The sequence below is a fragment of the Rhododendron vialii genome, chromosome 1a, assembly GCF_030253575.1.
Source record: "Rhododendron vialii isolate Sample 1 chromosome 1a, ASM3025357v1".
Lineage (NCBI taxonomy): Eukaryota > Viridiplantae > Streptophyta > Magnoliopsida > Ericales > Ericaceae > Rhododendron > Rhododendron vialii.
In genome coordinates, this window is record NC_080557.1 from 10,379,918 (window position 1) to 10,440,865 (window position 60,948).

At 38.7% G+C, this 60,948-nt stretch overlaps 3 protein-coding genes across 3 annotated transcripts; 1 reads left to right on the top strand and 2 right to left on the bottom strand.

The window, feature by feature from the left end:
• Positions 1-14,590: 14,590 nt before the first annotated feature.
• On the top strand, positions 14,591-16,777 carry LOC131301030 (uncharacterized). The gene is made up of 2 exons (XM_058327127.1): positions 14,591-14,992; positions 16,476-16,777. The coding sequence occupies exons 1-2, from the start codon at positions 14,692-14,694 to the stop codon at positions 16,553-16,555; spliced, it is 381 nt and encodes a 126-aa protein (XP_058183110.1). The 5' UTR covers positions 14,591-14,691; the 3' UTR covers positions 16,556-16,777.
• Positions 16,778-29,749: 12,972 nt separating this feature from the next.
• LOC131327864 (probable leucine-rich repeat receptor-like protein kinase At1g35710) lies at positions 29,750-31,277 on the bottom strand. The gene is made up of 4 exons (XM_058360992.1): positions 31,178-31,277; positions 30,538-30,668; positions 30,169-30,389; positions 29,750-30,138 (listed from the first exon to the last, which is right to left on the bottom strand). The coding sequence occupies exons 1-4, from the start codon at positions 31,275-31,277 to the stop codon at positions 29,877-29,879; spliced, it is 714 nt and encodes a 237-aa protein (XP_058216975.1). The 3' UTR covers positions 29,750-29,876.
• A 1,981-nt stretch (positions 31,278-33,258) lies between these two features.
• Positions 33,259-40,026, bottom strand: LOC131327873 (receptor-like protein 53). Its single transcript, XM_058361001.1, has 5 exons — positions 40,015-40,026; positions 38,661-38,768; positions 36,625-36,919; positions 34,042-36,426; positions 33,259-33,632 (listed from the first exon to the last, which is right to left on the bottom strand). The coding sequence occupies exons 1-4, from the start codon at positions 40,024-40,026 to the stop codon at positions 34,064-34,066; spliced, it is 2,778 nt and encodes a 925-aa protein (XP_058216984.1). The 3' UTR covers positions 33,259-33,632; positions 34,042-34,063.
• Between the last annotated feature and the right edge of the window lie 20,922 nt (positions 40,027-60,948).

Below are 60,948 nucleotides of genomic sequence, written 5' to 3' on the forward strand. Positions count from 1 at the left end.
CGACGAATTAGGAGCCATTATCTGAAACAATCGCATAAGGCACGCCGAACCTTGTGACGATGTTCCTCCACACAAATCGCCGAACGTCTGCTTCAGTAGTCGTGACTAGTGGCTCGGCTTCCACCCACTTTGAAAAATAATCCGTTGCAGTTATCAAAAACTTGAAACCCCCAGGGGCAGTTGGAAGTTTGCCAACTATATCCAAGCCCTATTGGGCAAAGGGCCAAGGGCTGGTGATAGGTTTAAGGGATTGAGAAGGCTGCTTTGGTATAGGAGAAAAAAGTTGGCAAGGTTTGCACTTTTTGACTACTTCTTCACAATCCTTCTTCATTCCTTTCCAGTAGTATCCTTGGCTTAGAGCTCTTTGACAGAGGGAACGTCCACCGGAGTGACAACCACAGCTTCCAGAGTGAAGTTCGGTCAGAATAGTTGGGACCTCGGTCGGATGAACGACTCGAAGATATGGCCCTGTGAAGATTTTCCTGTAGAGTTGGCCGTGCTCAGAGATCCAATAGTGGGCAGCTTTGTTGCGTACACGGTGGGCCTCCTTTTTGTCAGAGGCTAGCGTATCATTCTTGAGGAACGAGACGATCTCATCCATCCAACTAGGGCCGATGGAAATGCTTAGAACTTCTTCCGAGACTTCAAAGCTTGGCTGGTGGATCTCGCCGAGGCTGATGTGTCTATACTCGGATGCTTTGCTTGCCGAGGCCAAACTTGCAAGAGCATCGGCATGAGCGTTGTTCTCTCTGTTGATCTGTTCAATGTGGAATCCCTTGAACCCTCGGATTAGCTCAAGAGCCGTAGCCTGACACTTTATCATCCCTGGGTCCCGAGCTTCAAAATCACCTGTCACTTGGTTGATGATCAGCTGAGAGTCACAGAAAACTTGTAGGTCTTCAACTTGTAAACTTGTCGCGGCTCGGAGCCCAGCTAACAGTGCTTCATATTTAGCTTCGTTGTTTGTGGCTGGGAAGTTGATTGTGATAGCACTTTCATGAAGGATGCCACAAGGGTTTACAAGGATAACCCCTGCACCCGCACCGTTGCTGTTTGATGCCCCATCAACGTGCAGCTTCCAAACGTCTCCACTAAATAAGTTCCATGTTTTCCGAGCCTCTTGTTGTTCTAGCATTCCATAATTAGGCTTAACCAATGCTTCTTCGTCTGGGCTTCCAGGGGTGAATTCTGTAATGAAGTCTGCTAATACTTGGGCCTTGATTGCTGTTCGAGGCTCAAAATGGATATCACAATTTGCTAATTCGACCACCCACTGAGATACCCGGCTTGATAGGTCGGCCTTCCTTAAGAGGTTTTTAAGTGGAAACTCTGTGAGGACTATGATAGGGTGCTCCTGAAAATAAGGGAGCAATTTCCGAGCTACTGTAACCAATACTAGAAAAAGCTTCTCCAGTGGCAGATATCTGGTTTGTGCTGGGAGTAAGGTTCGGCTAGTAAAGTAAATTGGTTGGTCTTCGAGGCCTTCCCGTCGGATAAGTGCCGAGCTTACAGCATGTGGAGAGACAGCTAAGTAGAGATGGAGAGTTTCAAAAGCTTTTGGTTTGATGAGAAGCGAGGCCGAACAAAGATAAAATTTTAGCTGGGCTAGGGCTGCGTCGCAATCTTCCGTCCACTTGAAACTTCGTCGGCTTTGCTTTTTTAGGGTTTGGAAGAAAACGTGGCATTTATCTGATGAGCGGCTAATAAACCTGTTGAGGGCCGTTGCCATCCCTGTTAGCTTCTGAATTTCCCGGGGAGTTGATGGTGGTTTTAATTGCCGAATAGCTGAGATCTGGTTCGGATCTGCTTCGATTTCGCCGAGTGACCAAATAACCGAGGAACTTTCAGGAACTAACTCCGAAGGCGCATTTGTCGGCATTTAGCCGTAGCTTGTACTTCTTCAGTATTGCAAAGACCTCGGCAAGATGAGAGAGGTGGTTCTCGGCTTTGAGACTTTTGGCGACCATATCGTCAATATAGGCTTCCATGATCTCTCCAATGAGCATTCCGAACAATAGGTATACCATTCTTTGAAATGTGGCCCCTGGGTTCTTAAGACCGAACGGCATAACCAGGTAGTAGAAGAGGCCCCTGGGCGTGATGAATGCCGTCTTTTCCATGTCGTCGGGGTCCATGGCTATCTGGTGGTAGCCTCTATAGGCATCCAAGAAACTCAGCCGAGCGTGACCCGCTGTTGCATCTACTAATTGATCTATCTTTGGAAGGGGTAGGCAGTCCTTTGGGCAAGCATCATTCAAGTTGGTGTAGTCCACGCAGACTCTCCATTTTCCATTCTTCTTCTTTTCCACCACAGGGTTTGCAAGCCAAGTGGGGTATTGCAGTTCTTTACTGGCACCAGCCTCGAGGAGTTTGTTCACTTCTTCGTTTACTACTTCGACATGAATAGTAATCGATCGTTGAGGCTTTTGAATCACTGGCCTTGCTGATTTTGAAATGTTGAGTGAGTGTTGGATGAGCTTCGGGTCGATGCTTGGCATATCGTACGTCGTCCAAGCAAAGACTTCAATGTTGCTCTTTAGGAACTGAAACGTTTCTTCACTCTCGGCTTCGGGAAGTCCGGCGCCGAGCATGAAATATCTTGATGCATCCTCGTTGAGTGGGAATTTGATAAGATCTTCAATGGATTTTTCGTCAAAAAGATATCCGACGTCCTCGAGAACCGGTTTGTCAGGGACTTCAACCCAATGTACTCGTTTGGAGCTTGATGTCTTTCCGATGGCCGGGACATAACATTGTCTGGCATGTAATTGGTCTGCGGACAGATTTTCTTATTTGCCGTGAGCGCCGATGTACCTGACCACCTGGTGGTAGGTTGAGGCGACGTCTTTTATTGAATGGAGCCAATTTCGGCCAAGGATTGCGTTGTATGGGCTCGGGGTGTCCACGATGACGAACTCCAGATTAGAAGCAACCGAGCCCGTAACAACGGGGAGGGTAGTCCTACCGAGAGGCCAAACGAGAGTTCCACTAAATCCAATCAAGGGAACTTCTACTGGGAGAATGCACGAATCTTGGATTTTGAGCTCCTTGAAGAGGGATAAGTACATTACTTCCGCCGAGCTTCCTTGATCTATAAGCACCCTTTTGATGGAGTGAGTTGAGATTTGCACCGTGACCACCAGAGCGTCGCTTTGGGGTGTTTGGATTCGTTGAAGATCTTGCTCGGTGAAAGTGATTGACCAGGTACGCTCAAGCATTTTCGTCCGTTTAGGTGCACGATCGATGGAAAAAATTTGGGTAATTTTCTGAGCTTTGTCAAGCTCTAAACGAAGCTGTTTTGCTGCCTCCTTTGTTGTTGGCCTATGAATAATGTTGATTACTCCGACCGGACGTGGAATGGGATTTTTCCCACCGGCGTTCGGCTGTCTCCTCGACGTTTTTGTCCAGTCAATATGATCATTGAGAAGTCCCTGTGCCGCTAGATTTTCCAAAAGTGCTTTATACGGAGCGCAAGCCATGGTGTAATGCCCGAGCTCATTGTGGTACGAGCATCTCTTCCGACTGTTGTTATTCCCTTCTTCTGTGTTCAACTTGGGAGGGTTCGGCCAGACAAAGAACGGTTCCCTCTCTAACGTACGGAGGAGGAAATATATTGGCTCTTTAAAAACGGTGGTTTCAGCTATATAGTCATGAGCTTTCGGACCCTTTTTGTCCACCATCTTGACTGTGTTGACCTACTTCTTCGGCTGGATCGGGACCACAGGCTTTGGCGGGGCGATTTGGGGCGTGGGGATATGAAGGCTTTGAGGTGCGGTTGAGTTTTGCCTTCCTTGGAGTTCTCGTTCGGCGAGGAACTCTTCGTAGGAACAAAACTGTTCAACCGTCCTTTTTAGCTCGTTCATTCCATGAGGTGCCCGTATTACCAGCTCATCAAAAATCTTGCTTCCAGTTTTCAATCCATTTTTGAAGTTCCTTACTGCCCAGTATTGATCAACACCAGGTATCTCGTTAAACAATTGCCAGTAACGTTCGGCATACTTCCGAAGTGTTTCGCCAGGCCTCTTCCTCATCTGTGCCAGGGCATCTTCTTCCTTGGCTTGCTTGTTGCTAGTGATGAACCGATAGTTAAAAGCCCTTTCAAGCTCTTTGAAACTATGGATCGATCCTGCCTCTAATTGGTTAAACTAAAGCAGGCCGAGGCGCCCAAGACTCGAGGGAAATGCTTTGCACATGATGGCGTCGTCATCGGTGACGCATGAGATGGTGCTTTTATAGCTGATGAGATGGGTGTATGCTTCGGTTGTGCTGGGGTCGAACTTCTGGAACTTCGGGAGGTGGAGCCCTGGCTTTGGCAAGGTGGCTTGGATCTTGGCCGAGAAGGGTGATTCCGTCAGGTTTTTCAATTGATACTCGTGAGTTGGTCGAGGGGGGAGACCTTCCTGAGCGATCCGAGATTTCTTCGATGCTCGGTATTCCTGTTCCCTTTGTTTTTCTTCCAATGAATCATGCTGACATTCGAATCAAAAAAAAAAAATTTCATGCTGACGTTGGGATCCCCTCTCTCTCTACTCTATGGGGACCCTTTTGTGGTCCTTTTTGGAAGATTTTCAGTATGATAGACCCTTCGTTGGCTGGGATGATCGTCCTGCCGAACGACCACACTTACGCTCTTTTCACGGTGAAGTTTCCGAGCGCTTCCCGAGTTTGTTGCTCGCCGATCGTAGGTTTTTTCTCGAGGGACTTCATCATGTTCAATATGGTGGCTCTGTGGACTTTTCCCGTTTCTTCGTGGCGTTCGGATTCATACGGGATAAGAGCCTGATCGTTGTCTTGAAATTCCACGGTATCGTAACTTTGGGAGCCCTGGGAATATTCGTCTCCAGCAGACGAACTTGAGAAAACAGTATGTGGGCTTCCTTCTCGTTGCCCTTCTCTTCCTCTAAGTCCCGCACCATTGCTGAGACGTTGATGAATCGGGGAAAGTTGCTGCCTAAGGCGAGCGCTATCCCCAGCTCGGTGCTCAGTTAATGGTGGGTCCAAACGATCATGGACTGAGATTCTATGTGGCCGTCCGTCACCAACCAGAGGAGGAGGAGGCGGCAGGTGTCCTCTCCGACGACGTCCCTTAGAGCCGGAGTGGGATGTCGTCGGACATTCGTTGGCCTTAATCTTTGCGATCTCCATTTTTAGAATGGCGACATCAGCGTTGGTCTGTTCCTGTTGCTGTTCTAGCATCTGTACGTATGCTAGAGCGTCTTCACTTAATCCGATTGGACGGTGGATGGAGGCGCTCACGCCTGGAGGAATAAATCCAGGAGGGTGAGATGGGGAGGCAGCTTTGATACCAGTTTCAGAGGTGATGTGCAAAGAGGAACTGAGGGGTTGAAAAAGAGGAGGTGGAGGTGCTCCGCCCATTTTTTAGGAGGAGACTGGTGGAGATCTGGAGGAGTGAAGTTTTAGGGACAGAATAGGTGGTCGACGTGGAGGAGCCGCCGTGGATCTGAGAAACAACCGTTTCACGTCGGGTTCACCAAATTGTGGGGGCTCCATTTCGGGTGATTCATACTTTCTGAATGTGGGCTCGAGGTTCGCTCCTAATTCCTATCTCTGCCCTAGAAAACGAAGCACGACTAAGACCACACCGGAGGTCCTCCGGGATGGCCCTCCGGTGCAAAAGTCAGTTTACTTGCAGAGAGAAATTATAAATCAGGAACTAGGGTTTTCCTTTTGCATACCTCTTCCAAGTAGGCATAATAAGATATTTATAGGGAACCTCTTAGCTTGGTCTCCAAGATTGCACCAACGCTTGACACGCGTCGGCTGATGTCACCCTCATGTCACATTTAGGGTTTTGCAACCATTTTTCAGGATGAGCTGGCACCTTCACGTGCCCCCATCATTATCCTCACAACCGTTTGGATGACGTCACGACCATCATCATTGCCACGGCTATTGTTCTAACGCAGACGGGCTGGATCGTCGGCCACGCTTCGCTCGGAACCGAGCATGTTGTGCGACCTCGGCAGCTGTCCAAACAAACGTATTTCCCACTCATGCGGGTGCCGGGACTGGAGCGTTTAAGGAAGTAGTAATTAACGAGACCCTCGGCTACGGAAACCCTCGGCTACGGTTGCTGTTCCGAATGTTGAGAGAAAGATGACTTGGAGTTGAAAGGGATACTGGATCACGTTCGGAAATAGATTGAGCCATTTTGGTCGGCCTGCTACAGATAGAATGATCATTTCAAATAGAATCACTATTCATCTTAGTAAATGAATTGTAATTACACTACAAATTAACACAAAACAATTGCAATTCTATTTCTTTGCCACACCAAAATTACTAATGCCACTACAAGATTTATTGTTGCATGCCACACCAAAAATTAATATTGTCATACCATTCTATTGCGGATTAGAATGATCATTCCTAAGCACAACCAAATTTTGGAATGGGAATGGATATTCCAATGTCGTTTACTCCAATTCTCTCTCAACCTCAATTTCATTCAATCGAACCAAACCTTATAAACTAAATTTATTTAGCCTATTGAGTTTAAAAAAAGACTAATCATGATGTTTAGTAGTACTCCCTCTGTCCTTTTTTAATTAAGTGTCCGCTCTACGGTACTCTAAAAAAGGGACAGAGGGAGTAATTATTACCAATCATATATTTTTCTTAACAATTTTCTCATTTATGTCAATGTTTTATTAGTTGCATTCTCACAAGTCCTAGTCGTCCGACTTCAATTTTCAATTACCCCCAAACTTTTGCTCTCAAACTTTAATAAATTAACTTCAATTACACACTTGAACTATGACTCTGTTATTCAATCAACCCCTACCATCTCAATCTGTCACTTTACTCACGGAAACCGCTGAGGTGTAGAGAATAAAACATTAGAGGGTAAATTTGGAGGGTCTTGGGAGCACGAGAAAGGCACGCGAGGAGGTTGGTGGCACACAAAAACCCACTCTCACCTCAACTTTTTCAATCAGTAGTCTCCATCATCGCTAAACAACTCATCTAACGGTTTCTAAGCCCTGCGTCATTTCAGAGGTTAGGTCTACTCGAAATGATCACCAGAATCCGGAGGCATGGCCGTGCTAATTGAAGATGCATGGTTTGGTCTGTGAGATACAGTGGTGGTGGTCTTTTGTAGGGTATGTGTCAATGACTATGACAAAATTTGTTGGAAATGTCATCATGCTACTTCGCAACAACCTAAACAACAAAGCTGAAAAAAGAAATAACAAGCTTCAAAAACACAAGGAGAATTATTCCATTCAAGACATAGCAGTCTATTCGCATCGGATCTTCGAATCCTTCTCCAAGAGCTAACAAATCCCCGAATGTTAGATTTGATCGCCTCCATAACCAGATGAGCACAAGAACTCTTATACGTTTGGAAAATGCGATAATTTCTCTCTCTCCAAAGATGGTAGATATATGGTTGCTGAACGTGAGAGTTTAAACAGTAGATGTTTCAAATTGGACCCCTTCCTGTGATAATTTAGAACAAAGTGGAGAGACAGACCCAACGAACTGAGTCTTCCATCAACACAGCAGAACGACTTCTTGGCCATCTCCAAGTATACACCACCAGAAATTACAGAGGCAACTTTGGCATTGGCAGACCTACTTAAGATGTATCCCAGCCTATCACCATACCTTAGAGCAAGAGGTCCAAGGGGGGTTTTAGTCGGTTTCTCTTGATAAGTAATTCTAGAATACGTACCGAAGGAGGATAAGTGAAAATATTGTAGGATTCGTCATCGTATTGTAGGATTCCTATACAAAAAGGATACAGGATGAGATATGTATAATTTTTCAGAAGAAGACAATACAAATTGGAGTATATATCACATACCGTAAGTTTTTAATAACTATGGTTATATGATAAAAAATGCTAGTAAAATATTGTGTCTTAGGCAGGGGAGGACTAAGGGGGTGCAACCGGGGGTTCGGATCTTTGCACACCTCCCAATTATCCATTTCTTTCTTCTCTCTCTATCTCTCTCACAACACTTCTACCTAAGGACACGAAAATTTTAATTTGTTCCATAAAACCCCCCTTTAAAAGTCGAATTTGTGTTTGGAATTTTTAGAAAAACTGATCAAACTAAAGTTGATGTTCTAAAAGGAAAGAGGAGACTGAAGTTGATCTTCAAAAAAGGAAAAGGAGACTAAAGTTGATGTTCAAAAAAGAAAAAGGAGACTTGTACATGTCGTTTATTAACTTTTGGACTATTACTAGCTATCACAATCATTTTTCTTTGTCTTTACCCAGTATTTTTTTTTTAAAAAAAAAAAATTCAAAAAAAAAATAATTTCTTTTTTTCTTTGTAGTTCATTTAATGCGAAATTTTTTTATGTCGTCATGCCGATTTTATTTCTATAATCAATCGTGTGCGTGTGTATCCGGTAAGTGATTTTCCTAGTGTGTGCGTGTGCTGCGCTGGAGCAAACCCAGCCTTTTTTCCATTTCATTTTCGGCAGAGAAGGGAGACAAAGTCCCCCATTTTCGGCAAAAAAGGAAAAGGAGACTAAAGTTGATGTTCAAAAAAGAAAAAGGAGACAATGGTTTATTAACTTTTGGACTATTACTAGCTATCACAATCATTTTTCTTACTAGCTATTACTAGCTATCACAACTAGCTATCACAATCATTTTTCTTACTAGTCCTTGTCGTTTATTTACTTTTGGACTAGCTATTACTAGCTATCACAATCATTTTTCTTTCTACCACAATGGTTCGTGATTAATTTCATGGAATCTCCTACCACAAACACCACAAAGTTGAGTCTCATAATATACAAAAGGTAGAAAAAAATTACAGTGAGAATGCGGATGGAATTTAGCCTGTAGCCTGGATTTTTCGATCTCTTGACCTACTCTTTTGGCTGTTACTATCTCTTAATTTTATTAGATTTCGGTAAAGTTTGTTGGATTAATCGTTCCTTTGGACTAGAAGAGAATGGAAAAGTACAAAGACGTAAACGAAAGTTGAAAAAGGTTCACTCAAGACACGAAAAGACATAAAATACAATGGTTCAAACTCATGTGAAAATGGAGGACAAGAAATTTCTAAAGAGATTACAAATGTAATCGATCCCACAGAAATACAATTCACGTTGCATTACCAAATCTGGACAAATGAAGAAATTTTGAAAGGAATAGTCTTCTATTCCCTTCCTCGTAAGTCAAAAGTTGTGGACACTGAATCCGTCATTCACATGTATAATGAATTATTCAATACTGTTTGGGTTTGTTAGAAATTGTATTCAACCAGGCCGCTATGAATGTCCGGAATCAACCCGAGTCGAGTAATGAATTATTCAATTAGGTTTTTGTGAGTTGACCTGAGTCTTTTGCACAAATGGACCCTATTCTAGAAACTCTAATTTTATTTTTTTTAGAAACTCAACTATTCCAGCCTTTTTAGTAAATTCCTTCTTCTTCTTTTTTTCCAACTTTAACATTAACTTGTCAAAAATCAAACTATTGTAGACTTGGATGCAAAATTGCAAATCATGATGCAACATAACCATCCGTACATTGTAGCATAAAACCACTAATAATCCATATACGAAATTATAAACCACCACTAATTTAAGTATCGGCGTACGTTGTTATGTCATGTGTCAGTATCGATATTAAAAGGGGGTATGAGTTTCCATAATTCTGTGACTTTAATGAGGCTCTTCTTGCTTGGCAAGGTTGGAGATTACTTATGGACCATCAAGTATAAAGGGCAAGGCTCTTGAAGGGCACTAATGCTTCATGGGCTTGGACGAGCACTCTTCACGGCATAGATCTCCTCTCCAAAGGCCTTAGGTAGCCAGTGCAAAATGGTCAAGATATTTGGTTTTCGCAAGATAAAATGGATGCAATTCATTCCTAAATTTTTCTGTCTCCCTGTAAAACAAACAGAGCGTCATAGAGAGCTCGGTCCATGTTCAACTCGAGTCACTCGACCCTGCAGCCAAAGAGTAGCCAAAGAGTGGATGTCATGCCCTAGATTTTCAACATAAATAAATAATTCATTTCAATAAATGAACCTCGCATATTACAGATAATACCCCAAAGAGAGAGTTTTAAATGATCATTTACAAACCAAGTTTCCAAGTTTAAGGTTTTACAACATTGGCACTACGGCCTAAACTCCATGGCTAATTAAAAGAGTAGATTTAGAGGTTACATAATATTTGAAGTTAAAAGAGTTCAATTGAATTTACAATTTACATCTTTACAAAAGATCATACAAACGATGATGGAATCACTTCACAAAGACAGCATTCAAAAGGGCATGAAGCCACGCATGCACACCATGCACTCCGCGTCGAATCCTTGAGATGTACCTGAAAATGATAGGTTGAGCTACACTAGCCCAATAGAGAATTCTATACTCAAACTATATATAAATACGATGAAACATGCTATAAGAATGAATAATTTCCAATGAACGATAGAAGATACAAGAAGCACAATGAACCGACAAACTACGACTACGGAATTCAATACGTCTTATAGATATGCCTAACCATTCGTACAGTAACTAGGAGCAACTTTGAGCACAAATCAATCTAGTCAACCCAATAGTGTTTCTCCAATCATTTTAAGACTCCTCAAATGAATACCACCTTTACCTTTCCTCATTTCTACCATTTACCTTCAAGCCTTTTTTATAAAAAGAAAATATTTCCTTTTGATTGCCAAACTTTGAGAAAAACTTTCGACCTTTACGGGCCAAGCTCCGTTGATTCGCTCGAATACTGGAATCCGTTGATTTGTGCCCAAATACCGGAACCGTTGATTCGCTTAGGAATACCGGAGGATTTTTCATAAAAATCCTTTTTTCCAAAACCAAATTCCTTTCTTTTCAAAACTTTGATAAAATCAATCATTTATTTCTTTGTTCGACAGTTACCATCTCGAGCAACAAACAACTCAACAACATCACGAACTTCTATAACCAATCATAACTTCCTTCATCATACGAGATATTCAACCGTATTACCACCCCTTACGTTACAGTGAATTCTTTCCACCTGGGTTTCCGCATTACCACACCTTGCGTTGCGGGCCCTCTAGAGTCCCTGCATTACCACACCTTGCGTTGCAGGATCCTCAATTCAAAATTATTAACATACACATACACACACACGTTACCAATCCACATACAAGAAGACAACGTTCCCAAGGTCATATTCTTTCATTCATCGTCACACAAGGTTTAACAAACTCATAGACACGTCCCCTTATACATAAATAAACACCTTAAGCTCACGTTATTCTTCTAAGTCTATCACAATGTCCCATGTCATGCATCGAATCCACTAATGACTTTACAATGCACCACCCATTAGGTTCTATACTAAAATTCCGTGCAACAAACACCAAAGGAAGTTTGAAAGATCAACACGACGAATGAGGAGGATACAAATTACTCTCTTACCGTTTAGACTATTTGATAGACCCTTATCAACCAACCATGCACCCTACGATATACTTTACGGCCTACGATATTCAATGACGACTCCATAGTACGTTTCTTAATTCACCAATCATCACATCATGTTATAACACTTAACTAGTCTATATCGATCATTAATAAAAGCCACAAAATCTACTTCAGTCGACAAAGAGCATAAATAATGCACGAGTATCCTTATCATTCGATTCTACACTTTTCTAAGTTATGACGAGAGCCCAAGGAGATCGATTGGTCAACAAATCTTTCGAGGTACGAACAATCAAGTTTAGAAGCGATTCAAAAGTATTTAAAGCGTGCTAAAAGTGATCGATCAAGGTTCAAACGAGTATGAGAAGAGCAAGATGTGTCAAAACTGTCCAGAAAACAGGGGGGGTATCAATACCCCAAAATGAGGTATCGATACCTGGACGGTTGCTGTCCAGAAAAGGCTGGGGGATCAATACCCCGGAGTTTTTCAGCGAATTTTCAGACTTCGAAAGACAAAATCCCAACAACAACAACGAATCAAGGCACGATTTAAGCATATAATCACCTCATAAACACATAGAGAGAGTAAGAAATCCCTACCTCGAAGTCGGAAAGCAAACACGAAGAGAGATCGGGCCACGCAAGCTCTAGAACTCAAATCTCGAAATACGCAAAGCACACTCCTTGCTGAGCTGAACCCAATGAACAACGAGCTCGTGAACACACGACGAAGGTAGAATGATGACTGTTTTTCATGGGTTTTGAATTTGGGAGTGAGTTTGAGAGTGGAGGAGTGGAGAGAGAGAGAGGGCCGAAGGAGAGGGAGAGAGATCGGGAGAGTGGAGAGAGAATGGATTGGGGATTTTAATCCCTACACCCCCCCCCCCCCCCCCCACACACAGATATATATACTAAGACACATACTAATCACACTTGCATTCCCTCCACTTTCAATCTTTATTACTTAAGACCCAAATTAAATAATTCCAACAAATTTTACATTTATTCAAAAAATTTAATATTAATACAACCTTTAAGCGATTTTAGAAAATACGGGTCTCTACAGTGGAGGAGTGAAATGTCGGTTTTTGAATCATGCATATATATCTCAAGTGTCTGTGTCATGGAAACCATACATAAGTGGCTCTCTATGATTGTCCATGGAATAGGATGAAACAAATGAACATAACAAAACTAGGGTTGGCATTGTCGAGACATGGCTCGGTATCACACTCTCTGTTCTCAATCCCGGAATCTATCTCCCATCCTTGTACTCAACCCGATCCCTGATGGTGAACTCCACCCCAAAATTTGTTTATCAAAAGTAAAATCCACAAAACTGTAGAAAGAGCATATGAAAGGAATACATTCTGCTAAATTGTTGAAGACCAAAGCAAAGTAGGATTACTTCAAAATAGGATGGAAAAAAAAGAAAAGAAAAGCAAACCACAACCAACGTCTGACCATAACGAGGCAATACAAAAATATGAAATGTGGCCATAAGAGTTCTCAAGTAGCCCTACGAGTTCTTGCTCATCTTCTCATCCATTACTCCAACGTTATCTCAAGTAGCCATAAGAGTTCTCTCCATATTTCACTGCCACGCGCGGGAATATTAGAGGGAGAGAGGAAAAAAAAAAAAATAAGCCCCATAAATCAATGGACTTACAGTCCCATTTGGTTACTAATACCACCCATCCAACGTATTGCATTCTCATATTCCGTGCAATAGGTCGTACAATGGATGTAATTCCTTCACTAATTGTTGCAATCAAATGTCGGAAATGTAAGTTTATGAGCTTCGTGATCCAATCATATATCTAATCAGAGCAATCAAACAGGTCCGATATCTTATTGGCATAGCACCTAAAATTAATCAAGGGGATAAAATAAATGTATAACAATGTCCTAAGTGAACAACTATTAGGTCTTACGGTTGTCTACTGAGAGAAACAAGAATTTTTTGTATTATTTAAACATATTGGGTGCTATATTGAATTTTTTTGTAAGTGACTTTGAAGTTGTTCGGGGACTGCTTGGGAGTCTAATTCCATTACAAATAATTATGTATTATTTAATCTTGAGTGTTCTTTAATTCATTCTGTCATAATGCATAATCCAAAACAAACAAGAAAACGTAGAATTTAAAAATCACGTTCAAAACACATTATCAACAATTCTATAACCTACAATCCAGGATTCTAAAATAATTTACTCCCGAAAACATGCCCTAACATATCAAGATTATGAGACCCAAAATCTAACTACTGAAGCTCAAAAACAAATACACCAACGAATTAAGTCCCACTGGCAATATAATATGAACGATAATTTCCTTCTGCGCTAAACAAATAAAACATGCCTTAATTTGATCCCTCGAGGTGCCCCTACTGCCCCCAATCTAATACCAGAAACAATTACATGACTGCAATCATCTTAATGAATCTGATCACAGGGGGGACAAATGACATGATACCACTTTCCAAGCCAACTGTTAGATTTTTTAGAGGATTCCGACCTAAAATCAACTGGCAATAAATGAAGTAGCCTCTAGAATATATTAAACGAGTTTGGGTGGCTTAGATGAGCGATGTAGGATTAAGTCCAACAACTGGCAATAAATGAAGTAGCCTCTAGAATATACTATTAAACAAGTTTGGGTGGCTTAGATGAACGATGTAAGATTAAGTCCAACACTTTCCCTCACGTGCAACCTGGATGCACGTGGAGGTACGAATTAAAAAAACCAGGAGGTTTTGACTCGAGCGACTCCTCACGTGCAGCCCAGATGCACGTGGAGGTATGAATTGATGAGTTGATTCAGGCAATAGAGACTTGACCACACGATGTGAGACTATCCAAGACTTAGCTCTGATACTCATGTTAGAATAAAGCGAAGATGGGAAAATGTGTATTGGATTGATTGAATAAACTATACAACGGCTCATCTATTTATACAATGAGAAGAGGCCTAATTATGGAAGAAAAATAATCCTAATTAACAAATCATGGTTTGATTACGATATTATCACAATATTAATCTAACACCCACAATGAATACTACTATAAGAAAAGAGCTCATATGTGATTCGTATCGCACTTCTAGCGAAATCATTTTGTTTCTAGCTCACGATCACTTCTGTTACTAGTCTCTACTACTTTTTTAAAATGTACGAAAGTGTTTCCTACTCTTTCATTTCCACAAATACCCCTTTCAATTGCAAATAATTGCTGCCCCACTCCACGCCTCTTCCCAACCGAAACAATGAAACACCCCCAACGAATAGTTCTTTCCAAAACGAATAGCTCTTTCCAAGCGATACAAACCAACACCCCAATGGAAACACTACAGACAACAACTGCCTCCCCAAGCCTCCCACAAAACCAATCCATTCTCCTTCTGGCAGCCCCTTCTCCTCTGACTCCCCTGGCCTCCCAAAAAACCATTGCACCTTCCTTCTGGCACCCCGTTCTCCTGCTTAAACTCAGGCAGCCTCCGACCAAGAACCAACAACAACGGCGTACCAGACTGATCCCAAGTGCATTCCAACACAAGGCCAAGACAGGTAAGTCATGCATTTAAAATTCCACCCTGCCTTTGATTGCAAACACTCTCCCCATTCCCCTTTGTCCACCCCTGTAGACCATAAATACGCATACCGACTGTTTGGCAAAAAACCCCTTCCGCAGACCAGACTCTCCCCTTCCCCCTTCGTCCACCAATTTTGCCGATTCTGGAGACCATAATTACTCACACCAACTGTTTGGCAAATTTAATAAGCCTTCAAAGTACCTTAGTAAAGCAACAAAGATCGATCAGTTAATGATGTTTCCTAAGCCTTGAAATTACCTTAGGATATACTTGTAGTGACAGAAATATCTATCTGTCTATATGATCACCAACACTCCTTAATACTAAGATTTGTTCCTTAATAAGAATTCCAAGTGCCAAAATTGGTTTCGAACTTATCTATCAATCTTATTTACTTACTTTTGGACATTGTGGATAATACCTTAATTGGTTACTTTTAGGCGAAGCATACAATATAATGATGACCAAAAAGATGAGAGAGGGGAATAGGTTTCTTGACTTATTGTTCATTGTTAGTATTCACAGTTTGCTTAGTATGGACTTCAGGTTGGTGTTGTGCTCCGAGCCGTCGGACTGTGCATCCGACGGCTCGGATCTCATCTCGGACTCATGTAAGTGTGCAGAGCAGTAACTTGATAAGTTATGTTACATTTTTCACTTTTTTGTTGTATGGGTTACATTACAACAGTTAACATTGTTGGAAATATGTGAAATTTCCCCATTGAATGACAAGCAATTGGCTTAGTATGCCCATTTTTACTTGTCATCAAATTATGAGCAATTTTCATAACTCATTGAGTCTTTAGGCTCAGGAAACAATATGCTACTTCTAGACATCACAAATTACCACGTGCAACGCACATGTATAACCCTAAGACTTCACCTGAACAGTACAAACATTTGCCAAAAATACCGTTCAGTAGAACCCGAAAAGAAGAATATGTCTCCAGAAAATTATTCTGACCTGGACAAAGATAGTTGCGTAAACAAGTTGTTTTTGTAGTCGCGCTTTGAATGACTGTTTATTGCATCAGCACTGACTGCCCTCCCTAGATGGCATGCATGTGGACTGTGTATATGTGCTAAAATTATATATTGGGATTACGTAGTGTACCCCATTGCACATTATTTAAAGAGAGAGGCTTAGATTGAGATGCCTCGGTGTATACTAGCAATCAGAAATGGGAAAAAAAATAAAGGTTTGTAACAAAGTGGGTCTTTAGAAGACAACAAAACCCCTTAAGAAAAACCACTTTGCATCATATGTTTAGGAGACAAAGAAAAGCAGAAAAGCATTTGTACCTTGTACATGTGAAATTGGTTTCTCCCCACATTTCTCTACATCACAAAGCACTAAGAAAGTTTAGAAAACAAAACAATTGCTTGAATTTACACGTACTTCATAGATGATGACATGGCATTTGATTTTTCCCCATTCTTGTTTTTCAAAAATGAAGGAAATGGACGAGACACAAGGTTTAGATTGGCTTGGAGAAATGAAATCAGCCGGCTTCCTTCGTCAATGGAAGAGATATGATAGGTTAACACCTACACAAAGAGCAGAAAAAATTCAGAAGACAATGCAAAATAGGAAGAGGAAACGCAATGCACATTATCCTTCTCCGAACATAAATCTTGGTCGTGAATTCTCAGATGGATAAACACAAAATCCATCGCCAAATGCCCCTTTGGAGGACAACCTAAGGGAGTCCAAAACGAACGGTTAGTACTTTCGAACAAGTTATTTGATTAAAACCTTAATAGAATATACTTCCCACAAATGCCTTACCCTTTATTTATGACAACGATTGCGAGAAGCCCATCTTTCCCAACCACATGAATTGCGAAGCATGGCAAATTGCCGATTTTGTTGGGCTAAAAGGTTCCAAAATGAACCTCCAAGTTTTTGTTTCCACAACGGAGAAGTACTTTTGACAAGCCCATTTGTCCTATCAAACCTACGAAACTTGTTTACTACTCAAACCGTTGAAGATTTGGAATTTCACAAACACATACGTGCCTATAATAGCATCTTCGGTTTCACATCCTTTGGCGTCACGTTAGACAAAGGACTTGCTAATTCAACAGGAGGAGTTTATAAATTTCGTGCACAAGGGCAAATTTGCCATTAACTGCTATCTTTGATTCCATCAGCTACTTCTCATTGTTACTTCTAGCTATACTTCTATGATACTGATTATGAACTCTAAAATAGGTTAGACATTATAGAAAAAAAGCAGGACCAAAAAAAAAAAATACCCACTTAACCTACACATTGTCTGAACACTAATGGATATGCTCTTTGCAAACCCTTATGCCATGTTTCTTAGGAGACTAGACCAAAGTTTCTTGGATTCACATAGAATACACATAAGGACTGACGTCAAGCTCGACCAAAGGGTTTACAACTCCCTATCTGCTGACCAGGTGACTGCAATATGGATAGAAGGAAATAATGCAACTGTCTCTCATGAACGTGACATATAGCGCACTCAAACTCTGGACACAAACATAGAGTGCAACACTATTATGGTTGCTATGATCTGTTGCAATACCCGTTATTATTTCTTAGAGGTGAAGTTGGATGGCATCAAAATTTCCTTAGAAGAATTCAAGGTCACATGAGCAATCGTGCATTAGCTATGCAAAATGATCCGTATTTTCAAAAGTTTCAAATCAGCTGAAGATATATTCAGACGAGAACAAGACGGTACCTAACTTTTCCTCTTTCTTACAATTTGAAATTGCATAAAAGTCAGTTGCGTACTTACAGATTACATTTGTGGTCTTAATTTGGAAAAAAAAAACACGTGCGAGGCATGTGCAACTTTGGGAAATGCAGCTTAATTATCTGGCATTACACATTTTGTACAGGTATTGATGGTTCTAATACAAAGAAAGCATCATGTCGGGAATACTACTGCTATAAGTTGCAAATTAGAGATGACGATCCATTTGTTTTACTTCTATCCGGTCGACTCTTGCATCAATATGTTGTTGACATGTATATAAAATTGGAAAATACAAGGTTGGACTATTTCCGGCAGAAATAGTCAGATATAAGGGCTGAACTATACCAAGGGATTGTTGATAGTGTATTAGCTGGAGAGAGCAGGGGAAGCATGGTTGGAAAAAGAGTTGTATTGCTCGGATCATTTGTTGGTGCCCGAGAGATTTGCGTCACAAGTATCTTGATGCAATCGCATTAGTCCAACGCTTTGGGAAGCCAGACCTTTTTATCATAATGACCTGTAACCTTGATTGGAAGGAGATCAAAGACTCCTTAAAACAAGGTCAACTTGCACAAGATAGGCTAGATTTAACCGCAAGAGTTTTCCGAGCAAAATTGAAAGACCTAAAAGATCAGCTTTTTAAAAAGTGCATTTTTGGAAAGGTGGCTGCAAAAGTTCATGTTACTGAATTCCAAAAAAGAGGTTTGCCTCATGCTCATATGCTAATCATTTTGAAGTCAGAGTGCAAGATTACCAGCTCGGACAAATTTGATCAATTTGTTTGTGCAGAAATTCCCAATCCAAACCAGTTTCCTAATTTGTATGAGAAGGTTGCCAAACATATGATGCATAGGCCTTATGGAGTATTGAACAAAAAAAACCCTTGTATGCATGGTGGCAAATGCAAAAATCGTTACCCCAAGTCTTTTACAGAGGAGACGGTACAAGGAGAGGATTCTTATCCAATTTATAAGAGGAGGAAGGATTCCTTTACAGTTAATAAGCGCGGCACTATAATGGATAATAGGTGGGTTGTACCTTATAATCCATATCTTTTGAGTAGATATAATTGCCACCTTAATGTTGAGATATGTTCGGGCGTGAAAGTAGTTAAATACCTTTACAAGTACATATACAAGGGCCATGACAAAATTATAGTGGACATAAACCATAATGAGGGGATGTTATAATTGATGAAATTAAGGAATTCCAAGATGCTCGGTGGGTGTCAGCACAAGAAGCTATGTGGAGAATATTTGAGTTTGACTTGTATGACATGTATCCTGCAATTATAAATCTACCACTACATTTGCCAAATAAGCAAACAGTTCCATACAGGGGAAATCAAGATTTGGAGAATATCCTAAACTCTGATGCACCTTCCAGAACAATGCTTACAGAATTCTTCAAATTTTGTCTGCATGATAAAGAGAAAACACCATACCTTTATATAGAATTTCCTGAGCACTTTGTGTGGAATAGGAAAGGCAGGTATTGGAGCGAAAGGAAAACGTGGGCAGTTATTGGTCGTACTGACAGTGCCAATTCGGTTGAAGGTGAGAGATATTACTTGAGGGTATTGCTTAACCATGTTAGAAGGCCTACATCTTATGCTAATATGTCAACTGTTAATGGTGTCAAATGTTCATCATTCAAAGAAGCTGCTGAGAAGTGAGGATTGCTGCAAACAGATAATTGGCTCTCAGAATGTTTAGCTGATGCTGCCTCTTTCCAAATGCCACAAGCTTTGCGTCATCTTTTCGCAGTTATTTTAGTATATTGTGACCCGAGTGATGTAAGAAAGCTATAGCAAGACTATTATGACCTATGTCAGAAGATTTCTTATGGCTTGAAGGCATCAATGAGGACTTGCGCTTGTTGAAGACATTAAATAGTATCGACATGTTCTTGGAAAGCATTGGCAAGAGTATAAAGGATTATGATCCACCATCTATTAAATCACAGATAATTGAAATTGGGAGTGTTGAAAAAAGGGAAGTACTTGATGAATTGGCTGTCAAAAACCCTCCTGAAGATTGTATGGCACCGGCAAATTTGAATTCGGAACAGAAGTATGCTTATAACATCATCCTTGACCATGTGGATAACAACAGGAATGGTAGTTTTTTCATTGATGGCCCTGGTGGAAGTGGGAAGACATACTTGTATCGTGCTATACTGGCTACAATTAGATCAAATGGGATGATTGCCCTTGCTATGGCAACGTGTAGCTGCTTCAATCTTGCCTAGTGGACGTATAGCTCATTCAAGATTTAAAATACCAATTGACGGAAATGATTCTAGTGTCGACAATATACCGAAACAAAGCGGCACTGCTGAGTTGATATGTAGAGCAAAGTTAATAATATGGGATGAGGCACCTATGGCCAAGAGATGGGCTATTAAAGCATTAGATAGAAGCTTGAAAGATATTATGAGTAATAATTCTTTGTTTGGAGGCAAAGTTATCGTATTTGGAGGAGACTTCCGCCAAGTTCTCCCTATAGTACCACGAGGTACAAGAGCTAAAACAGTGCAGGCAAGTTTAGCAAAGTCATATCTTTGGACCGAAATGCAGAAGCTGATATTGAAAACAAATATGAGGGCTCAATCTAACTCAGCTTTCAGTGATTTTCTTCTTCGCGTAGGAAATGGGATTGAACCAACCCTCGATAAAAACATGATAGAAATTCCAAAGGAAATGATTGTGAGATATGAGGGCTGTAGCTGTAAAATTTGCTTGATTAATGCTGTTTTCCCATCTCTTAAGGAAAATGCTAATTCCTCATCGTGCTATTCTTGCTACAAGAAATGAATCCGTTGACATGCTTAATGACAAGCTGATAGCAACCTTTCCTGGTGAAGAATGGAAATATGTTAGCTATGATGAGGCAATTGATGATACTCATTGTTATTATCCAGAGGAGTTCCTTAATACGTTAACCCCGAATGGCCTACCTCCACATGAGCTGGTACTTAAAGTTAATAGCCCAATTATGTTATTGAGAAATCTCAACCCAAGTGTCGGCCTGTGTAATGGGACCAGAATGGTATGCAAAGGTTTTATGCAAAGGTTTTGAACGAAATGTAATTCATGCGGAGATCACTTTAGGACAACATGCCGAAAGCAGGTCCTACTAAACAGAATTCCTCTTTTTCCAGCTGAGAATGATTCTTATCCCTTCCAGTTCAAGCGTACACAATTCCCAATTCATTTGTGCTTCACTATGACGATTAACAAGGCTCAAGGACAAACAATACCCAATGTCGGAGTATATTTACCTCAACCAGTGTTCTCCCATGGCCAATTATACGTTGCATTATCTCGTGGCATTTCAATGTCAACAACTAAAGTCCTCATCAACATGGAATTGAAGAGAAGGAAGAAGAACTATGCCAAAAATATAGTTTACAAAGAAGTTCTGACTTCGTAAGTGTAGATTTAAGATATGTCAAGCTTCATTCCAACTTCTAAACCTGAAACTTTGTAAAAACTTACAGTTTCTTTCTTTCTTTTTGGAAAAAAATAATTACTGAAATGTTTGCACATGCATAGTTTTGACAATTATGTAATAGTTAGCTCGATCATATTGGTGGTGTGTTTGATTCCATAAGTGTATATTTGCAACTCTACATTTATGACCTGCCGAAAGTATATACTTCTTTTAAAGGCAGGAAGGTGTTTCCTACTTTATTACAATTACAATCCTACCGGAAGAAGAACAATATATATAAGCCATAGCCACAAATATCAAGGGGGCTATGTCTCTTTAGGCACTTTGTTACTATCAAACTTCTGAAACAGATTTGTTTTAAACAGTGGCAGCTTTTCTCTAAGAGTGTGGTGACTGAAAATTCTGGGTCAAACCTCCCTTTTGCATAATATAAGCCATGTGTTCGTCGACTGTATGGACTTATATGCTTTTTGTTATGGTATGATTTTTATGGTTGATGAGTAGAAAAAAAAAATAGTGTTTGATTGCTAGGTAACCTTGGGTGGGCTGGTCTTGGAGTACGTTGTCTTTAGAGACAAGTGGGGCTGCTGAAAGTTTAACTTTTACATGGTTGCTAATGTCACGATGACCTTGAATGCCAAACTTAAGGGCATATTTCCTGGTCTGCAGATTGAAAAGTGAACTTCAACAAGGGTGGACCTCCTGATGGATTTTTGGTAGTAGATTATTCCAGTAGCGGTATATGTCTAAGAGAGTGCAGGAACCATAGATCAGTTTCAGTTTTTTTTTTGCACTTCCATTTTTAATTACTTTGTCAGACAGACATTGCATTTCAAGTTTGGTGCTTCAGTTCTCTTTATTGAGAAGAATATATAGTTGGTACTGGCGGGCTTGCAAAGACAATTACCCCTCCGCGGATAAAATCGGAATCGAACCGTGACTCACGGATTGGATTGGAACCGAACCGTAGGACTTTTGGTCTGGACACGGATTGTATTTTCTAAAATCCATAACTCATGGATTAGGATTGAACTCATAGCAATCCGGATCGCGGACAACCCTATAATTTATTACTCTTGATGTACGATGGTCCTGGTCGAATTTCGCCGAAAAGCCCGATAAATATCCCCTGTTCAATAAAACAGAAACTCCTCAAGAAACATCAAACGTAAACTCGCTGCTGGCTTATTCTGCTCACTGCAGAATGACTCATAGTAACTCGGTGGTGGGCTATCTCAGATTACTCCACTTTGTTCTCCTACTCTACGGCAGATAATTCAGATCTTTGGGGCAACTTTTTCGGTGTAGGTTTTGGCTTTGAAGTGGGCTCCCCTGTATCATTTGTGCAATGGTTTTCTGTTTGGCTTAAGGAGGCTCCTGATAAAGAAGCAATAGGGAAGTCAGTCTTCATGTTAATATGGTGCATTAGAAATGATGTTTTTAATGAAAAATGCCCTTAGAAGTTGTTGCAGGTCAGAAAAGACGATGAAAGGAATGGATGTGAATGGTCTATGTGCAGCTAATCTGGGGCTAGGGATAAGTCTTTAAAGACTTCCTTTTCCCAATTTGTGAAACAAGGCGCAACAATTTATTTTTTGAGCCCTTGTGTTTTTGTCACCGATGGAGCTTGGAGTGCAGATTCACTTGGTGGTTCAGCAGATTCACTTGCTGGTGCTTTAATTTCAGGATCTCACAAAAAAATTGTTAAGTTTTATACACAGTTTATAACTTGTGTAGATTCCAGAATCTTACTAATACCTCACAAGTTGTACCATTTCCATCTTTTTTAATTGGTTTCCATAGTAGTCAAGTGATATATATCTATGTGAAACCCATTACCATCTTATTTAAATACATTTTGATTATGTATAAATCTTCCTATTATTTTGACTTCATAACCGTTTGAAATTGAGCAATTGTAAGAAGAACTTAGTATTAGAGACTAACATTACACTTGGTGTTTGGCAAGGAAAGGAATCATAAAACCCAAAAATGAAGTTCTTCAAAATATTAGAAGACTTGACATCGCTTTTAAGAGGTACTGAATAAGATACTTGGATAACAATGTTTGGCAATGTTGACCAACATGATGACAAAGTGTCAACATTGAAGGCTGAAATACCCAAAGACAGACCATTTAATAGAGAAGGCTTTCCAATCAAAGCTACATCAAGTGAAGGCTGAATTACCCAAAGAAATACATGTGATAGAGAAGGCTTTCCAAGCAAAGGTAAAAGATCTCAAATGTGAGTTACACACTGCAATGTTGATGAACAGAATCAAAGTGGTTGAATTCAAGGAGAATCAAAGACCATCGCAACAACCAAACACCGTCAAACATAATAATACCCCATATGCAAAGTAATATTGCAGAATATGATACGTTGGCTTATATTGAAGGACCTTCAACAACTATCAAAACGCTTTGGAAATATTTATATGGGAGACAGAAAGGTATGATTCTAACTCAAATTGCCAAATAGACTATCTATATTTGTAATAAATTATGATAAAAAAAAACTTATTTATTTATTCATGCAGGCAACTTCAAACCAATGTACAATCAATAAATAAGAAGAGCAAGCAGATCAAAAAAGAGGAACCGGACTATAGCGCCATAATTGTGTTCCACTTTTGGACAAATTCTACACATTTGTTTTCCTATTTTTACTGTTTTTGAAGAACAATAATTCTACACATATGTTTGTAAGACTACATCAAACCATGTATTTTGATTTCGGATGCTATTTTCTTGGAAATCCAACATTTCCCTGTTTTAACCACCTCTTAAACGACAAACACACACATTTGTTTGTACTTCGGCAATCATGTATTTCGATTTCATCTTCTACTAATAATCCAATCAAAACAATGACAATTATATGGGGGCAAAACGAAACCACGTGCAACGCACGTGCCTACTCACTAGTTCACTTAAATACAAAAGCAGGTTACAAACTAGTAGAATATAATGAACATAATTAATTGTCTAATTGGTTCTCAGAAGATTCACAAAATGGTTTTTATTTAATTTGGTTATGAACCCACTACTTGGTTGCAATTAACTTGCAAGCAAATATATAGGTCTAATTCGAAAAAGACAAACAAAAATTTAGACAATACAGTTATTAACTAATTCAACGATAATGAAATGTAAAAGCATTAGCAGCCCATACCTGAAATTGCTACCAATGTTTGATACTTTGTTCTACCAGTTGTGTCTCCAACCAATCTCCTGAATCTTGTCACCTTCTTAGGCATTTCTATTTCAGCAAATCTCACGAAGAATTTAAGTCTACCAATTAAAAACATGAGAGATCCCAGAAAAAGTTCTAGTGTCATTTCACACTCATACCCTATCACCACAATTTTCCAAGTAAATCCATCAAAATCTTAATCATCTTCCTCTTGTTGTAACACCGGTGGCTGTACTTTTGTTCGATTATCTTCACATTTCTTCGACAATGGCAACCCACATAATCCTATGTTCCCATTATATGAACTATTGTCAAATGTATCAAATTGCAAACCTTGGGGTATGGGTCCATGGAGACGGTTCCACGAAAGGTTCAAGACCACAAAAAATGTCAAACTTGCATGTTAATTAGATTGGAATTCTCCCGGTAAGGTGGTTAGAGGAGATGTCTAATAATTCAATCCCTTGTCAAGTCTCCCAAAGATTCTGGAATATAGCCTGTAAGGCTATTACAAGAAAAATTAAGCACCACAAGGGGATCGAGCTTCCCAACGGCATTTGGAATTTGTCCACTGAAATTGTTGGATGAAAGGTCGATTGTTGTTAAGATAGTCAAAATTCTCGAGAATACAATCTCTCTTCCCTTTGTTGTCGCTATCTCAAAATCGGGATAGTAACTACTCTTATCACTCATGTAATATTGTTCGTAAGGCCTGGTATTGTTTTTCATTACTCGGAAATATTCAAAATACCTCCCTGGCAAATGGCCTATGAACCCATTGCCAGAAAGGTCAAGAATTAGAACCCTAGGAAAAGAAAATTCACTCATCATAGTGTTTATGGGACCATGAAATCGGTTGGATCGCACGATAAGAACCTGCAACTCATGAAGAGTTCCCAACCAATATGGAAATATATCATTAATTGATGTTTTCGATGTTTAGAACCTCCAAGCTTGTACAGTTTGTTAAAGATTGTAGAGACCCGTGTGTAATTTTAAATTTATTTATTTTTTTGATGTTGGTATGTGGAATTATAATTAGATAATTTTGTACGCAATGAATTTTATTTTATATATGTAGATGTATGTTTGGTCGTGTGGGCCCGAGTTTGTGGGCCATAGGACGAGAGTGTTGGGGGACCTGCGGTGGGTAACTTTTATGAGTAGTTACTATTTATTTTTATAGCTCATGGGGTATTAGTATAGCTACTTATTAAATTCTAGGACTTGAGGAAGTGCTTAAGGTAGTCGAGGGGGTGTAGTGTAATAACTACACTTAAAAATCAAAAAAATCGGATCAAAGGACCCGATTCCTCATTTCTTCTTTTTTCTTTTCTTGCGTCTCTTCTCTCTGTTTTTTTTCTTTTCTTTTCTCTCTCTCAAACCCTCATGTTTCAACTCCATAATCGGAAGCTAAGGTTCGAGAATTTCGCAACAAGGCAAGAAGAAAACGTGATCTACGGACAAAGAGCTACGCATCTATCCGAACAAAATCTCAATCGATCAAATTCGGAATTTCATGGCAATTTGGGGATTTCTCTTTTTGAGGTAGGATTCTTGCTAAATGCTTAGATATGGGAAAGTATAGTGAGATACACCTAAAAATCTGTGATTTTAGTGTTTTTCTTTTCAATTTTAAGTTAACCCTAATATGTTCCAAGTAGAGGTGATTTATGCGTAGTATGTCTTGTTCAAGATATATGTGGACTATGCATAGCATGTGTTATTCATGAGTTTCGAATTTTCACGATTGATTAAAGACCTTGATGATTATTTACTAGATTATGTAAATTTTAGCATGTTGGACCGGTTTGAGTAAAGGATTGATTTAATGTGTGATGATTTGACACATTCCTATAAGATGTTTGATAAAATGACAGAGAGAAAAGTTAAACCAATTCTTGTAATTTGACACTACAATTGATAATGACTCTACTTGTATATTTATTTGATGATAATTTTACTACCGTAAATCGGGATTCTAGATTATGACTTTGTTGAGACTATGACTAGATTGTATGATCTTTCTCGTGGTTTGGATGATTTGGAATTGGTACTTGTTATTTGGGCTAGTGAGCCACGTATTGGAGGTTGACTTGACCATTTTATACTTGTTGTGTAGCCGGAAGCATATGGATAAATGAGTTTATCCATCGGTGTATAGTCCGTAAACCCGCGCGGGATAAGGTGTTCCATAGGCCTTTGGGTTAGTAGCCCATAAATTTGGATGATTAGGGACCTGATCAATCGCCTAGGATTGGTACACAACTTGTTAATTTAGACCATCGGTCTTATGCGCTCTTATTTTCTCCTACTTGACTAAATAATTTAACGTGTTTTGTGTTTGAAGGATTTTGGATATATGAGATGAGATGAGTTTACGTGATTTGATTATAACTCGGTATTTGGGAATTGGATTTTCATCGTATCGTACCGTATCGGATTGTTTTATTTATTTATTTACTTCGGTTTGATATTTGAGAAGGAAATGTTAGTATTTCATTCAATGTTTTTCTTTTGGGATCATTAAAATGTGCATTTTCTTAGGATATTGTGTATACTCTCAAATTGATGTATTCGAAAAGTAGACAGAACAAATTATTTTGGGTATCATGCATTTTGCTTGCGTTCTCTTATCTTCGCCTTTAGCACGTTTCCTATTGAGTGTCGACTCACGTTGTATAATCCAACCTTTTTCAGGTAAGGCGATGGATCCGAAGACATGATAGTGTTTGATTAGTTATATATATTTTTTTGGAGCTTAGTTGATATACTTGTATTCCATTAATTTGGTGGTAAGATTTTGGAAGTCCTGTGACTTGGTATTCTTTTGGGTTTGTAATAAATTTAATCACATATTTTGACTCTCTCAAAAACTCGAACGTGAATACGCTTATAGGTAATTTTTCTATCGTTAGAGAGGTGGGAAGCCTCATTGGTCTTTATGGTAAAACTTTCAGGTTTTCTTTTTATTTGGTGTTGACAATTTTGAAAAGCCCTTAAAACAAGCATACCCTTTCAAAAAAAATATATATTTTTTCTTCCTTAGAACTCTTGTGGTCGGGTCGTGCGAGATCGGGGCTTGACAAAGATCTAGGCAATAGTCCTTCAAATTGATTTCCACTCAAATCAAGACTTCGTAATTTGTTTGGCTTCGCAAATACAAAGGGAAGGGTTCTTGTAAATCCATTAGAGCGCAGATTCAACACCGAGAGAACACTACTAATGTAAGGACCCGTATTTTTATAAGTTAATGAAAAGGTTTATTCGATATTATAATTAAGAAAAAAATTTGGGTTTTATTAAGTTTAAATGAATTGGGGTGAATGCGATGGGATTGTTTGTAGGAGGGTGCATGTGCAAATTTGAAGTTTGAGTAATATATATATGTGTGGGTGTGTATGTAGAGGAGTATTATACCCCTCACCCTCTCTCTCTGACTCCCGATCTCTCTCTCCCTCTCGGCACTCTCTCTCTTTCCTCCTCCAACACCCAAAACTTCACTCCTCACTCAAAAACCATGACAAATAACCTTCAACCCTTCATCCATTCTTGGTATTGAACCCGTATTTCGTTGGAGCAAGCTTGGGGAGGAATAATCTCGGAGGATTCCAAATTTCAAAGCTAGGGCTCGATCAATCTCGTTGAGTTTCGTTCTCCAAGTCGAGGTAGGGAATTCTTACTCTCTTTATATGTTTATGAGTGGATTCAATGTCCAAAACTTGCCTTGGATCGCTATTTGGAAGCCTTGGGTTTGCCCTTGAAATCTGTCAAAATCGTGCTGAAAAACACAGGTGCTACATGTACCAATGTTTACCCGGTACATGTAGCAAACCCAGATTTCTTTGATTTTTTGTTCATTGGCTACATGTAGCACCCTTAACCGCTACATGTAGCAAACTCAAATTATACATTATGTTCACTGGCTACATGTAGCACCATTAACCGCTACATGTACCAAACCCAAATTATACCTTCTGTTCGCTGGCTACATGTAGCGCCTTAATCTTGCTACATGTACCAAACTGGAAATTTTTGAAAAGTTTCTCCTTCCATGGTTTGGACCTCCAATCACTTCTAATATCTTTTAAACACCTTCAAATCATCTCTAAGGTTGATCGCTCGTATTCCAATGATTCGTAGATCATACTCATTCATTTGGCTCTCGTTGTAGTTAAAGAAAGTGTAGAATTTAAATGAATATCATACTTGTGCATTTGTCTATGCATTCGGGTTATTGCGTGAGTAGTGTGACTTGTATTATGAATAATACGGACTTGACATACGTCATGCTTTACCATATTGAGGCCTGTAAAATTGAAGAATCATGACTTAGAATGATAGAACGAAATGAAGAAAGCCACGGATCCATTATGAGGTAGGATGCTGGAAAATGGGACGCACGGGGTCCTAAATGCCCGGAAGTGCACAAGAAAGCCACGGATCTACCAAATGGTGTGATGCCGGAATAAATTCGGGACGCACGGGGTCCCAAATGCCCGGAAAGGGAATCGAAAACACTTGCTACTATGAAAACAGAGAATTTAGAGATCATTAAGTGACGTGAATATGAATGGGGTTGATTATCAGTATTATTCTCTTGCTCTTGTCCACGTGGGAAACTTTCTTGTATCAATGTTCATCTCGGTGCATTGTCCATTTCATATGCATATAGTTTGAGCAAAGTTTTCTCTACTGGGCTAGTGTAGCTCAACCTATTATTATTTTCAGGTACACCACAAGGGCATTGATTTGGAGTGCTTGACGTGCATATGACTCCATTCTTTTGAAAGCTAACGCCGAGGAATTACCATGGCATCTTTTGTAAAATCCTTTTGAAGATGTAATTGTAATTCCTATCATATTCTTTTGACTTACTCTTTTGGGATTATTGTCTAAGTATTTGGGGCCGGAGTGCCATAAATTGTAAACTTTAACTTAATGGTTCTTTTGGACGGATTATGGGAGATAATTTGGGGTATTATGAAGTACTACCGTGATGGACTATTATCGAAAATACAATCATTAATATGTTAAAAATCCAGGGCGTGACAACTAAAATTTCCCAAACATTGTGGAACCGTACCGCTCAATTTGTTGTCAGACAATTCAAGAATCACAAGGGAACTTGCATTGCAAATCAATGAAGGAATCTCTCCACCAAGATTGTTGTTTGAGATAAAAAAAAGTATTGTATCAGCGGGGGTGGGAATGGGAAGTGGTCCCTGAGGCAAATTGGAACGAACATTCAAATACGACAGTAAACCCTTCCTGATGAACCCAACCCACTATGGAATCTGTCCATGAATTGAATTCTGTTGTCAGAAAGATCTAGCTTTTCAAGATTCTCTGAGGCTCTTAAGAAATTAGGGAACACCTCGATGTTGCAAGATGAGAGATAGACATTCCTTAGGTTGGGAAGGGTATTGTTGACATTGCTTCTAGCGACCACTGATAGATTAGTGTTGGAAAGATCAAGGTACATACTCAACATTTTCGAGTGTTTGAAGATCCATAATACCACTTAGATCATTTGATGCAAGATAGAGCCCGGTTATATTTACAAGAGTTGAAATTGACTGTGGAATGGGGCCATGAAGTTTATTGTCAATCAAGTCAATGGTGTCCAATTGTAAATGATCCTGGAATTCAGAAATTTGACCAGTTAAATGATTGGAACTCAAATCTATATTTATCAATGACGGAAGAGTAAACAACCATGGAGGTATTACCCCACTAAGAGAGTTGTCATACAAGTGGAGCACTCATAGGTTTTGAAGACCACTTAAATTGAAGGGGATGGGACCCGTGAGCTGATTAGTAGACTTGAGATAACCAATTGAATCGGGTAAGTTCCCAAGCAATTTGGTCGATGATAGGTCTAGAGTTGTTAAAGAAGACAAATTCGTCAAGGAATTGGGTAAACTTGAATATATATCTACCCCTGAAGGATGAGTTCTTGAAACCAGGTCATGTTTGTAAGGAAAATTTTAAAATGGAGCAGTTCAAATCTCAGTGGAGAAGAAGAAAAATCAAGTGAAATCAATCTAGAGAGGTATGTCAATCAATCTAGTGAGATTTCAGATGGGAATGAACCTAAAAAAACAGAATCTGATAGGTTTAGATATGTCAAACTTGCCAAGCTGCCAAATGCATGTAAAATGCCAGAGTAGCAAAAGTGATTGCAAGCCAGATTAAGCTGTTGTAGGTGAGAGAGTTGGAAAAGGCTGCTATTGGGATGGATTTCGCCATAGAGCCGGCTACAACTGAGATCAAGCACAATCACGTGACCAGTCAACCCATCCCATGTGACCCCGTCCCAATAGCAACAATCAGTTGCATTCTCATCCCAAGACAGGGTCTTATTTTTTTACAAGATTTGGGTCAATCTTTACATCACATGATGTCTTCATCTTGAAGAGAAGAATTGAAAAAGTTTGCCTTTCTCGATTGTTTCTTTTCCGATTATAACTTTCATCAACACAAACAATAAGATGTAAAAAAAATTCTATAAAGCAACCAAAAATACTGTGACAAAATGTCAGGAAAAATTAGGCCGTATACTTGCTCTATTTTGATGATTTCTATGCACTGGGAAATGCTTCAATACGATCATTGTATGGAATGTATGTTATCCTGGTGCAATTCTGTATATTCGATGGAAGTGGATAAAAATAGAAGAAATAAATGGTCGCTTCAAGGCATGTCAATGATATTCACTCAAACCTATTCAACTGAATTTGGTGTGCATGCATCGAGTTAACAGCGAATTCACCTCCAGAATACATTGAAGCCCAGTCCCGATTGAGTATTTCAAAAAATGATGTCTTAACAGTTTCGTAATAGCGAAGTTCGTTGGGTGGAGCAAAATGCATGTTTCATTTAGTTTGCTTGGGAAGAGCAAAACACATGTCCATTAGGGGCCTCACATTTAAGGAAAATGTAGTTCGCTATAACCCACAAATTATAGTAACAATACAGTTTGGAACAATCAGTTGCATTCTCATCCCAAGACAGGGTCTTATTTTTTTACAAGATTTGGGTCAATCTTTACATCACATGATGTCTTCATCTTGAAGAGAAGAATTGAAAAAGTTTGCCTTTCTCGATTATTTCTTTTCCGATTATAACTTTCATCAACACAAACAATAAAATGTAAAAAAATTTCTATAAAGCAACCAAAATTACTGTGACAAAATGTCAGGAAAAATTAGGCCGTATACTTGCTCTATTTTGATGATTTCTATGCACTGGGAAATGCTTCAATACGATCATTGTATGGAATGTATGTTATCCTGGTGCAATTCTGTATATTCGATGGAAGTGGATAAAAATAGAAGAAATAAATGGTCACTTCAAGGCATGTCAATGATATTCACTCCAACCTATTCAACTGAATTTGGTGTGCATGCATCGAGTTAACAGCGAATTCACCTCCAAAATACATTGAAGCCCAGTCCCGATTGAGTATTTCAAAAAATGATGTCTTAACAGTTTCGTAATAGCGAAGTTCGTTGGGTGGAGCAAAACGCATGTTTCATTTAGTTTGCTTGGGAACAGCAAAACACATGTCCATTAGGGGCCTCACATTTAAGGAAAATGTAGTTCGCTATAACCCACAAATTATAGTAACAATACAGTTTGGAACACCTCATCATAAGCACAACTATAAATCACTCTGCACTTAAGAATTTTAATATTGACCTCTCATCAAACTTGTGGCGGGGTATAAAAAAGAAGAAAGCAACGTAGACTTGAAATGGTACTCGAAAATGCACAAACACAGTTCAAATGGTACTCGAAAATCTAGCTTTCTTTTCGTTGTAAAAAACAGATCAAATTAAAATAGAAGAAGAATAAAGCAACAATTATGCAAACGCCTAAGCTGGTGAATACTCTCGAATTCCTTTGATTTTTACATAAACTCTCTCTTGGTGCAAAATCTGAAAGTACTACGATTCGTGAAGATGATATTCCCTCCAACGATTTAGCCTCACATTGAATGGAGTCAATTAAACGCAACAAGATGGAATCAACTCGAAGAGAAAGAGACTTATCGTCACACTAGCAAGGATGTCGGACTGAGTCGTCGTCGGACCAGAACAAGCAGGGGGGAGAGAGAGTCAAATGAGAGAACGTCAGTTTTTGCTGAATTGCTTGACAGGGAGAGGGAGAGAGATCGGTAATTGGTTAATTGATAGACTGGATTATTCAGTTTCAAACCAACCGTTTAAAATCATGTTGCATACGGTTCACAACCGTACCTAATAACTAGTGAGTACCATAGGTCTCCCTGAATGTTTTTTTTTTGGTCAAAGCTTAAAAGTGCTTTCATTGATACGAAATCATACATCGATAAAGGGTGGCTGCCACAAGGAGGGAGAAAAGCAACCACAAAGGATGCCTAAACTCGTAAACGAACATTCAAGACCTCACACAAGACTCGGCTCCGACCTTGAAAAGCCATCAAAACGACATAGAAAATCCACCACAAAAACACCCATAAGGAGTGAGAGAAAGTCCCACACAGGGGAAGAAAACCAACAAAAGCAGCAAACAAAAACTAAAGCAAAACCTTTAAGAAAACAATAGATCCACGCGCCTAAGTCCAACCGCCCAAAAACGCCGATCAAGACCCTCACTGCCGTTGCCACCACTTGCACAAGGGCGGCCAAGATACAGCAAAAACCACGGAATGGAACCTTGATCACAACAGTGGCCACACCCCACGTTACAACACCATCTCTACCTCCGTCCCCATATGTTGATGAGGTCTCATTTTCTCGATTTATAGAAAGACAAGTTGATATTGAGAGGAAAATTGAGAGTTGTCTATCTACTTCAATAAGACTACACTTTCTAAAGTCTCAACACGCTTTTAGGTTAGACATTTTCATACATTTCAAATGCACTTTCACATATTCCACAATATCCACACACTTCAACAAATACAACCCAAAGAAAATGTTTGAAACCAAATCATTACTAGATGAAAATGATGCAAAAAAAACAAACCACAAACAACATCAGACCAGAAGGGTACACCACAATCAAAGCAAAATCACGAATAACCACTAGCTACCTACACAAACACCCACTCTAATACAAGAAGTTCTCCAACAAGAACATGAAATGCTACCCAAACTCGTCATTTTCTTGCTCATATATCTTCCCATCCTATATTCCAATGATACGTCATGTAGCAACAAAGCTTCCTTCCTAGCTTGTACCTACAACGGGAATTTACAAGGGGTGAAAAAAACACACAAGTACGAATCCCGGTTAACCCTGATGACACGTGACGAGCCAATTAGATTGGGCCGGCTTATGATGAGGGTAACTAATACCACTCGTCCTAGTTTTGTAAACACAAATTTTGTGGGATTGAGTTTGATTCCTCTACCAATTGCAGCAATCCACGTCAGGATCGAAGTGTAAGGAATTTTTAACCAAAGCAATCAAACATGATCTAACGTCTTATTGACATAATAATACCTACCAGGTGAAAAATAAGTTGACAAGTACGGTTTATTCGTTGTAAGCTGTTGTAAGTCTTGTTTTTGACGAGCAAGCAATAACATTAAGTGGACTTGAATCAATATGAAGGCGCAATGGATGAACCAAATTCAATGCACATACCTGACAATGCGATTGATGTTTGCTAGTTTCTTCGAGCCACTATGTCTGCAACTGTTCTCCTCAATCTTATCTCCTTCTTAGGCAACTTTCTTTCAGCAAGTTTGACAAAAAATCTAGGTCTACCAATTAAGAACATGAGAAATCCTAGAAGGAGTCCCAATGTCATTCCACACCCGTACCCTATCACCACAATTTTCCAAGTAAATCCATCCAAATCTGAATCATCTTCCTCATGTTGGAACACCGGTCGCTGTACTTTTGTTTGATTATCTCCACAATCCTTCGACAATGGAAATCCACATAATCCTAAGTTCCCAGCATATGAACCACTCTCAAATGTATTAAATTGTCGACCATTGGGTATGGGTCCATGGAGACGGTTGCATGAAAGGTTCAAGACCGCGAGAAATGTCAAACTTGTTAATTGGCTTGGAATTCTGCCAGTGAGGTGGTTAGAAGAGATGTCTAATGATTCAAGGTTCGTCAAGTCTCCCAAAGATTTAGGAATATGGCCTGTAAGACTGTTATGAGAAAAATTAAGCACTTTGAGGGAATAGAGCTTTCCAACGGCATTTGGAATTTCTCCACTGAAATTGTTGGATGAAAGGTCGATTGCTGTGAAGATAGTCAAAATTCTCTCCAGTTCGATCTCAAGGCCCTTCATTGTTACTATTAGAGAATCGTGATAATAACCAGTCGCATCATTCATGTATTTTTCGTTGGGCATGGTACTGTTCTTCATTGCTTGGAAATGTTCGAAATACCCCATAGGCAAATAGCCGGTGAACTCATTGTAGGAGAGGTCAACAATTCGAAGCCTAGGAAAGGAAAAATTACTCTTGAAAGTGTTCACAGGGCCATGAAATTGATTGGATCGAACAACAAGAACCTGCAACTCAGGCAGAGTTCCCAACCAATATGGAAATGTGTCATCAATCTTGTTGTTTCTGACGTTTAGAACTTCCAAGCTTGTACAATTCGCCAAAGATCTTGGCAATTGTCCTTCAAATTGATTTCCACTCAAATCAAGACTTCGTAATTCATTGGGCTTCGCAAATTCCGAAGGAAGGGTTCCCTTAAATCCATTGGAGCGCAGACTTAACACCGTGAGAATACTACTAGAATTACCCAAACATTGTGGAACCTCACCGCTCAATTTGTTGTGAGACAAATCAAGCATCTGAAGGGAATACGCATTGCAAAGCGATGAAGGAATCTCTCCATCAAAACTATTGTTTGACATCAAAAAGTACCGTATAGAGGGGGGTGGAATGAGAAGTGGTCCTTGAAGCAAATTGGAACGAAGATCAAGAGTATCTAGTCGCTCCCAGGAAAATTGCTTTATGTGTGTAAAATAGTTGTGAGAAAGATTCAAATACTGCAGTGAAGCCTTCCCGATTAAGGCAACCCAGTTCAGAATCTGCCCATGAATTCTATTGGTAGAAAGATCTAGCTCTTGAAGATTCTTTGAGGCTCTTAAGAAATCAGGGAACACCTCAATGTTGCAAGATGACATATAGAAACCCCTAAGGTTGGGAAGGGTATTGTTGACGTTGCTTCCAGCGACCACCGAAAGATTAGTGTTTGAAACTAAAAGGTACTCAACATTTTTAAATATTTGCAGATCCACAACACCACTCAGATCATTGTCACTCAAGTCAATGAAGACCAATGGTAAATGATGCTGGAATTCAGGAATTTGACCAGTTAAAAGATTGGACCCGAGGATTAATCCTTCCAATGATGGAAGAGTAAACAAAGATGGAGGTATTACCCCACTAAAAGAGTTATTAGATGAGACAAGTATCCTCAGGTTTTGAAAAGCACTTAAATTGAAGGGGATGGGACCTGTGAGTTGATTGCTAGATATAACTAGTTCACTAAGTTGTTTCAAGTTTGCAAGCCAGAGTGGAAATTCACCGATCAAATTGTTATCCCAGATATATAATATCTCCAGCTTTGTGAACTCGGCAAAAGAGGGAATTCTGCCTTTGAGGTTGATGGAGCCAAGTCCTAACGTAGTGAGTTGCTTGAGATTTGAGAGAGTAGATAGAACTTCACCGTCAAAACCATTTCTCGATAAATGTAGTTCACGGATCTGCGTAAGGTTCCCCAGAGATTTAGGAATGGAACCCCGTAATTTGCACCAGGAGAGATGCAAGGATTTTAAAGACTTGAGATTGCCAATTGAATCAGGTAGTTCTCCAGACAAATTCGTTGAAGAAAGATCCAACTCCTTTAGAGAACTACTACTACCCCAAGTTGATTTTGGTAAATTAACAATAAGATCTTTGTTGTATCCTAACAAGAGCCTCTGCAAGTTTGGAAGGTGGAAAATGCTATCAGGTAAGTTCCCTAACAATTCAGTCCCCGACAGGTCTAGAGCTGTTAAAGAAGACAAATTCATCAAAGAATTAGGTAAACTTGAAGATATATCTGCCCCATGAAGGAGGAGTTCTTGTAACTGGGTCAGGTTTCTTACGAGAATTTTGAAATGGAGCGGTTCAAGTGTCATGTCATGATTTTCAGAAAGATCAAGTGAAATCAGTTTGGACAGGAGGGAGAGTTCAGATGGGATTGAACCTGAAAAAGCAGACCAGGATAGGTTGAGGTGCGTCAAACTTGCAAAGCTGCCAAACGCATATGAAATGCGAGAGAAATTGAAGTGATTGAGAGCCAGATTGAGCCGTTGGAGGTGAGAAAGCTGGAAAAGGCTGCTATTGGGTTGGATTGTACCATATAGCTGGCTACAACTGAGATCAAGCCCAATCACGTGACCAGTCAACCCATCGCACGTGACCCCATCCCACTGGCAACAATCATGAGCTGCGTTCTCATCCCAAGACAGGGTCTTTGGATAAGAAGGAACACCAGAAAACTAATGATCATCACAAACGGAAGAAGCACTGCTGTTTATAGTAAACATATGCTTAAATTGCAGCAGTGCAGACCTCTGATCGTGACGACACAAGGGGTAGTTCGTAGAAGAAGCAAAAGACGGCCGGAGAGACGATGAGGGAAAAGCAACCTGATATTGCGAGAAACAGAGAAGGATTTGAAATAGCCAAGTTAATGCCCCCATCATTTGTTAAAATGAAAAGAAATACGCCTAACAGGTTGAGAAGAAAGAGAAAAGATGAGAAGGGGCTTTGGGTGATTATGGGAGTACTCTCTAGCTTGCCCTTTATAACGGCCGGAGTACTGATTGCATAAGCAAATACTCACTCATTAACTCGGACTTCCTGGTCGAGTCAATACTACTCCTATGTGGATTTTAAATTATTTTCTCTTAACTTTTGCTAGAATTGGGTAGAATATTTACATCACATTGTTCGTCTCGATGAAAACAATTAGAAAAGCATAAAAACTATAACTAAAGTTGGAAAAAGTTCATTTTAAGATGATGAAAATGACTAAAAAAGGACTGTGGCTTTATATGGATTTTTTTCAACTTCGGTGCATATTTTTATTCTTTTTCAATTTCTCTCATCGAAACAAATGATGTAATGTAAAAATTGACAGAAACTATAGACTAGGCTAAGGGATGGAGTTCTTTTTTTTTTTTTTTTGTCAATATTGTATATATCAACGGGAGTTGGTGGAGGTGTTAGAAGTTAGTATTACAGGCCGGCCCAGGGGTGAGCCCAGCAAGCCCTTGGACTTGGGCAACCCCTGGGCTAGGGCAACAAAAATAGAAAATTTTGTTGATATATATTAGAGTTTGTTATGAAAACATCCCTCAAACTATCACCATTTTCTCTATTAAGTCCTCAAACTACGAAAATCACCTATTTCGTCCTCCAACTATGCACATCCCACCTATTAAGTCCAATTCCTAACTCCATCCATGATTTTGGATGGAAAACTAACCAATGTGAGTTTTTGAGGGGCAAAAATGAGATTTCATCTTTCTCCTTGACAATCTGGAGCCAAACCAGATGGGTTCCAAGAGGGGAAAAAAATAGAGTACATCATCCCACCATGGCCTTGCGTTTATTGATGATAGTTCAAAATTTCAGGAAATGAATATTTCATAGACTAACAATAACAATGTCATATTTAGGCCCCGTTCCTCTTAATTTTTACCACTTTTTAGAGATTTTGTCCTTATTTAAAAAACAAATTTTGCGTTAATTAGTTTTGTGCCAAACTTTTGTAGATTATTGATTTGTCTCAATGAGAGGAATCGAAAAAGTAAAAAAATTAGTTTTACTCAAATATTTTTGGAAATAATCACTTTTCAGAAGAAAAAAAATCAACTTTGTTTACTTTTCTTTTTTTCCTCCTGAAAAGTGATTATTTTTGAAAATATTTTGGTAAAACTAATTTTTTTTTTTTACTTTCCTAATTCATCTCGTCGAGACGAATCAATAATTCACAAAAATTTGGTGCAAAATAAACGAACATGATTTTTTTTTAATAAAGAGATAAAACCTTCAAAAAGTCCTAAAAGCTAGTGGAACTCCACCTAAAAGTGCAAATATGATCACCATAACAAAAATAAAGCTCGTAATACCTGGACGATTTTCCAAGTAGAAAACGACCCTATCGAAATCCCATCGAAGCACGATTACTCCGGCAGGAATTTCACCATTTCAATTGAACGAGTCCAATATGACCTTGAAAACCTCCAAATCGATGAATTCCGACGAATCTATGGGCTTGGGTTGTTTTTTCCTACATGCAAATGCAACGTCAAACACTGCACAAACACATCCACTATTTTGCTATACAAACACTCACAAGGGATGGAAAATTAAGATAAGAAAAAACAGGGCTGAGAAGTTATACTTTTTGCTGGATTTGGGATTCTGATCGTAATTCCCTCCAAACCCAATTTGGTCCGGCGGCAGATTGTTAGGGAGATAGATGAAATTCTATTTTTGCCCCTCAAAAACTCACATTGGTTAGTTTTCCGTCCAAAATCATGGATGGAGTTGGGAATTGGACTCAATTGGTGGGATGTGGATAGTTGAAAACAAAATAGGTGGTTTTCGTAGTTTGAGGACAAAGTAGAGAAAATAGTGATATTTTGAGGAATATTTTCATTAAAAAACCCTACAAGAAAAGAAATTTGCATATCATAGATGCACTCGTGGATTAGGGGGACTATGGCATTGGTGGGATTATGGCATTGTCTCATACTTCCAAGTCAAGTCAATATGTTGATCAAAACTCTTGGCCACGGGAAATGATATTTTCGTCAATTCCATCGAGGATCATCTCCTCTCCATACTCCATCTCTCCGTACTCCTTCAAACTCTCAATTTTTTTTACCATATCTCGAGCCCAAAACTATGATCTTAACTATTCATCTAGTAGAACACGCAAAAATATGAGTTTACAAAATATTAGTGTGGTTTGAGTTTTATAGACGCACAGACACATGGAAATATTGTCATGCAAAATGAACGGTAAATATTTTCTATAGTTTAACCTTACAATTTACGAGATGAACGGTTCGGATCATAATTTTTCTCTTAACATGTGGTACTCCACATGTATTGTGATTGGTAAATACTGCATACCCATAACTTTTGAATTGATAAACTAGGAAACAAAATGGCATCTCGTTTGCGATTATTGGTGTGAAGCATATATTGCTCCAAAAGCACTCAATAATCCCTATCCATTTTGGTTCTTTCGTTTGTCCATGTAATGTACTTTTGGCAAAAAGATTTCAAATTGTGTCTACAAATTAAAAGAACTCGTCAACTCTACTAATAGAAATGTGTTTTGCGGTGCGGACAAATTTAAAAGTACTCCTTCTCTCCGATGTTGCTTGTTGGATAGCACTTCTTTTTGAAAAAATTGCACGGTGGAGCCCACAATGCGCACCTAAAGATGGAAGAATTTTTAACTAAACAAAAAAAAGTCACTCTCAACTTTTTAATCCAACTTGTTAGAGCATCTCTAATCCTTACCTATTTTATTATTCATACCCAAAATTTGAGTAAAAAGCCTAAAACTCACCTTCAATGTCATATCTATTTCCTTACCTAGCTATTTTGAGTTCTACCATTTTCCTCGAGAAATTTTTGGGTGCAAATCGGGTACCGAGAAATAATTTTCCAAGGAGACATACAATTAAATACAACAAAACAAGCATCATGCTCCTGCTATGCAAAGGAATGAAATAATTTCTATTATGTCCAAATTTCTACCCACTTCCTCTCTATACATCTCTCGCCCTACCCCTTTCGATCTACTTAGAATGTGAAATCACCTCCCATTTTGTTGTTATGACCACAATCAAAGAGTGGAAACTCCCAATTTCTAGCAAAGCTAAGACAAGTCCGTTCTTTGTTTCTACTAGGGCATATTGTAGCATCACAGATCCGAGCTCTGCTTGACCCAAATGGAAGTGCCGAAAGTGCAGTGACATCCAAGTGTAGAAACAAATGGTCCTGGTGAAGTTTGAAGCTTAGCTGGATTTTTAAAAGTGGTCTTAATCAGGAGAACCGCCTTGATTCAATTGCAAAAGACATTGAGACAAGAACGAAGTTTCAACATTAGTCTGCGTTATTGTTTGTGAAACATTTGTAACACCATCCATTTTTTGATGGGTGAATTATGGTTTCTTAATGATTACAGTTTTTTTTTGGGGCTATCAATTAAAGATTACGTTGTGAAAAAAATGCAGCTTGACTCGCCAGATAAGGTTTTGCAATTGCAGACCACTTCTTATGACGCAGCGGAATTCACGAGGGACTAGTTAGCGTATTAGTCCAAATGAGATAAACAACTCGTCGCAATGAGCAAATCTTGCGCACAAGAAAGAAAGAGAGAATCTCTAAATATTATTGATAAAAAAGCTTTAAAGTTTAATACTCCCTCCGTTCCATAATGTTTGGCACTTTCACTATTCCAGCCTTATGAAAAAATTAACAATATCTTTTAATCCATAATTTTTTTTATAAGCAATATGGATCTTGTTTGATAGAGTTTAATTTGTTCTATTAAACAAAGTTCAAAAAATCGCCTAAAACATTATGGATTGAAAGATATATGCAATTTAAAAATGGCACGCATTCCTGAAAATGCCAAACATTATAGGACGGAGTGAGTAATTGAATAGGTTATAGCCCTTTTTATAAGATCCTAACCCTAGAAATCCTACAGTCAAAGAAATAATAAATCATGCCAAAACAAGCGGCATTAAACAAAAGATATTTCCTAATTAATTAAAATAAAATTCTAATTCTTGTAGACCAAGAACCCTGATAAAGGTAGAAATCAAAATCAAACTGAATACGGAAAGTTAATAATTCTAACCTAAACGAAAATATTCCTAATCAAAATCTTATTCTAAAACAATAAAAATAAAATACAAAAAATCTCCATTTTTGTTCTACATCAGTCTCCTTTTCTTCAAAAAAACTCGACCTCGAGTTCTCGTTAGAAACTTGCCACCTTCCATTCCAAAGAAATAGATATTTGGAATACTTCAACCTCTTGTTCGTCTTCCAAAAATCATTTAAAGAAAAGTATTTATGCCATGATCTTTTCTCTTCATACTTCAACTTGTTGACAATATGTACTAACCGAATGTTCGGAACCCAATCAAATTGTTGCACACCAAGAAAATTGACAAAATTAGCATCATTAATTCTGCTTTGCCCGCAATCATGGTTTGAATCCTTTCCATGGATGTATGCTTCGACATGATTGTTAGCTGAATCTTTTGAATCTACTTTTTCGGACACCAATTTACTTTCGCCAATGTCGCTAACCAAAATCTCATCATTGACACTAATATTAGTATCAACTACCTCCAATGGACAATTATTTTGGTCATCAACAACTTGATCACCAACATCGATACCATTTTTTTTATTATCAACTTCAATTATAGTTTCCTCTTTTTCGCTAATACCAAGGTCAAATTTCTCTTTACCGTCAGCTTCAATGTGCCCACAATGACTTCATTCAACATCGACATCCACTGTTTCTTCGATGTTGGGCTCAACAAATATCACCTCCTCTAGTTCAACGCAATCTCCGTCCTCTTCTGCGATCTCATATCCATCATAATAGCTAGAACGTAATGAATCTGAGATTGAAAGTTCTTTATCTGTTTGTTGACCTTCAAAGCTTGATTGACTCGTACCCAACGGTCTCAGTGATGTGTCCCTTGAGTTTTCAGTAGCCGCAATGGTATAATTTTTATTACATGAAAAAGAATAAGACAACTCAAGATTATCTCGGGACAATCGCTTGGACTCAAGATTTCTTCGATACTCTTCATACAACATCTGACCATGATGCGATTGAAGAAATCTATCATTCATCAATCGTCTCATCCTGAGCCATGTCTTGACTGGCTGTTTATACTGGCGCTCCCGATTATATTGCAATTGCTTCCACCATCTCGAAGCATAGCCTTGTAATTTACGAGCCACATATCTAACTTCCTTTTCTTCCGGAATTCCCATATACTCAAGAAACTTGTCAACTTTACGAAACCAATAAATTAAATTCTCAGGATGACAATACCCATTAAAACTAAGAATTATTGGTTGTACCTGAAAAGTTGAAAAGTCGTCATCTGTGCGATAAAACCCTTCAAACCTTGAATGTCGCTTATTCGACTGATATCCATAATAATCCTCAAATAACTCTTCTTCAGATTCATCCTCACTATCGAGTTGATAATAAGAATATCTTCCAGAGACGTTTTGATTAATAGGTTAGTTGTGGGCAAATCCCTCAACGTGGTTCTTATCAACTTTGTATTTAACTGATTGACCATGGGCAAATCCCTTGGTGCGAGTTCTGTTAAATTCTTCGCCACGACCAACGTCAATGGGTGTGTCTTCAACTTTGTTTGGTGCCATTGAACCAGGCAAAGCCTTGCTCTGATACCACTTGACGCAGCGGAATTCACGAGAGACTAGTTAAAGTATTAGTCCAAACGAGATAAACAACTCGTTGCAACGAGCAAATCTTGCGCACAAGAAAGAAAGAGAGAATCTCTAAATATTATTGATAAAAAAGCTTTAAATTTTAATAATTGAATAGGTTATAGTCCTTTTTATAAGACCCTAACCCTAGAAATTCTACAGTAAAAGAAATAATAAATCATGTCAAAACAAGCGACATTAAACAAAAGATATTTCCTAATTAATTAACATAAAATCCTAATTCTTGTAGACCAAGAACCCTAATAAAGGTAGAAATCAAAATCAAACTGAATACGGAAAGTTAATAATTCTAACCTAAACGAAAATATTCCTAATCAAAATCTTATTCTAAAACAATAAAAATAAAATACAAAAATTCTCCATTTTTGTCCTACATCATCTCATTTTAAGTTTTGTTGAGAACCCATCTCAAAGCAAGCATAAGTGGTAATCCCAAAATGGGTAATTAGATTTGAAGGTCTTCTAGCATTACTGGAATCACGCCTTTCCAAACCCAGTTTCATTGTTTTTGTTTTTGCACGGCAGCCCCCTTTCATTGTTGCTATTACTTCAGAGTACAGATTATGACATTTACCATTCAAGACATGTCTTCTGCAGTATATTTACCTTTTCACTTGAATTTTGATTCCATTCACAAACCAAATATTAATTTTGAATTTTGTTCCATTTTGCTTGCTTACCCTTGTTCTTCATTTCAAACAAAAGAGCTGCAATTGAAGAAATTGAATGGAGAACACCAAATTTGTTGATAACGTCTCGCAAAATTTCAAAACAAAGACTTCCAAATTTCCCCCCTTATTGTTTGGTCGGAGCCCTGGGTGTTCGTCGCGTTTCCGGCTTCCTGTTGATTTTTTGTTTGCGTTTCAATTTGGGCCATTGTGGTGGTAGTTTACGTGCATTCTCTCTTTGTATATATGTACTCTGTTTTTTTTTTTGTTTCCAATGGCATGTGCTCTGTTTTTTCCCCAATAAACTTCGGTTCTTCGTTTCTTTCAAGACCAAGTTTGCATTCAAAGGCAGATAGAAGAAAATGAAATAAATAGGCGAGTGAGATGTAAAGAAGACGCTTCTGGATTAATGCACTAGAAGGAAACATAGGTAGTAGAAACAGAGTTCAGTAGCAATGAAGATTGAAGGCTAATACAGTTGCAGGGTGTATTCTCTTTCCTTCAAAATTGGTTGCGGCTTCCGTTACCAGAGGCATGGCGAGACACTGGCGGCGATGGTGTGACTGCGGCGATGGTTGTGTGTCGGACCGGCGGCGGTGAGGTGGGGGAGGGCGTCAATTTTGGGGGTGAACTAGAGAAGCTGTGGAGCCAATTGGAGGAAAAAAATTAAGTGCCAAGCAGGTACCGCGTGGTGCCCGCTCGCACATCCGAGCTGTCCATTCTGTATTTGAATGGCCCAAATTTGGAGAGAAAAATGAGAGAGAAAGTGTTAGAGTGAGAGGAGAGAGAGTTTCAATCCGAACCGTCCAAAAGTATATCAGACGGCTCGGATGCGCAGAGCAGGTGCCAAAAGAGAGAAATGCATACTATGTTATTTGGGGTGGACTTAGTCTTAAAATTCAACTTCTATATCATGCATTTATATTCTAAGAAAATAAAGGCCACAAATTAGTCTGACAAGAAAGAGATAGTTTTTTCCCTCATGGAAAGAGAGAAATGCATACCGTGTTATTTGGGGTGGATTGTGGATCCTGCATGAATCCTTTTTGGACATCTCTGTTTTGTAAAAAATTTTCCCAATACCGTTTGGCTTTGTTGGAGATTGGATTCAAGCAGGCAGCAATGAACAACCAGAATCCGCCAAAATGAGAATCACAATTATTGAATTTTTTCTTACGTTTGAAGGGTCCATCAAGTGGTACTTGATTTAATGAACCTTACATTTCAAGGACTTAGCCCTGAGCTATTAGCTTATATGAACCTTTTAATATAGCTAACTGAATTTCTCATGCTTTTTGTAAAAAAAAGAGTGAAATCAGCCACTCTGTTAGATTTTTTTTTAAGGAATACATGGTTTTGGTCTTTATTTTTTATTTTTGAAACCCAGAAGCAAAAGTATTTGCATTAAGATAAGAATTTACATGCTATTGGGACAAGGATATGGGGTTCTTTCTTCTTTTTTTTCCAAACTATATATCTGTGGGAGTTAGCGGAGTATTAGTATGTTTGTCAACGGGGGGTTCAGAGGTTATCCATATCCCCGAAACCCCAAACTTGCTCCATGTATGACTCAAACCTTGGTCACCACCGGGAATTAGGAGTCATATGGGGACTATTAAGCCTGAGCATAGGTCGAGGTTTCAAGTCGAACATGGTGAAAGAATGAAATCTGTTTCTTTAAAATTGTGTTGGATCATAGATTAACGAAAGGGATCTTGGTAGCGGTTGCCATTAACCTTTTATTTTCCTTCAAGAAATTGATGCACGGAGGGGTGTCAAAAAAAAAGAACGCGCAATAAGGACAATCACGAACATGTATAAACTAGAGGAACTCCATATGTACCGATAAGTTATTTGAAGACTATGAAACATGTGTCCTATAAGGCAAGACATTATTGAGTATTCGTTGTAACCATCCCACTTATTGTTTCTTCTTGCAAAATTTCAGAAGAAAGAAAAACATTAAAATAGCATTAGAGAATCACTTTCAACCCGATCTGTCTCTCCATTTTTTATTTGGTCAGAACCGTATCTATATGGATATATTGTCTACGTTCTACCATAATGACATATATGTTATATTAAAGGCTCAAAATGACGTTTGGAATACAATTTAGTGTTAAACGTATCTGTTAGATATTTGAAATATATACTGAAAAATGTGTGTGGCTAACACCCTGCTAATCCTCCTTAATGTATATACAATATTGGCAATTGGTCAAAGCTTGCACTGACCTGGGTTTGAAATGCAGCTAGAGCAAGAAACTAGGATTTTTTTCCCATATGAAAATGTCTGTTGTGACGAAAACCGACTCCTTATAGTGGCAACATAAATTTTTTTCACTGATGAATCACCTTTGGTGATGAATTTTGTCATCGCTAGAGTTAATAATTGGTGAAAAAAAAATTCGTTGTCAAAAAGCATTAATATGCGAGGGAAAAAATTTCATCACCAATTATTCATTTTTTGCGACGAAATATTTCTTCATCAAAAGACACTATTGGTAACGAAAAACAGATTTCGTCACTAGGTGAGAATTCTTGACAACTTTTATTCGACAATTAATTTTTCCTTACTCATATTATTTGTGACGAAAATACACGTTTCTAAATAATATTAATAAAATAATAATATTTTGCTCTTTATAACAAAGTGCTCTAGCATTACCGCTCATTGACTCAGACTCCAAGTGAAGTCAACATGTGGAAAATTCTTAGCCACGGAAAAAGATATTTTCGTCACTTCTTTCAGGGACCAGCTCCCCTCCGCACTACATTCCTCCGTATTCCTCCAAACTCTCAATTTTTGACCATATCATGAGCCTAGAACTATGATCTAAACTATTCATTTAGTAGAACACACAAAAATATATGAGTTTACAAAATGTGAGTGTGATTTGATGTTTATAGACGCACAAACACATGGAAATTAAGTTGTCATGCAAAATGAACGGTAAATATATTCTAAAGTTTAACCTAACATTTTACAAGATTAACGATTCGGATCAAAATTTTGGTCTTGAAGCAATTACCTATGGTATGCCACACGTGTTTTGATTGGTAATATACTGCATACCCATAACTATTATATTGATAAATTAGGAAACAAAATGACATCCAGTTTGTTATTATTAGTGTGGAACATTGCTCCAAAAACACTCAATATATAATCTCTCCACGTTTAGGGTCTTTCCCAACAGTACATCCAAAGTATGGTGGTTGTCCATGTCATGTTTGGTTCTTTTCTGGACGGGTACGTCTAATTGATTGTCCATGTCTATTACTGGCAAATTTATGACTAATAAATAATGTAATTTCGGCAAAAAAGATTTCAAATTTTATCTTCAAATTAAAAGAACTCAGTATTATCTACTAACGTGCATAAAAAAGTTCCAATTTAGTTTCTTACCAAATTTAATGCATGCGGAGCGGACAAATATAAATTGTACCCCCTCTGTCCAATATTGCTTGTTGGATAACTCATCTTTTTATTGACAATTAGGTATTCCAGTCAACTTTTGCCCACCAAGTGTTCGAAGAACATATTTTTTTAAGGAAACAAACAATTAAATACAACGAAATTATTCTCATAATAAGCAATATTGTAGAAAATGTTACACTCTTTCATTGAGGAAAATGGATTGTGAAACTATATGTTCTAAGAAAATTAAGGTCAAAAATTAGTTTGACAAGAAAGAGGTATATTTTTTTCCCCTCATATATGCATGGAAAGAGAGAAAAGCATACCGTGTTATTTGGGGTGGACTTAATCTTACAATTGAACTTCTATATCATGCATTTATTTTCTAAGATAAGAAAATAGAGACCACAAACTAGTCTTACAAGAAGGAGATATTTTTTTCCCTCATGGAAAGAGAGAAATGCATACCGTGTTGTTTGGGTGGATTGTGGACCCTGTATGAATCCTTCACATGTATACGTTTTTGGATGTCTCTGTTTTGTGAATTTTTTTCCTAGTACCGTTTGGCTTTGTTGGAGATTGGATTCAACCAGGCAGCTGTGAACGACCAAAATCGACCCAAGAGTCAAGCAATGAATTATTGAATTAGGTTTTTGTGAGTTGACCTGGGTCTTTTATGAACAGCGGTACAAATGGACCCTATTCTACATCTAAAAAAGTGAGTCAAGTTGTTCATTTTGTTTGGTTTGTTGCGCAAGTGTGTAAAATCACACTGATTAGACATCGATATAGGCAACAACGAACCATGTTTGTCTTGAGAATTTTTGAAAGACTATTATGCATTTGAGATAAAACTTCGATCAAGATAACCAATCATGTGTCGTTCGTGTCCCTACCCTATCTCGGGTCAGAGTAATATTTGGCATGACTATTAAGAATTCAAGATGGGGCTCATGTATGCATCATACGGTAGGTCCCCAGTTAGAATTTAAGTAGCTTGATTTTTTTTAAACTTTTCTATTGACACCGATAAAATATGCACAGATCGTGCACTGATCTCGATGTGGGGTCCACTACAGGTTCTACACAAACGATCCGATCCGTCCATTAAATTTAAAATATTTTTTCAAGAGGCCGTATGAAAAATCAGATTAATTCGATATCTATAAGTACTCGATTTCATCATCTAATTTTTCATTTAGGTTCCGAAACTGAATGAAAAATTAGATCATGAAATCGAGTAATTTTAGATATCCGATTGAGCTATTTTTTTACGGGACTCCTAAAAAATGGATTGTGAAACTATATATTCTAAGAAAATTAAGGCCACAAATTAGTCTGACAAAAAAAGGTATATATTTTTCCCCTCATGGGAAGAGAGAAATGCATACCGTGTTGTTTGGGGTGGACTTAGTCTTACAATTGAACTTCTATATCATGCATTTATATTCTAAGATAAGAAAATAGAGACCACAAATTAGTCTTACAAGAAAGAGATATTTTTTTCCCTCATGGAAAGAGATAAATGCATACCGTGTCCCTCATGGAAAGAGATAAATGCATACCGTGTTGTTTGGGGTGATTTGTGGACCCTATATGAATCCTTCACATGTATACGTTTTTGGACGTCTCTGTTTTGTGAATTTTCTTCCCAGTACTGTTTGGCTTTGTTGGAGATTGGATTCAACCAGGTAGCTGTGAATGATCAGAATCGACCCAAGAGTCAAGCAATGAATTATTGAATTAGGTTTTTGTGAGTTGACCTGGGTTGTCTTTTCTAAACAGCGGTACAAATGGACCCTATTCTGTATCTGAAAAAGTGAGTCAAGTCGTTCATTTTGTTTGGTTTGTTGCGCAAGTGTGTAAAATCACACTGATTAGACATCGATATAGGCATGAACGAACCATCTTTGTCTTGAGAGTTTTTGAAAGACTATTATGCATTTGAGGCAAAACTTCGATCAAGATAATCAATCATGTGTCGTTTGTGTCCCTACCCTATCTCGGATCAGAGTAATTTTTGGCACGGCTATTACGAACTCGAGATGGTGCTCCTGTATGCATCGTACAGTAGGTCCCCACTTAGAATTTAAGTTGCTTGATTTTTTTTTTTCAACTTTGCTTTTGACACAGATAACCATGCACAAATCGTGCACTGATCTTGATGTGGGTCTCACTACGGGTCCTATACAAACAATTTGATCCGTCCATTAAATTTAAAATATATTTTCAGGAGGCCTTATGAAAATTAGATCAATCTGATATCTATAAATATTCAATTTCGTCATCTAATTTTTCATTTAGGTTCGGAACTGAATGAAAAATTAGATGATTAAATCGAGTACTTTTAGATATTGGATTGAGCTAATTTTTTGCGGGGGCTCCTGAAAAAATATTTTAAATTTAATGTACGGATTGGATCATTTTTGTGGGACCTACAATGGGCCCCACAATGAGATCATTGCATGTTGATAGACTTTTTGAATTTTTTTGGACCCAAAAGTTGAACTACAATTGGGCCAGAGGACGGCACAAAAAAAAAAAAAAACAACAACAACAACAACAACTCAGTAGAGTTGTCCCTAGAGCAACTTCCTGGCCGGTCCTATTTGGGTGATGAATAACCCACTAGGTCCTGTCCAAAGAGCTCATAGTCCAATAGGTCCTCTTCATTATTTTATTGACAAAAATACCCCTTGCAAAAAAAAGTGATTTGAGAGAGATGATCGAGACACCACCACCACGCCGCCGCCGCCGCCACCCCCACCACCACGCTGCCACCACCACCACCACAACGCCGCCACCACCACCACCACCACCACTATCACCACAATGCCGCCACCACCACTATGTCACCACCACCACCACAATGCCGCGCCACCACTCTGCCACCACCACCACAATGCCACCGCCACCACTCTGCCACCACCACCACGTCGCCGCCACCATCACCACCACAACGCTACCACTGCCACCATGCCACCGCCACCGCCGCCGCCGCCACCAGCAATACCACCACCACTTCGCCGCCGCTACCACAATAACCAGTGTTAATTTTTGTCTAAATTAACAGTGTTAATTTTCGTCTAAATTCACATCCCAATTAATAGTGTTAATACTCGGATTAACAGTGTTAATATACCACAATTAACAGTGTTAATTTTGGTCTAAATTAACAATGTTAATTTTCGTGTAAATTCACACATCAATTAACAGTGTTAATATCCTTCGGCCCATACATGTTAATATCCTTCGCCTCATACATCCTCCTACACCACCACCGCCACCACCACGACGACCACCACCACGCCACCACCACCACGTTGCCACTGCCGCCGCCACCACAATTAACAGTGTTAATCTTTATCTAAATTAACAGTCTTAATTTTCAGGTAAATTCACACCCCAATTAATAGTGTAATATCCTTTGGCTCATACATCCTCCTACACCACCACCACCACGACGTTGTCGCCACCACCACCACCGCCAACACGCCGCCACCACCACCACCATCATGCCACCGCCACCACCACCACAATGCCGCCACCACAATTAACAATGTTAATCTTTGTCTAAATTAACAGTGTTAATTTCCATGTAAATTCACACCCCAATTAATAGTGTTTAATATCCCTCGACCCATACATGTTAATATCCTTCGGCTCATACATTCTCCTACACCACCGCCGCCGCCGCCACAACGCCGCCGCCGCCATCACCACAATTAACAGTGTTAATTTTTGTCTAAATTAATAGGATTAATTTTTATGTAAATTCACACCCCAATTAACAGTGTTAATACCATTCGGCCCATACATCCTCCTACACTACCACCGCTCCCACCGTAATAAACGGTGTTCATTTTTATCTAAATTCACACTACAATTAACAATTAACATTGTTAATTGATAAAAGTGTAAAATTACAGTTAATAATGTTAAATTCTTTCTAAATTTACAATTAACACTATGAATCTATTTACAATTAACATTGTGAATCTGAAGCTAATTCACGGAATAATAAAAGAAAAGATGAAAAAAGACAATATGTATTTATAGCGACAATAATCCGGAGAGCCGTGGCCTTGTCATCACCTCATACTGAGTTTCCTAGCGAGAGATATGTCCGTTTAAGCGATGACGGCACAGAAAAAGGGGATGAACTCGATCAGATATGGAGATGAAAGGAGATGCTTTAAATACATGTGTGGAGAACTCAATCTGCTGTGAAGAATGAAGATGCAGATGAGGATCGTGGATTTTACCGAGGAAAGTGACGGTGAGGATGAATCCGGATCCGGCGTAGTCGGCGGCGAGAGCGAGAGAAGCGGCGGTCTATGGATCCCATCTCAACTGTGTTCTGAAATTGGATCAAAGATATCTCAGTGGACCTCCGTTACTCTGTCTCCTATGTCGTCTTCAAGTGCCTCGTGCTCCGGCAAGCACCGTGGTCTTGGCATCCACATCAGCTTCGTCCGCTCTGCTCACATCATCTTTCTCTGTGTACAGGTTCAGCGGTGGCGGCACCGGCGGCAGTGGTGGAGGGAGAGTGGCGGTGGAGAGATGGGCGGCGGTGGTGGCGTTGGAGGGTTAGGTGGCGGAGGAGACACATGGGAGGGTGTGGTGACTGCGACTGGAGAGAGAGGGAAGAGATTTCAGATTTGAAACCCTAAAAATGACATGGGGCATTCATTTGTTTTTAAACGGGGTAAAAATGTAAAATACACTCCACTAGACCTATAAGGAATTGCACTCTATAGGAAAAGGATCTAGTGATCGAGCTATAGAATTGAAAAATAGGACAGGCCCAGAATTATCTCTTGTCCCTAACCTAAGGAGAAAAGGCCTGAAACCTCTAGATATATTGGCCCAACTGAATTGTCCTTGCAGGACCATGAAAAAGATGACGTGTACCTGAAAGGTCACAAAACACTCCCTTGATGACTACTACCACAGATCTCCAACATAGCTTCGCCTCATATATTTCAAGTCCATTTTACTTTGATACCCAATCCTCATAGCTTTGAAATTCCGAGAATATCTTGTGAGCAAAATCCCAAGCATACTGATTGAAAGAGATGTCTGTCATTCGATGTTTAGGGAAGCGATCTTTAGTCATCCGAGGGCATATAGGGTGATGGAAAAAGTTGTAATGCAGAATAAGTGCCTGTAGTTCTGGATGAGATTCCAGCCAAAAAAATTGGGTAGTAATGCTATTAATGATCAAACTCGTCCTTTATAGATGTAGTATTGTAAATTGAACCGGTAATGAAGTAGTTTAAGGTTTAGGTAAAGTTGTAACGAGGTACTGGACTGTCTCGTAGACTTGTAAAGTTGTGTATTGCAACAAACAAGGCTTACCGATAAATGTACAATTCTCATTCATGATAAATTCCATGAAATATTTCTTTTGGAGTATTATGTTTGTCAAGTGGTGCTAGAACAATTATCGGTTGGATTTTTTCTTACGTTTGAAAGATCCATCAAGTGGTACTAGATTTAATGAACCTTACATTTCAAGGACTTAGCCCTGAGCCATTAATCTGAACCTTTCAATATATCTAACTGAATCTCTCATGCTTCTTTTTTTTTTTATAAAAAAAGAGTGAAATCAGCCACTCTGTTAGATTATTTTTTAAGGGATACATGGTTTGGTCTTTATTTTCTTTTTGAAACCCAGAAGCAAAAGTATTTACATTAAGACATGAATTTACATGCTAATTGGGACAAGGATATGGGGTTCTTTCTTCTTCTTCTTTTCAGACGATATATATCGGTGAGAGTTAGCGGGGTGTTAGTATATTAGTCAATGGGGGTTCAGAAGCTATCTATAACCCTGAAAACCCAACTTGCTCCCCATATGACTAAAACATTGGTCACAACAGGGAATTAGGTGTCATATGGGGACTGTTAAGCCTGAGAGTAGGTCAAGGTTTCAAGCCGAACATGGTGAAAGCATGAAATCTGTTTCTTTAAAATTGTGTTGGATCTTAGGTTAACGAAAGGGTTCTTGATAGCGGTCGCCATTAGCTTTTATTTTCCTTCTAGAAACTGATGCAGGGAGGTGTGTCAAAAAAGAAGATCGCGCAACAAGGACAATCACGAACACGTTTGAACTAGAGGAACTCCCTCTATGAACACACAAATATGAGAAAACTTCTCAAATTTTCATTAATCTATCATAAATAACTCCTTAACCCCAAGGCTTACAACCTTATTTATACTAATAGAATTCCTAAACCTAGCTTTCTTAAAATCTAAAATGGAAAATAAACATAAGGAAATAAAATCAATTCTAATTTTCCTTGACCAAGAAACCTATTCAAAATAGGAAAACTAGATCGAATCAAACTAGGAAAACTAAATACTTATAAATTATCTTGACTAAAATAAAACATTCCTACGAAAATGCTAAACTCAAAATAATAAATTAAGATTCCTATATTTTTAGAATAATCAAAATATCGGCCTGCATAAAAACCCATTCTCAAATGCAAGATTCTGACCTGCCTCTTTGAATGTTAATCTGAGGTATTGCCCAACTAAGCATAATACGTCAGCTAGCTTGCCTATTGTGAATTTGAGACAAAAGTTCAAGATAATCAATCATGTGTCATTCGTGTCTCTACCCTATCTCGAATAGCTCGTTTATGCATCACAACAGGTCTCCCGTTAGAATTTAAGTTGCTTGATTTTTTTTTTGGACACAAAATTCTAACTAGGGAACATCATTTCCACAATTTAGCTTCTTGAAAATGAACAAATAGTTAGATTTTTTGGAGGGTTCGAACTTAAAATCAATCAGCAATAGGTGAAGTAGCTTCTAGATTTTATTAACCAAGCTTGGGCAGCTTAGATGAACGATATGGGATAAAGTCTAACACTCCCCTTCACGTGCAGCCCGAATGTTTATGGAGGTACGAACTGAGGAGACCATGAGATTTGACTCTTGCGCCAGAGACTTCACCACGTGTGGCGAGGCCACCCAAAACCTAGCTCTAATACTATATTAAATTTCTTGGACAATTTCATCCTAAAATCAATTGGCAATAGGGGTAGATTTTTAATTTTTTCTCTTAATTGCTAACACCAAACATCGGATTCACCAACCCCACAAGATTACATATCCTATTATGTCTCCAAATCCTCCATACAAATGAACCCTAAAAGATAGGAACTTTGGTTTGGTACTGTGCCATGAGGTGCGTAGCAGGAGCCATCGGATTGTGGATCCAATGGCTTGGATCTCATCTCGGCAATCAACGATCGAGAGTCATTCATTGCCGAGATGAGATCTGAGCACAGCACAGTACTGCGCAACCACTGCACAGCACCATTTCCCAATTGAAAAGATAGTACATAAATAGATCACTATTAGGTCCAAAAATATATACTTCAGAGGAGCCTAGCTAGTCCTCTTCACTATCATCACTGTATGAAACTAAACCTGTATTAGCTACAACATGATCGAGGCTTATCAGCATCGCCATTGGCCGATTTTACCGAGTCCAAGTTTCCCATATCAATCTTTGCCTTCTTCGCTTGTGGCTTGACTTCGATAATCATACCCGAAGGGCGAGCTGGCGGATTCTTCCTCCCAACTAATCTTTTTTTTGCCTTGATTGAGTGGTCACTAGGGGCCACTCAATGTGACACATTCGTCGTTTGGTGATATTAGAAAATTTCTGCAGTGTTTTTAAGTTATGCAGTTAGACCATTTTAAGTTAAAAGTTGTACTAACTTCTTCATCGTGAAGGGGAAAAAAGATAGCCTCCCACCTAACTATCTGTTTCTAGGTTAGTATTTCCATAGATGGAAATTTCCCTATTTGTCCGGTTGCTTGTTAGTTGTTATCTTAGCTCGTTGCCTCTTTCTCCTATACATCTTGAGGGGGAAAAAAATTAGCCTTCCACCTACCTGCCTATCTGTTTTTATGTTGGGACGTTATTCTGTGAACTTTTGCTTTTCTTTTGGTATGTCTTGTTGTGTACATCCACAGCTCTCACAAGTTCTACCATGTATCGAATGAAGAAAAAGTACAAGTTACCTCTGTGAAGTTGCGACCCAAATCAAATCAGGTTTCACATGCCCAACGTGAGCAATTAAATTTCTTAAGTTTTCTCCAGTACTGCAAAATGTGCAATTCAATATTCTTGTAACCTTCTTTAGCTCCTTTGTGCAGGATAGGATGCATTTTTTTTGTTTTCTAAATTTTATCAACCAGTTGTTTGTATAGTCACTTGGGTTGGTGCCTTGGTGCATTATATTTGGATGGTTCTGGCCTTATTAACTGGACTCATCACGTGTGAAGCCCAATACTGATGATAAAACACTCTTTTCTGTTTGTATCACGACAACTAAAATGGCCGGAATATGAGGACTCTGAAGTGCATCTAGAGGAAAATTTTGAGAAGGCACATTTAGCATCTAGAGGAAAATTTTGAGAAGGCACGTTTAGAATTTTGGCAATATATGTTAATTGTTAGGTGCTGAAAGTATGGACCTTTAGTTGAAAATGCTTCGTATACCAAGTAGAATCTGCAAACAATTCTGGTAAAACTAGTATGAGCCAAATAACTACATAAAATTCTGTGGCGTAGTTACCTCATCCTAACGATGGCACGTTTAGCATCTAGAGGAAAATTTTGAGAAAGCATGTCTAGAATTTTGGCAATATATGTTATTTGTTAGGTGCAAAAACTATGGACGTTTAGTTGAAAATGCTTTGTACGTACACCAAGTAGAATCTGCAAACGATTTGGGTAAAGCTAGTATGAGCCAAATAACTACATAAAATTCTGTAGTATAGTAACCTCATCCTAACGGGGAGTTATAGCCCAATCAGCTTGACTTTAGGTACGATTTTTTGATCCTATTGACTAAAATTAGAAATTAATCTATCTTGTTTAATTACTGGCTCATATCATAAACAAATTGATGTCACTTATAAATATTTACTATACACAGAGCCTGAAACACATGCTAGTGCTTCTGAACAAGCTGTGAAGAAGAGGGTGACATTAATGCAAGACAGACATTCCTCGGAAAGTTTTTTGTGCCCGAAAAATAATACCAAATGTGATGGCGCGCCTAAGAAGATAATGGGAAGCAAAGCTAAAAGGACATTGCCGTGGATTTTTCTTTCGTCTCAGCTGCAAGCAAGCATCCTTGCCGATTAGTAGTACTTAATTGATTATTAAAAGTACCCTAAATTAACCTAGCTCCCTAGTAGTCCGCTTTGCCTTACTTGATGTACTGCACGGCCAAGATCATATGTAAGTACTCAATGCCATTTGCACTCATGAGGCAATGCGTATCCCTTAATTGGTAAATAAATGAACTGAAAGTCTTATGCTCTGCCCCAAAGCTGTTGAGCTTTGGAATGCAATCACTTTAGGCCATAGCATGCGAAGGGGATGGGATAGACCTTTATCTGAATGGCTACATTTGAACCTAAAGTTTAAAAATTCTGCGAGCATAGATGGAATATTAACTTGGCCTACTCTATTTATCACTTCTCTTTGGCAAATTTGGAAAGACCATAATAAAAAAAAGTATTGATAATATGGACTAGGCAGTTTCCGTTAGTGCCAAGCTAATATACTCTTATGCACGCGAGATTGAGGAAGCCTTTAAATCCCTCTGCATGCATGGCCCGCCCCATTCACAATGTGCTAATTGGATATATTGCTCCTTCTACAGGTTCAATCAAGTTAAACACGGATGGTTGCTGGTACGAATCAAACGGTAAAGGAGGTTTTGGAGGATTGTTTCGAGACTCAAAGGGCAACTGGATCCTAGGGTTCTTTGGTACGCGTGTCTGCGACTCTAGCCTTGAAGCGGAACTCTGGGGAATTTATAGAGGGCTTACTATTATCCTGGAGAAAAGTTTGGCAAATGTTACTATCGAATCAGATTCTCTTGTGGCTGTCAATGAAGGCAATCCAGGTAATCACGCTCAAAGTATCATCATAATTGAAGCTCATGGGCTGCTAAACCGCACGGGCACCAAGTTATCCCACTCTTACAACAATGCCAATCAATGTGCCGACCATCTTCCTCACTTGGGAGCCGATCAAAACGATGAGCTAATTATTGCAGTGACTATCCCCACCTCCCTACAGGAGTTCTTGATTAAAGATAGCCTTCTTCTTAGGCAGGCTTTAGATAAAGTCTCTTTGGACTTATCTCGGGCTATTCTATCCTTTATCTTTGTTATGTCTCTGCTGTGGACCTTGCTTTTTTAGTTAATTGAATTTCCAACGTACCAAAAAAAAAAAAAGAAAGTTGTATGTTCCTAGATAATAAAGATAGGGTTTTTTTTTTTTTAATATCTCCCTCTCTTAATTTCTTCTTAAGGGTGTTTTGGCTAAATAAGCTACTTGACTTCTTTTTTTCTTTTTCTTTTTTTGTCCTTATTCAAATATTATTTGCATTTGTTGTTTTTGCGTCAAATTTTTATGGAATATTGGTTTGTCTCGACGAGAAGAATCGGAAAAGTAAAAAATTATGGTCTAAATTTTATTTTATTTTTGAATAAAAACAAAATCAGCCAAAAAGCCTGATTTTCCGGCTTTACCTATCTCAACCTACAGTAAAAAAAATTATGGTCCAAGCATCCTTGCTGCGCAGTGCACCAAAACAACTTGCCTTTTTGTTTGATCGGACAAAATGACTAGTTTGTTGGGTACTACTTTTCAGCCAACAAGGCCCCGTTTCGTTCCCAGCTTTCTCCCATTTCATATTGCTTGTAGTTGTCATTCTCTGGCAGCTAGCACTTCTCTCCAGTTCTCATTCTCTTTTGATTTTCACCCGCCCATCAAGTCCCCAAAATTGACCACCGCCAAATAATTTCTCAACCACCAGACCCACCTCCCCCCGGCCGTCAATTGCAAAATTGCAATCTCTCTCTCTCTCTCTCCATAATAAAAGTTGTATAGAATCTACAGATACCCCCCGACCCCATCTTCGAACATACATAGACACTCAATTTTTCTATCCCAAGAGGAAGAAGAAGAGAGCATCACCATATCGTCTAGTTTTATTTTTAAATTGGCTTGCATACAAATGCAAAGAGAAAAATTGGAGTTTGTTTACGTTTTTTTCTTGATTCTAATTTCACTGACGATGATGCAAAGATGGCTAAAGATGAGGTGTTCTTCTTCAAAGTATAGTTGGGACCAGATTTGGGATTTGGTTGAAGAGGCAGATGAGAAATTAAGAAGAGTGAGAATCCTCATTTTTGTTTTGAGGGAGAAACCTGGGAACCAAACGTGGCCTTGTTGGCTAAAAAGGAGTACCCAACAATGCGCCAAAATGACATCATTTTGGCGCACAGCATAGTGCACAGCGCAGCACCTCCCCCGAGTCCCCCTCCCTCTCGATCTCTAGCATATGGCTGGATTGTGTTGGTTATTGGTTCTCTGATTATATGTCCTCTAATAAAAGAAAATGTTAGTTACATTTTCGAAATTATTGAATGCCATGATTTGTATTTTACTTTCTGGGTTCCAAAACGTGGGCGGGAGATGATTTTTTTTTTTTAATAGGAACCGGGCTCCTCTCATTTTAACCTCTCTCCGGTTACTGTTGTAACACCCCGTTCCACAATGGAAGTCTACATGGATGATCTTGAGCATATAACAAACCTTGTGGGTTACTACTAATACCTTGTGCTTAAGCTTTTGGGCCATGTAGTGTGGCTTGTAGATCAAAATCAGGGTACTGAGCCAGTGGTCTGCTTGGGGCGTTACAAGTGGTATCAAAGCCATCCATGTGCACGACTATGTGGGCCTTGGAGTTTGGTTTGATTTGGTTATTGGTTTGATTTATATTGGTGATTATAGTGCTCATGAACCCCTCGCGAGGGCGCGAGATTATAAAGTTGGGGAGATTGTAACACCCCGTTCCATATTGGAAGTCTACATGGATGATCTTGGGCATACAACAAAAGTTAGAAAGTTAGGCAAGGACTCTGGCGGCATCTAGGAGATTTCTTTTGTTGACCTCCTTAGGGTGTCTCATTCGAATTTTATTTTAATAAATCGCTTCCGCATTGAAAACAATTGTCAGATAACAAACTATTATTATTTTTTATTATTGGACCACTAGATATTGTTTGGTTCATGGGATGGTTGTACCATATGTTTATGTTTGAGACACATTTGGCTTTTGATTTGATTAATAACGAAAAAACGATCATTTGATTTTCAGTTACTTTGATTTATTCAAGCTACGTGTTCCATGGATTAGCCTTATGGTTTACTACCGGTCACTTCTCATTTTTTGGGTGTGACAACTGTCCAGTTTAGACTTTTGTAAGCTTTTTACGGTCCAATATAATGATCGGAACCGTTTATGTTGTAGATGTCATCGAGAACTTCAACCTCGCCAAAAAAACATGTTGGTCGGGTAGCGTTTTATACTCGATAATTGGACAGTAAATGGAGAGGTAAACATGAGAGGAGCCGCTTCCTTTTAATAACTCAAGTGTTCAGGTCACCTTACATGTATCTAGACAAATTTTGGCTGACGAATTCCATTGTCTACCAACGGGGGCCTAATTAAGCCAGGCCAAAGACCCATATTAAGCAGTAGATAGAACATCTGAGATGTTTTAAACTTGAAACCTTAGGAGTTAGCTCACTCCTAAATGTCTGACTTTGACCACCATGCTACTAACATTTTAGGGTTAAAGGAGGCTGAAAAATACTGACCAAACAAACAAATAGTGTGATTCTTCACCGTCAAAGTTCCTTTCACACAAAAAAAAAACAAAAAAGAGGCTTATTTGTAGGCCGAATTATGGGATTCAGCCTCCATTCCAACGAAGATTTGATATTTTAGTTTTTAGACATTTTCACATTATTTCAATCCTTAATTTTTGTATTCATTTTTCTTTTTGTTCAAATTTTAAGTTCATGTTCACGTGATTTCTATGAGATGCGATCTTTTTGCGATTTTTGTGAATCATAAGTGCATCTTATGGAAATTATAAATAAGAAATTAATTCAACTTGTAAGAAAATTCGTAATTTAATGATTTTATTCAAAAAATGGTAGAAATTTCTCAAAAAGATCCAGCTCATGTCATGTATTTACGAAGAGAGTTCAAGCACTGATTTATAAATAAAAGAAATGCCATATTTGGGCATATATAGATGCATGTATGTGTCATGGGTACCAAGAACATGCATGCATATATATGCATGGAAGTACTGCATAATGGTAAAAAGGTTAATTAAGCAAGACGATAGAGGTTAGGTTTATTACGTACTGTACTGTACTTAATTACTATTAATACAGTACAGTAAAAATAGTACTATCTCCTCAGCAGGGATATTGGCAGATACAGCCGAAGCCATATTTGGGGTCTTCTTGGCAACGTCCTTTAGCGTCGCTTCCCTTTTGTCTCTTACATACAAAGTCGCAATTCCCACCGAAAAAGCACGTATCTTTCAAGAGGGGAATCCTGCATAATTTGGGCACCGTCTTCCTCACTACTTCTACTTCATGATGATGATCAGCACTACCATCGCCACAAGTACTGTCTGCATTACAATTAATCGCTTTAGAAAATGAACAAATATAACTATCATAACTAAACGTGATAGACCTCGAAACAGGCTGCACGTGAGAGGCCGTGATGCATGCATTCTAAGGAATACAATTCTTTTTTGAACAGCTAAGGAATACAATTCTACAAATGGGTGATAAATATCTGTCCCAAAATGTTCTGCATGTTTTCTTTTTTGGACGTCTCAAAAAATTGTCTATATCTTTTAATATATAATATTTTATATAATTAATATGGAATCTTGTTTGATAAATTTCAATTAATTCTTTTATACATAGATTTTGAAATCATAAAAAATATTATAAATTATGAGATATGG

Coding starts and splice junctions, on each gene's coding strand:
- LOC131301030 (XM_058327127.1), top strand. CDS start 14,692: ATGAAACACCCCCAACGAATAGTTCTTTCCAAAACGAATAGCTCTTTC. Junction 14,993..16,475: donor CCAACACAAGGCCAAGACAG/GTAAGTCATGCA, acceptor TCAAAAATGAAG/GAAATGGACGAGACACAAGG.
- LOC131327864 (XM_058360992.1), bottom strand. CDS start 31,277: ATGCATTTTGCTCCACCCAACGAACTTCGCTATTACGAAACTGTTAAG. Junction 30,390..30,537: donor TGCATTTGGCAGCTTGGCAA/GTTTGACATATC, acceptor CCATTTTAAAAT/TTTCCTTACAAACATGACCT. Junction 30,139..30,168: donor AGTGGTCTTCAAAACCTATG/AGTGCTCCACTT, acceptor CAACTCTCTTAG/TGGGGTAATACCTCCATGGT.
- LOC131327873 (XM_058361001.1), bottom strand. Junction 36,920..38,660: donor TCGATTTGGAGGTTTTCAAG/GTCATATTGGAC, acceptor GATGATCATTAG/TTTTCTGGTGTTCCTTCTTA. Junction 36,427..36,624: donor ATCCTGGTCTGCTTTTTCAG/GTTCAATCCCAT, acceptor CTTCTTTAACAG/CTCTAGACCTGTCGGGGACT.